This window comes from Benincasa hispida, chromosome 1 (assembly GCF_027475165.1).
Source record: "Benincasa hispida cultivar pf3 chromosome 1, pf3_genome.v1.1, whole genome shotgun sequence".
NCBI lineage: Eukaryota > Viridiplantae > Streptophyta > Magnoliopsida > Cucurbitales > Cucurbitaceae > Benincasa > Benincasa hispida.
In genome coordinates this window covers 98,228,572-98,296,421 of record NC_143478.1, presented here as the reverse complement: position 1 = coordinate 98,296,421, position 67,850 = coordinate 98,228,572, and the positions used below count along the sequence as shown (strand labels likewise).

The following is a 67,850-nucleotide window of genomic DNA, read 5'->3' as shown; positions in this document are numbered from 1 at the left end:
TGGTATATGTGATTTAGTTACTTTCTTTGCATCTATAAATGCATTTGGTAACTGATTTGCTATATTTTGTAAATGAATTATCTTCTGAACTTCAAGTTCACATTAATCTGTACGAGGATCTCAATGAGACAATAACGATGTATTCCATATAATTTCTTTTTCCAACTTCTTAATTTCTCTCCTTAATGTTGGAAAATTTGTCTCATTAAAATGACAAATCGGTAAATTGTGCAGTAAATACACCACCTGTCAAGGGTTCAAGATATTTAATAATTGATAGAAAATCATATCCAACATATATTCCTAACCTTCTTTAAGGACCCATCTTAGCGAAGGAGAGTACCTCTGAGCGGAAACGGATCTTTCCAAAAGCATTGTGACAGAATTACCACATTTACATTTACACATACAGATATACATCAAACCACTAAATTACCAACATGCTTAAATATAAATAAACAAGAGAATAAGAGTACTTACCAGTTGAAGACTCTCTTTAGCAGAAATCTCGCTCTCTCCTATTGTTTAGCAACACCTGATCGTCTACCACGAACGGACTCCACACGAACAGACGAAGATGGGGACGACACCACCACTTGGAACCCTTAGTATTATCGAAGTGAGAATCCAAAGAGTGGGTTCTGTTCGAATTTGGTAAAGGGAGGAGGAAAAAATATCGTATACAACGATCAAGCAAGTGGAAGAAAAACGAGTCTATCGTATAGACAAAGTGCTTGATTGTTTAGGTGAGGTATACGATCGTGTAGAAAAAAGGTAAGCGGTCGTCTATACGATCGTTTAGTAAAAGTTTGATGCTAAGTGATCGTTTAATAGATACGCGAGCGCGTGTAAGCAATCGTTTAATAAACACGAGTTATTGTATAGGTTTTGATTTACTAAGCAATAAAAAGCAAAACACACCGTGAGCAATTAACCGTGTCCCTTACAAAATGAAAACAATTTTCATTTTATTCTTCAGTTACAAAAACCAAATGGAACTTCCCACTAACGTATGGTTACGAAGAAAACGGTGGCCAATAATCCCATAACTATCCAATTAATAAAATAATAAATATAATCATATTATATTCATAACCTATAGTTTAATATCATATATCAACCATAGTGTTTTCTCCTCTACTAGATATAAATCATATTTATATTCAATTCCTCCAAATTAATATATCTCATACATAAAGTCAATTATATCATATATAATTAACTAGTTCAATCATATCATATATAATCGAACTCCCTCTTATCAATTTGAACATTTCAAACTGACCCAAAAACTGATTCTCAACTTGAATCCAAGCTACCAAAGGGACCTTATGGAACTATGGCTCAAAGCTCCAATGGTACGTGAATAGCTAACCAAACTATTTAGCCACGAGATCCACCATTCGTTAACTGCCAGATATTTCACTAAAGATCGACAGTTAAACTCTCTTTATCATAGATATATTTTTGTGTCCATCAGATATAATCAATCATCAGCACGATAACCCTTCACAGTGCTCGTAAGTATAGTTGGGCCAATTTACCGTTTTGTCCCTGTAGTTACATCTAACTCCTTAAGTACCACTAATTATTCTAATTAACAATACAACATAGTCCAACTATGTGTGAACACCTCTCGAGCCAAGAGAAGGTGTGTGGCACCACATCATTCAAGCCCTGGAATCAGCCCTTAAGGGAGCTATCTATCTACTTACTCCTACCTCGGGGAAGGAGTGAATTCCATCTTGTGTAGCTGAGTTCCCAGCTCCCAAATCAGACGAATCCCCAAAATGGTAGGTTTGAATCGGCGACCTAGCCACTCGCACCCATACAAATCAAAGGACTGCCCTCAATGGCAGGAGTTCCCAACTCACTCAGGATTGAGGTCATGTTATCTATGGTCATTCTAGTGAAGTGAAGTCTCTGGCATGAACGGTTTTATATAACGTGATATTAACACTTCGTGGTCAGGTCTTATACAAACTCTTTTTATAGGACGCCCCCGCTCGCATGTCCCTTACACGAATGATCAGGATCTGGCCACAAGTCACAACACTTGTGACCATTCCACAAAGTGGGCCGCATCCATAGCGTTACCGGGATAAGGTTTCCCTCCTATATTCATATACTACAGACCATTTTGATTATCACTCAAGATATGATCCACTTGTATGCTACCACATACATGCTTAAGTTACATACTGATAACCAGAGATTTTATGTTTATTGGTTTGTGGTAAAACAAATAAAACATACAACTGAGCAAAATCAAAATGTGAAGTAAATATCATATATTATACAATACAAGCTTTCGTACAAACTGTTTACAGACTACAGGACACGAGACTTAGGGCATCAACCTCAATACATTGTTCATGCATCATCTCTTTATTGTAAATGTTATAAATTAGAGATGCATGATTTAATTATGTAAGAGCATGCCCATGCATCATATAATATAAGAGTTACATTTTTGCATGCATAAAATGCATTGATATACATCATCTTTATATTATAACTGTTATAGTATAAGGGTGAATGAATAACATGTTTTGCTTGGTTATTACGCGTATATAAAAGTTATGTATAGTAATGATCGGACATTGCATGAAACATGACACACAGTTTACTTTATAATTGTTATAAACACCTTGTTGTGCATAATGGTTTTTTAGTTATTTCTTTTTTAAAAGTTAAAGAGGAATTATAACTAAAAGAAATAAGAAAGACATGCATGCTCACTTAGGTTTATTTAATGGTTTTAAAATGTTTAAAACTTAGATCACATAGACCTAAGATCATGGTTCTAATATGATTAGCAACCTAAGGCTTTAATCTTTTTCATCAGTTTAATAGGCTTAAATTGACTAATAAAAGGTTAAAGTGTAGAAAATCTATCTATAAGGGACTTTTTGTCTAAGGCGGGTTCTGTCTAGGCTGGGGTATTTAAGTTGACGGAAACGTAATACCCCTACTTGGGAACTTACCTGAAAAGGTGAATTAGATAGATTTTATGCATGCATGCAAGTTAAGGATAGTCCATTAAAGTGTTTAAATGTGACTACTTGAACTTGTTCATCTTTCATAGACAAACGTTGTTTATGAGCAGAGTTTTAAAAAGAGGACTTAGACTAAAATCAGTAGCCGGATTATCTAGGTTAACGAACCCCTAGGTAGAACATTCAGTGGGAGGTACTTGGGGCATAAGATGTTTCACTTAAACCTTTCACGTTTCTCCTAAATAGTCCACATCGTGAGATCTACCTTCGGCCTCGAGGCACCTTTGGCGTGTCCCCCTAACGGATGATGTTTGGGTAGGTCAATATCAAGGTGGATGGAGAGAGTGTTCATAGTAAGTGGGAGCGGGAAGTGCGACAACATATCCCTCGGTCTCCCTCGTTGGGTTGAATAAAGTTACTGCGCATTGCCTCGAGATACCTTAGGAGTGTCCCCCTAAATGATAGCAGTTTTGCGCGTTTCTTTATTTGATATCCTATAAGAGGATAAGGTAACTTAGTCTCTTGTCTTAATATGCTTATTTCCTACGGTGGGCTCATTAGGGCGGGACTCTGGCACCGAAAGCGAGGAGTCACACTTACGTGAAATTGTTAAAGGTTAACCGTTCTGGACCGAAACATGGTGGCTGTTAGGTTCAGTTTCAAGAGTTGGTTCTGCCTAATGGTTGAGAATGTCTCATCCCAACGAAGGGGCATCTGATCACCCCACCGATGACGTTTGTCCTGCCTCACTGGGGTATCATTGCAAAATAGAAGCTTTTAACTTAGGGTACTTGAAACTGTTTTGCAAACTAATTGGTTAAAAGTGGTTTAGCAAAATCTAATAAAGTTTTGTTTATATTTTCAACAACAACCTTTTCACTGGCAACAACTACGTTAGCTTTGCTAAGCATCGAAAAATTAACTGGTGACAATTTTTCGACATGGAAATACATGATCATGACGATCCTAATCATTGAGGATCTCATGTTCGCTCTCACGGAGGCTTGTCCTCCTATTCCAGCTTCTAATGTCACTCGAAATGTTCGGGAGGCATATGAGCGATGGACAAGGGTGAATGAGAAGGCTCTGAGCTTACATCTTGGCAAGTCTTTCTGAAGTCTTGGTCAAGAAACATGACCTATTGTATGAACTCCCATCAACAACTCTTGCTGATGTAGCAGACTCTTTAACAACTCTTGTTGAAGTTTCAGTAGTTTCACTGGAAAGCTCATGCAACACGACTTTGCTTCGTGGACTGTGTTCCCTTATATGATCCTCCTTCAGGAAAGTAGCGTTTGTTGAAACAAACACCATATTTTTCGTCGAATCATAAAAATAACCCCCCTCGTGTACCTTTAGGGTAGCCTACAAAGAGGCATAACCTCGACCGTGGTTCTAACTTCTTAGGATTAGCCTCAAGCACATGTATAGGGCAACCCCAAATGCGGAAGTGACGTAAACTAACTTTACACCCATTCCATAACTCCAGAGGTATTCTTGCAACACTCTTGGAGGGAACACAATTGAGTATGTATACAGCAGTCTCCATTGCGAAACCCCAAAACGAGTCCGATAAGGAAGCGTAACTCATCATCGAGCGAACCATGTCTAACAAGGTCCTATTTCTCCTCTCCGCTACACCATTTTGCTGAGGTGTACCCGACGCTGAAAGTTGGGAAACGATTCCATGTTCTATCAAATAGTTATGGAATGTCGAGTCCAAAAACTCTCCACCTCGATCCGATCAAAGTGTTTTAATCTATCTATCCAATGCGTTTTCAATTTCAGCCTTGAACTCTTTGAACTTTTCAAATGATTCAGACTTCCGTTGCATAAGATATACATACTCGTACCTTGAGTAATCATCAGTGAAACTGATAAAATACTTATAGCCACCCCAGGCTCGCACATTCATAGGACCACAAAGGTCAGAATGTACTAATTCAAGAGGCTCATTGGCTATATAACCTTTTCCAGTAAAAGGTTGTTTATTCATCTTATCCGCAAGACAAGATTCGCACACTGGTAAAGAAGTTTCTTCTAACTCACTTAGAAGTCCATTCTTCACCAATCTCTCAATCCTATTGAGATTGACGTGCCCTAAACGAAGATGCCAAAGTTGGGCATTTTCTTTTGGAGAAATTCGTCGACGTTTTGATTGAGTTACGAAAGTTCTAAACAATTTAGTATTATGGAGGGAATTAATGGCTAACGGCCTTAGCACATATAAAATTGATTCCAGATTTGGTGTGCAAATAAAAACACCATATTTATGAATAAACGCTTTATCCACATTAAAAGAGATAGTATATTTACATTGCAATAAACACTTTATAGAAATGAGGTTCCTTTTTAGTTCAGGAACAATATATACATCATTTAAAATAAGAAACCTATTCTGTAAAGCTAACTGGAGCCCTCCCACTGCCACAAATGAGACGACGTGCCCGGTGCCTACTCGCATCGTCATCTCACCAGCCTCCAGCTGTCACCATCCCCTGAAAAGAAGAACAAATATGGTTAGTGGCACCGAATCAATTATCCATGCAGAATCATCATTCTCCACTATACAAGTTTCAAGAACAAGTAAATCACATTTACCTTTATAGGCCTTGGCCTTAGCCTTGGCTTCTTTCTTCTCTTTCAGATACTGAGGACAGTTCCTCTTCCAGTGTCCATCTTGGTTGCAGTGGAAACACTTTCCCTTAGCAACCTGTGGACGTCTCCTTGGGGCGATAGGCAGTGGGTTAGCAGGTGCCTTCCCTTTTCCCTTACCACCCTTCTTCTTCTTCCCCTTTTCAGAGTTAAAAGTAGAAGGTGCAGACTTCGTTCCTGAGGTCGAACCTCTATGGAACATCCTGGAGGATGAAGCAACATTTACCCCACCCTTGTTCATCTCCTTAATTTTAGTAAAGATTGGTAGGTCTGCAACTCATTGAGGAGAGTTGTAAGGTTATATTTCACTTTGTTAAGAATCACATTCCTAACAAAGTGCAGGAAGCGCTCCGACAAAGAATGCAGGATTATGCTAACCTGGCTGCCTTCATCGATGATGACTCATTCTACTCCGCCATATTAAAGTAGACCATCATGTTAAGTACATGTTCACGAACAGAGGTGCCTTCTTCCATTTTGGAGTTGAATATTTATTTAAGAGCCTCATGCATAAGCTGTTCACACGGTTGTCCAAACATCCCCCGTAGGGACTCAGTGATCTCACGTGCTGAGATCATAGGCTCATGTTTCTTGGCCAACACTTCAGAAAGACTTACCAAGATGTAAGCTCGAGCCTTCTCATTCGCCATTGTCCATCGCTCGTATGCCTCCCGAACATTTTGAGCAACATTAGGAGCTGGAATAGGAGGACAAGCCTCCGTGAGAGCGAAATGAGATCCTCAATGATCAGGATCATCGGGATCATGTGTTTCCAAGTTGCGAAATTATCACCACTAAGTTTTTCGGCGCTTAGTAAAGCCAACGTGGCTGTTGCCGTTTTGAAAAAAGTTGTTGAAAAACTAATAAAAATTTATTAGATTTTGCTAAACCACTTTTAAACCAATAAGTTTTGTAAAACAGTTTCAAGTACCCTAAGATATAGACTTCTATTTTACAATGATGCCCCAGTGAGGCAGGACAAACATCATCGGTGGGATGATCAGTTGCCCCTTCGCTGGGATGAGACATTCTCAACCATTAGGCAGAACCAACTTTTGGAACTGAACCTAACAACCACCATTTTTCGGTCCATAACTGTTAACCTTTAACAATTTCATGTAAATATGACCCCTCGCTTTCGGTGCCAGAGTCCCACCCTAATGAGCCCACGTAGGGAAGAAGCATATTAGGACAAGAGATTAAGTTACCTTATCCTCTTATAGGAGATCAAATAAAGAAACGCGCAAAACTATCGTCCTTTAAGGGGGACGCTCCCAGGGTGCCTCGAGGCGATACACAGTAACTTTATTCGACCTAACGAGGGATACCGAGGGATATGTTGTCGCACTTCTCGCTCCCACTTACTATGAACACTCTTTCTATCCACCTTGATATTGACCTTCCCAAACACCACCCGTTAGGGGGACACACCAAAGGTGCCGCGAGGCCGAGGGTAGATCTCACGGTGTGGACTATTTAGGAGAAATGTGAAAGGTTTAAGTAAAGCATCTTATGCCCCAAGTACCTCCCACTGAATGTTCAACCTAGGGGTTCATTAACCTAGACAATCCAGCTACTGATTTTAGTCTAAGTCGTCTTTTTAAACTCTGCTCACAAACAACGTTTGTTTATGAAAAATGAACAAGTTCAAGTAGTCACATTTAAACACTTTAATGTATTGTTCTTAACTTGCATGCATGCATAAAATCTATCTAATTCACCTTTCCAGGTAAGTTCCCAGGTAGGGGTGTTACGTTTCCGTCAACTTAAATACCCCAGCCTAGACAGAACCCGCCTTAGACAAAAGGTCCCTTATAGATAGATTTGCTACACTTTAACCTTTTATTAGCCAATTTAATCTTATTAAACTGATTACAAACTCCAGGACACGAGACTTTAGGGCATCAACCCCAACAATCTCCCACTTGTCCTAAGGCGAAGTGGGGTGTACAATAAACTATGGCATAAAAGCCCAGTACAAGAAAATCTCCCACTTGCCCTTGTCCAGCCGCGGGCGATCCTGTAGACCTATGCTCTGTAGGTGACTCTCAAACACTGTAATCGTGAGAGACTTCGTAAATGGGTTAGCACCATTAAAATAACCTAGCTCTGATACTAATCGAAGGATTTCTAACCAAAGAGTTCCATGAGCGTGTTCGGATCACTCCAATTTCACAGCGACCGAAATACACAATATACATTCAAACGCACAATTATGCAAACAAATAGTCAATTAACAACATGCTTTGAACAAGAAATAACAAGGGAGAGAGTTCTCATACCAGTTGATGACGGTCTTCAAACTTTGGAATTCAGCGGATGACTTTTACCCGATCAACCAACACCCAGCAGAAGCGTCGACTATAGCAGCACGAACAATCGCACAAACAGGAACGCCATAGGGACGACACCACTAGAAAAAAGTCCTAGGTATTCATGGAGTGAGAACCCAAAGCGTGATCTTTGGTGAATTTGGTAGAGGAAGGAGGAAGAACAGATCGTGTAGGCGATGAGCAAGTGGGAAGGAAAAAGACGCTATTGTATAGCAAGATGCTTATTGTTTAGGAGAAACTACACGATTGTGTAGATTTTACTGAACGATCGTTTAGAAAATAGAAGGCGATCGTTTACAAACACGACACACTATACGATCGTTTAGGCTCTAGATAGACAATCGTTTAGGCGCGAGGTATGCGATTGTTTAGGCACTGAGCGACTATCGTATAGGCTCTCGATTTACTTAAGCAATTGTTTATGTTTTCACACCAACGCAACCTTCGATCTGTTTCCAAGCTACCGATTCAAAATGAAACAAATTTTATTTTAATTTATCGATTACAATAACCGACGCATTCCCACTAACGCACGTCCGAACGTGATTTTGGGTTAATTATCATATAATTAACCAAATTAAAATATTAATAAATATAATCATATTATATTTTTAACCTATAGTTTGATATCGCATATCTAGTATAGTAATTTCTCCTCTACTTGATATAAATCATATTTATTTCTAATTTCCTCTAAAATAATGTATCTCATATATTTAGCCAATTATATCATATATAATTAACCAGTTCAATTATATCATATATAATCGAACTTCCTCTTGTCAATTTGAACATTTCAAATTAACCCAAACACTGATTCTTGACTTTATCCAAGCTACCCAGGGGACTTAATGGACCTGTGGCTCGAAGCTCCAACGATCCGTGAATAGGTGACTAAACTCCTTAGCCACGAGATCCACCATCCGTTAACTGTTGGCATTCCACTAAAGACAAACAGTTGAACTCTTCTTACCACAAACATATTTCTGTGTCCATCGGATATAACTAATCATGAGTACGATGACCCTTCACAGATGCTTGTAAGTACAGCTAGGCCAAATTACCGTTTTGACTTCGTAGTTACATCTCACTCCTTAAGTACTATTGATTCCTCTAATGAACAATACAACATAGTCCAACTATGTGTGAACACTTCTTGGGCTAAGAGAAGGTGTGTGGCGCCACATCGTTCAAGCCTCGGAATCAACCCTTAAGAGAGCTATCTATCTACTTACCCCTGCCTCAGGGAAGGAGTGAATTCCATCTTGTGTAGTTGAGTTCCCAAATCCCAAATCAGACGAATCCCCAAAATAGTAGGTTTGAATTGGTGACCTGGCCACTCGCACCTATACAGATCAAAGGACCGCCCTCAATGGCGGAAGTTCCTAACTCACTCAGGATTGAGGTCATATTACCTATGGTCATTCTAGTGAAGTGAAGTCTCTGTCATGAACGGTGTTATATAACGAGACGTTAACACTTCGTGGTCAGGTCTTATACAAACTCTTTGTATAGGACGCTCCCGCTCGTATGTCTCCAACATGAATGATCAGGATTAGACCATCTGTGATAAGTCACAACACTTGTGACCATTCCTTAAAGCGGGCCGCATCCGTAGCGTTACCAGGATAAGGTTTCCTTCCTATATCCATATACTACAGACCATTTTGGTTATCACTCAAGACATGATCTACTTGTATGTCAATATATACATGCTTGAGTCACATACAGATAACCAGGGATTTTATGTTTATTGGTTTGTGGTAAAGCAAATAAAACAAACAACTGAGCAAAATACAAGATGTGAAGTAAATATCATATATTATACAACACTAGCGTTCGTACAATCTGTTTAGAAATTACAGGACACGAGACTTTAGGACATCAACCCCAACAATGAGAACTCTTTCCTTTGTGTTTTATTGTTCGAAGCATGTCGTTAATTAGTGTTAATTTACATAACTATCTGTTGGAATGTATATGTTGTATTTCGATCACAATGAAATCAGATTCGAATGCGCTCATGGATGTTCTTCGTTAAGAGTTCCTTCACATTTGCCAAATCTCATAATCATAATAAGCAGCAATGGACAAGAAGATGCGGATCGACTTGAACATGGCAACAGGCGATAAAGTCTCCTCATAGTCGACTCCCTCCACCTGGGTATAACTCTTTGCCACAAGTTGAGCCTTGAAGGTTTGCACCTTCCCATCAATACCCCATTTCCTTTTATAGATCCATTTATAACCTATAGGTCTTACCCCATCAGGCTGATTTACAAGATCCCATACTGAGTTAAAGTACATCGACTTCATCTCGAGATCCATGGCTTTGACCCATTCATCCTGGCCTATATCCGCCATTGCCTTCTGATAAGACAACGGATCCTCAATGTCGCCATCTGTTACCATAGCTTGAATTTATGTAAAACCCAAATAGCGGACAAGTGGGTTTGCAACCCTCCCACGGCGTCGAGGTTCCCTCAACTCTTGAGATGGAACCAACCTACTAGAGATCTATCATCAACAATTCTTGTTGATAAAGCAGGCCCTTCAACAACTCTTGTTGAAGTTTTAGTAGTTTCGTTGGAAAGCTCACGTAACACAACTTTACTACATGGACTGTGCTCCTTAATATGATCCTTCTCCAAGAAAGTAGCATTCGTGGAAACAAACACCCTATTTTTCGACAGATCATAAAATTAACCCCCTCGTGTATCTTTGGGGTAGCCTACAAAGAGGCATAACCTCGACCGTGGTTCCAACTTCTTGGGATTAGCCTCAAGCACATGTGCTGGGCAACCCTATATGCGGAAGTGACGTAAACTAGTTCTACGCCCGTTCCACAACTCCAGAGGTGTTCTCACAACACTCTTGGAAGGAACATAGTTGAGTATATATACTGCAGCCTCCACTCCGAAATCCCAAAACGAGTCCTATAAGGGAGCGTAACTCAACATCAAACGAACCATGTCCAACAAGGTTCTGTTTCTCCTCTCCACTACACCATTCTGTTGAGGTGTACCCGACACTGGGAGTTGGGAAACGATTCTATATTCTATCAAATAGTTCTAAAACCCTGAATCCAAAAACTTTCCACCTCGATCTGATCAAAGTGTTTTAATCTGTTTATCCAATGCATTTTCAACTTCTTGAACTCTTTGAACTTTTCAAAAGATTCAGACTTTCGTTGCATCAGATAAACATACCCATACTTAGAGTAATCATCAGTAAAACTGATAAAATACTCATAGCCTCCTCAGGCTCGCACATTCATAGGACCACAAAGGTCAAAATATACTAACTCAAGAGGCTCTTTGGCTCTATAATCTTTTCCAGTAAAAGGTCTTTTAGTCATTTTACTCTCAAGGCAATATTCGCATACTGGTAAAGAATTTTTTTCTAACTCACTTAGAAGACCATTCTTCACCAACCTCTCTATCCTATTGAGATTGATGTGCCCATTCTTCACAGATATATTATATGTCCATATTAACCAATCAACAGTGCGACAACCCTTCACAGATCGCTTGCAAGTACAGCTCGGCCAATAACCGTTATGCCCCTGTAGTTATATCTAACTCCTTAAGTACCACTGATCCCTCTAATAAACATAAGTCATAGTTCTATTATGATTGAGTCCTCTCTTCCAAAGAGAAGTTGTGGTCACTATGTTTAAGTCCCAGAATCAGCTTTTGAGGGAGCAATCTATCTACTTACCCATACTTCAGGGAATGAGTGAATTTTATCTTGTATAATTGAGTTCCCAGCTCCCAAGTCAGACAAGTCCTAAAAAAGGTAGGCATGTTGAGTTGGCAATCTAGCCACTCTCACTCGTACTAATCAAAGGACCGCGCTCAAAGGTAGAAGTTCCTAAAACACTCAGGATTGAGGTCGTGTCACCTACGGTCGTTTAGGTGAGATGTAAGTCTTCAGTATCAACAACGTTATATACAGAGACTAGTTATCTCGTGGTCCGGTCTTATACAACCTCTTTGTTTGCATGTCTTCACATGAATGATCAAGATCTACCATCTGTAATAGTTTATAACACTTATAAACCTCTACAAAATGGGTCGTATCCATAGTGTCACCAAAATCAAGTATCCAACCTTAATCCTTAAAATACATGCCTATTTAGGTTATTACTTAAGGCATGATCCACTTGTATATCTCATATACATACTTAAGTTTACATAAGACAACCGTGGAGCTTTGTTTATTGGATATGAGTAAATGCCCGAATGAAATAACAGTTATTTTATTCATAAACAATGTGTATAATTACAAATAACGAGACTCTGGGAGAATTAGGAAACCAATCTCAACACCTTCTTCTTCTTCTCCTTTCCAGAGTTAGAAGTAGAAGGTGCAGACTTCGTCCCTGAGGTCGAACCTCGATGGAACGTCTTAAAAGACGAGGCAACATTTGCCTCACCCCTTTTACTCTCCTTACTTTTCGGTATAGATTAGTATGTCTGCAACTCGTTGAGGAGAGTTTTAAGGGTATTTCCACTTTGTTAAGAATCAGATTGCTAATAAAATGGAGAAAGCTCACCGGAAATGAATGCAAGATTATGCTAACCTGACTGCGCTCATCGATTCTAGATTCGTTCATCTTCGCCACATTAAAGTGGACCATCATGTTAAGCACATGTTCACGGACAAATGTGCCTTCCTCCATTTTGGAATTGAAAATGTATTTCAGAGCCTCGTGCTTGAGTTGTCCAGACGGTTGTCCGAACATCCCCTGCAGGGACTCCATGATCTCACGCGCTGAGACCATGGGCTCATGCTTCTTAGCCAACATGTCACTAAGACTGGCCAAGATATAGGCTCGGGCCTTCTCGTTTGCCCATGTTCATCGCTCGTACCCCTTCCGAACATTTTGAGTGGCGCTTGGAGCTGGAATAAGAGGACAGACCTCCGTAACGGCAAACATGAGATCCTCGATGATGAGTATCGTTGTGATCATATGTTTCCAACTCGAATAGTTGTCGCCAGTAAGTTTTTTGGCGCTTAACAAAGCAATCATGGTTGTAGCCATTTTAAAACCGTTGCTAAAAAACGAACAAACTTTTATAAGACTTTTCTAAACTACATTTTAACCAATTAGTTTTAGCAAAATAGTTTCCAAGTACCTTGAGTTATTAAAACTTCTATTTTGCAATAATGCCCCAGCGAGGTAGAACAAACGTCAGCGGTGAGATGATCAGATGTCCCTTCACTGAGATGAGACATTCTCAACCATGAGGCAGAGCCAACTCTTGGAACTGAACCTAACAGCCACCATTTATTTGGTCTAGAACTATTAACCCTTAACAATTCCACATAAGTGTAACCCCTCGTTTTCGGCCTTAGAGCCTGCCCTAATGAGCCCACCGTAGGGAAGAAGCATATTAGGACAAGAGACTAAGTAACCTTATCCTCTTACAGGAGATTAAATAAAGAAACGCACAAAACTGCCATCCTATAGGGGGACACTCCTAGGGTGCCTCGAGGTGATGTGCAAAAACTTTATTCAACCTAACGAGAGAGACCGTGGGACATGCTTTCGTACTTCCCGCTCCCACTTACTATGAAATTCTCTCAATCCACCTTGATATTGACCTACCCAAGCACCATCATTTAGGGGGACATTCCCAAGGTGCCACAAGGCCGAGGGTAGATCTCGCGGTGTGGACTATAAGAGAGAAACGCAGAGGTTTAAATGAAGCATCAAATGCCCCAAGTACCTCCCACTGAATGTTCTACCTAGAGGTTCGTTAATGTAGACAATCAGACTACTGATTTTAGTCTAATCATTTTTAAGTCCACTCAAAAACAAATTTTGTCTTTGAAATAAAACAAGTTCAAGTAGTCACATTAAACTCTTTAATGGACTATCCTTAACTTGCATGCATGCATCAAATCTATCTAATTCACCTTTCCAAGTAGGTTTCCAGGTAGGGGTGTTACGTTTTCGTCACCTTAAATACCACAGCCTAGACAGAACCCGTCTTGGACAAAAGGTCCTTTATAGATAGATTTGCTACACTTTAACCTATTATTAGTCAATTTAATCCTATTAAACTGATTAAAAGATTAAAGCCTAAGGTTTCTAATCATATTAGAACCGTGATCTTAGGTCTATCTCGTCCAAGGTTTAAACATTTTAAAACCATGATTAAACCTAAGTTGGTATGCATGTCTTTCTTATTGATTTTAGTTCTAATTTCTGTTTATAACCATTACAAAAGAAACAACTAAAACATACATTGCCATACAACAAGGTATTTATAACGCTTATAAATTAACCTATGTGTCATGCTTCATGCAATATCTGGTCATTACTATGAACTTTTATATACAAGTAACAACCAAGCACACATGCTTCCCATACATCCTTATACTATAACAATTATAATATAAAGATGATGCATGTAAATGCTTTATGCATGCATAAATATAACTCTTATATTATATGATGCATAAGCATGCTCTTATGTAATTTAAATCATGCTTCTTTAAATCATAACATTTATAATAAAGAGATGATGCATGATCAATGCATAACCTAAAGTGGGAGACTCATATGGAATTTTTTTGAGTTTGGCCATAGGAGCAAACGTCTCGAGATAATCGATGCCATAGGTTTGTATGAAACCTTTCGCCACAAGACGTCTCGATAGAGCCATCAACTTTTTGTTTCAGGGTTTTTCTATATGTGCATAACATATGACATATAAATAAAACATACATCTCATGCATAATAACACAGATTAATAGACCGGGATGAACCACCTCAAAAACCAGAATGAAAAATTATATCTATTACAATTTTTTTCACCGAGCAAACTGGCTCACAGGCGAACCGGGTCTTTAACCACCGAGTGAAGCTACCATCTTTTAGTAAACGCCTCTAGGTAAACGATCGTGTAGCACACAAGACGATAACGCACAGATGTTAAACGATCATTTAGACGACAACGAAGTTGCGAACCCCGATCGTCTAGATGATCACTTAACACATGAAAAGTAAACAATTTACTCCGCGATCATTTAGTCAGTAACTAAGCGATGAAGCTTGCTGAGCTAAGCGATCGTCTAGTGCGCGCACGAAAAAACAGCTCCCGAGTATCCGATACTCAATGATCGTCTACCCCATCGTCTACAAGTCCCGACCAATGCTTGGTCGTCTTCATCCCTTGACGAACGGCAACCCTTGCCAGAAGCTTCTTCACGAACGACTCACAAACTCAAACAACTTTGAATACATACTCGATAGAAGTTAATAATGCCCAAAAACGTAAGGGCCTTTATAATTAACTTGACATGTAAAAGAATTTAACAAATCGAGGTTTCATCTAAAAAAACTCTATTAATCCACACATCCACAAATGAATTAATGCTTAAAACAGAGAGTAAACATGCTTTTACCCACCGAGAATGTAAATGCAATTCTTTGCATCTTGCATCAATGAATTTGGAATATCATAAACTTGGCTCTGATACCAATTGAAGGAACTCTTATACAAGAGTACCTTTGAGCGGAAGCAACTCTTTCCAAAAGCATTGTAACAGAATTACCACATTTACATTTACATATACAGATATGCATCAAACTATTAAATTACCAACATGCTTAAAGATAAATAAACAAGAGAACAAGAGTACTTATCAGTTGAAGACTCTCTTCAACAAAAATCTCGCTCTCTCTACAAACGAACGCTCTCGCTCTCGCTGGAACGGCAAGGTATCGTTCAGCAACACCCGATCGTCTACCACGAACGAACTTCACACGAACAGACGAAGATGGGGACGACACCACCACTTGGAACCCTTAGTATTCTCAGAGTGAGAATCCAAAGAGTGGGCTTTGTTCGGATTTGGTAAAGGGGAGGAGGTAAAGAGATCGTATACAACGATCAAGCAAGTGGGAAAAAATGAGTCTATCGTATAAACAAAGTGCTTGATCATTTAGGTAAGGTGTACGATTGTGTAGGAAAAAGGTAAGCGATCATCTATACGATCGTTAGTAAAAGCTCGACGCTAAGCGATCGTTTAGTAGATGCGCGCATATGTGTAAGCGATCATTTAGTAAACACAAGCTATTGTATAGGCTCTGATTTACTAAGCGATAGAAAGCAAAACACACCGTGAGCAATTAACCGTATCCCTTACAAAATGAAAATAATTTTCATTAATTTCTTTAGTTATGAAAATCGAATGGAACTTCCCACTAACGTATGGTTATGGGGAAAACCGCGGCCAATCATCCCATAACTGTCCAATTAATAAAATAATAAATATAATCATATTATATTCATAACCTATAGTTTAATACCATATATTAACCATAGTGTTTTCTCCTCTACTAGATATAAATCATGTTTATATCCAATTTCCTCCAAATTAATGTATCTCATACATAAAGTCAATTATATCATATTTAATTAACTGGCTCAATCATATCATATATAATCGAACTCCCTCGTGTCAATTTGAGCATTTCAAACTGACCCAAAAACTGATTCTCAACTTGAATCCAAGCTACCAAGGGAACCTTATGGGCGTATGGCTCGAAGCTCCAACGGTACGTGAATAGCTAACTTTACTCTTTAGCCACGAGATCCACCATCCGTTAACTGTTAGGCATTCCACTAAAGACAAACAGTTGAACTCTTCTTACTACAAACATATTTCTGTATCCATCGGATATAATCAATCATGAGTACGATGACCCTTCACAGATGCTCGTAAGTACAGCTGAGCCAAATTACCGTTTTCCCTCCGTAGTTACATCTCACTCCTTAAGTATCACCGATTCCTCTAATAAACAATATAACATAGTCCAACTATGTGTGAACACCTCTTGGCCCAAGGGAAGGTGTGTGTCGCCACATCGTTCAAGCCCCGGAATCAGCCCTTAAGGAAGCTATTTATCTACTTACCCCTGCCTCGGGGAATGAGTGAATTCCATATTGTGTAGTTGAGTTCCCAGCTCCCAAATCAGACGAATCCCCAAAATGGTAGGTTAGAATCGGCGACCTGGCCACACACACCCATACAGATCAAAGGACTGCCCTCAATGGCAGGAGTTCTCAACTCACTTAGGATTGAGGTCATGTTACCTATGGTCATCCTAGTGAAGTGAAGTCTCTGTCATGAACGGTGTTATATAATGAGACGTTAACACTTCATGGTCAGGTCTTATACAAACTCTTTGTATAGAATGCCCACGCTCGCACGTCCTCACATAAATGATCAGGACCAGACCATCTGTAGCAAGTCACAACACTTGTAACTTATTCCACAAAGCGGGCAACATCCGTAGCGTTATCAGGATAAGGTTTCACTCCTATATCCATATACTACAGACCATTTTGGTTATCACTTAAGACATGATCCATTTGTATGTCACACACATCCATGCTTAAGTTACATAATGACAACCAGGGATTTTAGTTTATTGGTTTGTGGTAAAGCAAATAAAACTTCTAATGTGCAAAGTCAAGTAGTGAAGAAAATATCATATATTATACATCACAAGCTTTCGTACAAAATGTGTTTACAAACTACATGACACGGGACTTTAGGACATCGTCCCCAACACTTAGTATGTTGTGGTGGAGCAATTGAAACATATACTACACATCAAAAAAATTATCAGATGGAAAATATTTGGCTCATGATCATAAGCTAATTGTAATGGTGAGTACTTACAATAAAATCCTGCCCTAATGCGTACAAGTGATGCTGAATGCAAAATAACATGTCTCCATACAGATGTAGGAAACTTACCTTTTATAATCAATGATCTAGCAATTAACTACAGGCGTTTTATATATGATTCCGCTAAACCACTTTGTGTATGAACATGAGCTATAAGATGTTCAACACTTATCCCAATTGACATACAATAATTATTAAAAGCTTGGGATGTGAATTCACCAACATTATCAAGATGAATGGTCTTAATTGTATAATTAGGAAATTGTACTCTTAATTTAATTATTTGAGTATGTAATCTTGCAAATGCAAGATTTCGACTTGACAATAAGCACACGTGTGACCATTTGCTGGATGCGTCTATTAATTCTATAAAATATCTAAATGGTCCACTTATGGGTTAATAGGTCCACATATATCATTATGAATCTGTTCTAAAGATACACGTGGTTCAGTCCCCACTTTGACTAGTGATGGTCTAATTATCAATGTTCGTTGAGAGCAAGCATCACATGATAATTCATTAGATTGAAGAATCTTCCGACTCTTTAATAGATATCCATTTAAATTCTCAATAATTATTCTCATCGTCATAGACCCTAGATGACTCTATTTGTCATGCCAAATAACAAATATATATGGATTCATGAACTATAGATTCATTGTTGCATATGTTTCAGTTACTCGTATATAAGTATAATATAATCTAGAAGATAAAGCAAACAACTGGTCCAGTATACGTTTTTCATATGAGACAGTAGATATGATATAAAGATACTTCATATTATTCCGTCTATTAGTATTAATATGATAACCATTGTAACGTATATCTTTAAAACTAAGTAGATTTCTCTTTGATTGACTAGAGAACAATGCATTGTTGTTGTAAATTTTGTTCCTCTAGACAAATTAATGTTTGCTTTTTCCCTCAATTAGATTTGTAGAACCTGATATTGTATTGACTTTTGCTTCCAGCATTGTCAGTTTGGAAAAATATTTTCTACTTGTAAGTATCGTATATGTAGTTGCACTTTTTGTCAAATATAGATCTTTCTTGCTCATTTTTTAATCACCAAATATATGAAAATGATCCATGTTTCTTCATTAAAAGAAAATAATTACAATAAGAAAAACAACATTTGGAATATACAAAAATTAACATTAACCAAGAAGAAAAATGAAAAAATATATAAAAAACAGACAACATTAAAATTAAATATTATCAAAATCAAAAGAAATGTTTGTTATGTCATCAATTGTGTCAATTTTCTCTTCAGAATATTTGAAAAAAGGTACTACATCCAAATCTGTTATATTGGATGGTTCAAATATCTCATTATCATGGTATACAAAATCTGCTTCCATATTTTTCGCTTATTTCCTTTAGGGGGGCTTGATAGAGATCATCTAAGTGTTTTGACATGCGACAAGTACGTGACCAATGCTCAGTCATTTCGCATCGGAAACATTTATTTTCAACACTTTTTGAACTCTTATTTTGTGGAGCTTTTCCTTTGTGATCATCATTTTGTGTGGTTCTTTTGAAATTTCAATGATTAAAACGACTATCACGAAAATAATAATTATTTCTTCCCTTGCCATGCTCACGACCTCGATTATGACCACGATTATTAAAATTCACAACATTCACTTCAAGGAATGGTGTTATTTGAGTTGGTCGAGATTCATGATTTTTAACCAACGATTATTAAAATTCACAACATTTACTTTAAATAATGTTATTGCTCTAGTTGGCTAAGAATTATGATTTTTTAAATCAATAACTCGTCATTTCATTCAGCTATGAGAAGACATCAGATGAGTGCATAATACTTTAGAAATATCTCTCTCGATATTGCTACTACAGGAGCATATCCGAAATGTAGAAAAATATCTTCTCTAGTTTATTGATTTAAAATTTTGGAGCCTCAAGTGTATCCATTTACGACAAGCTTTGGGAAGAAAATTTGTTTTTTGATGATCACATTTTTATGTCATATAGGTGTATTTTGGCATCAAGTACTAATGACAAATAATTATTACCATTAATATCAAATGCTACAATTTCTGATTTTGTAATATTTTCTATAGTAAATATTATATTTATATTAGATATTTGATATATATCAAATATGTAAAACAACATTTAATTTATCAATTATAACGAAGAGAGAAAAACCGACATACCTTTAGCGAAAAAATGATAGGAACTTGTTTTGATAACGTGTTATAAAATTGAGGAGCACAACGGAATACAAATACCGAAAAACAATAATATTAAAATAATATAAATAAATAAAATAAGCAAATAACGAAATTTTGAAATCTTTCCTAATTTCTCTCCAAAAAATTGGGATTTCTCACCAATATTCAAACACCCATATGAACCCACAAAATGCTTATATTTATAGATAATTTGACAAGTACGAGGTAAGCTTATTTGGACACTAATAATATGTAGTTATAAGACAAATGATCAATATGTATAAAGATAAATGGAGACATGAAGGATGGACAACTATTTTATTGTAATATTTATATAATAGAGATAATCTATCTATCTATATATATATGGCCTAAGACGGAGGGCAAATGTACTTTTTATTCTTCTACATTCTATTGATTACGTCTTAGATTTTGAAACGTTCCGAAAAGATTTAAACTCTTAATTTTAAATGTATATATTTTAAAAATGATAGAGGAAACTTATATAACAACTAATATGTATAAATTTAAAATTTAAAAATATGTGTAACATCATTTACAATATTATTCATATAGATGAATATGCGAAAAATGTCTTATTAGTGACAATATTCGATAATAATTGACACATACACCTTTTTTTTTTCTTAAAAGAAAAAAATGACCCATTCACAAGTACCTTTATGATTAATGACCCTTCTCATAAATGTGTGAAATCTATCACTTTTCTTACATCAAAGTGCACTGACGCATTTTATAACTTATCGCGTTAGGAATGACCATGTCTATTGTATTAGGAATGCCCTAATACGATGGTCATTCTTATCGCTATAAAATTCTCTATTGTGTTCTCCCAATTTTCTCAGAGTTTGTTGTGTTTTTTTTATGAAAAAAATGAAGATCGCGATAAAGATGACATCCCGTTAGGGTTACACATGACTATCCTTAATGTGATATGTTATACAAAATGTACAGTTGTGTTCTTTCCCATTTTTCTCACAGTTTGTTGTGTTCTCCAATGAATATTGGGTGAACAAAAATTTGTCCCAATAGAGATGTTTATCATATTAGGACTACAATAAACATGATAACCCCTAGCGCAATACGTTTTAAAATGTGGTAGTGCACTGCATTCTAATGTAAGTAGAATGTTAGATTTCATATAATCGTGGGAGCCGATCATTAATAATGATAATAATAAGGTATTTATGAATGGGTGATTATTATTATTATTTTATGAAAAAAAAATCTCTTTTAATGTCCAAATTTCGATGAACTCAAAATTGTTAATACTATAAAAAGTAAGGGTGGCAATGATTAGAGGGAGGTGAGTAAGAGACACGCACAATAGAAGCGCGTGGAGGTGGCAGGGGAAAGCATTTAAATATCCGAGAGATTCCAATGTGGCACACATTCTAGGCACTCTCAAAGTGGGGCACATTTCAAAATAAAATAAAATAAAATTTCCCTCCATTTTTATTTTAATGATCTTATGTAAAAGGAGAAAGAAAATGACAAATTATAAAGAGGGAAAAAAAACCCCAAAAAAATGTAGAAGGGCCCACTTGAGTTAAAAACAATCTCCACCGTTGATCACATTGTAAAAGAAGAAGATGGTCCAAAGCAAAGCATACACAAAAGTATATTCTTATTTTTTCTTCTTCTTTGTTCTAAAAAATAAAAATTGCATCAAAGAATGGCTAATGGGTTCAAATTATTCAATGGAAATGGAAGAGAGGGTTTTGTACTTTTAATTCACAAAGTAAGAAACACAAAATCAAAAACAATGATGAAAGAAGGAGGAAACTAAGGTTTGGTCCATATTAATTAGATTTGTCATGTTGTTGATGTTGTTATTTGCCTATGTATTCAATATACTACGTTTTTTTAAAAAAATTTACATGGAAACAAATTTTATTTTTTACTTCCATATATTTTGTTAGTTAATTGTATTGATGGACGTGAAAATAACTTGAAAAATGGATGTGACTATTTAAATGATTACGAATTAATCTATAAATATGCATATTCTCCCAAATCAAACTTACACTTTTTCCATTGTCATTTTCTTCTTTAAGGACTTTTATCGTATCTAAAAATTTGTTGAAGTTCATTTTACTTCATAAAATAGAGTTTGTTGGATTTTGTGGATAAAGTGTTGCATCCATGAAAAATTACAATATATTCTATTTTGATAGACAATTACTCTTAAAGCTCAAGTGCTGAAATAGTTAAATTTGTCTTAAAAACACAACATGAATTAGATTTACGTTGGTATCTTATTTGAATATTTAACTGTAATCCACATTAGTCTATTAAATTGTGATTCTTTCTATTAAAAAATTATTTATACTTATATTTTCTTCTTTTTTTTAAGTCTCGATTTATTTTAAATACTATCATTTAAAATAATTAATATTTTAAATGATAAAACTGCTAAAAATATTTTCAAATATTGCAAAATATCATTATCTATCGCTAATAGATTATAGACAATGACATTTTTTTTTATATTTATAAATAAGGTGGCACATTTTTTTCATATTTGGAAACAATATTTTTAAATTTAATTTGTAATCAATAAGACTACATTAAAAAGAAATGGATATAATAATATAACCATGTGTATAATCAACCTGCTCAATCATTCAATTAATGAATTAGCAGTAGTTAATTGATAGGTTAATAAATATGTAATTTACTATTTTTTTATTAATAAAAGTAATATTAAATCCACGATAATATATAGTGTATCAGAATAGTACTTAACTAATTTTAACGAGTTAAATTAATTTAGTATTGGTATGCATTTTAATTAAATATTCGACTAAATTATCCATTAATTATTTACAATAATTACTCTCTATTAATCACTTTGATATAATTTGTAGAGCTTCTTGCATATTTGATAAAATAAACTTAAAAAATTATGTCCATAGTCAAGACTTTTACTTTTGTAAAAATAACAAAAAACAAGCTCAACCCACGTGATACACCTGATACACTGTTGATATATACTTTATACACTACTAGTATACGCCTGATATCCTTGTTACACTGCTGATACACTTGGTATACTATTAATACGCAGTTAAAAACGACTGGTTATTTAAGTATTTAAAAAAATCATAAAAATGTTTTTTTTTTGAAAAACACTTTTTCTCTAGTTATTCTAAACACGACCAAATTATCAAAATCATTATACTAAACTGAGTGTTAATTAGCTTTAGGTTGAATCTCCCCGGCCTATTGTACCTTTGTACTTAAAAACGAAAGAAACAACATAATTTAAAAAGGAAAAAGACTACAAGAGGGATAAAAATGTGCACACATAAAGATTAAAGTAAGTAACAACTCATATTGTTGCAAACAAAAAAATACAAAACATATACCGATCAAAGAAAAAAATACACAACTAATATACTTTAAATGTGGTATATTAATTGACTGATATACCAATAAAATGTAGATCTGTTAAAGGGACAAAATCGAAATACGGAATAAACAAAAATTAAAATTTAAGAATTTTACTATATCTATAATTTTCCAATGTTGAAGACACGTCCTAATTATATTTTTTGGATTTGTCACCCATTATAAGTTCCCTCATTTTCATTAGTACATTAATTTGAGTAACAATGATTATACATATTCCCTTAATTAATTGTGTTCAAACAAACACAGAAGTCATTTAATTTTTAAAAAATAATATTTTCCTTCGAAACTAATTTATAGTATTTTACTCTATATAAATATTATTATATTTATGACTCATGAACATTTATCATCGAATCTTGAAGTACTAGACGAAATCTAATATGATTTAAAAAAAAAAAACAGAGACAAAAAATATTTTTTTTTCAAACATAATTTACATAATCATTGTCTAATTTATTGTTTGATTCCTTAATACAACAGAATTTATACATAGCAACAATTTCCACAATTTACTAAAATCACTAAACAGCCTTAAAATAATATGGTGAATTCTAATAAAATTCAACTAATTACCATTTACCAAAATATATTATTTACTATTAAAATAACATATACATGGCAAGTAATTATATATGTCAAAATATTAATAAAATGCGTCAATTTGTTTATGATGTGATTTTTAATTAAAATAATATTTAAATCCTATTTTGATCTCTAGAAAATTTAAATTTTGATCCCTAAATTTTGGAACACATCTGTTTTAGTCTCTAAATTTTTAAAAGGTATTTATTTTGGTCATGCTATTAATTTCTATTAACTTTTAAGGATGAAATTGCATCTAATATGAATTGAGCAAGATGAATGTGAAGTAGAATGTCAACGACTAATGGGGAACGGGCTTTTGAGATCTCCTCTAGAAATTTACTTTACCACCTAATTCAAAATTGAAACTTTAGATTTTTTTAGCGCGACTAACTTATTGATAACTTAGTCATCCAAAAATACAAGCCATCTTATCATTCTGTTTAAGAGTTAACAAAATTTTAATAACAGAGACCAAAATAGATATTTTTTAAAAGCTTATGGATTAGAATGAATGTTTTGAAAGTTTGAGAACCAAGATAGAATAAAATTCAAAGTTTAAGGACCAAAATAAGATTTAAACCTTAAAATAATAACGTGAACCAAACTAGCACATTCATTATTTTCCCATGAAACAATATATGATTTATTTTATTAAATACAATTCAATAATTCCTGTTTTAGATTGATTACAATCATCAAGGTTAAACATATTATAAAGACTTGCCTTTTTTCCTTATCCCTCTCTTTTATTTTTTTAAATAAATATATAACATTATAAAAGGAATTTTCAAAAAATAGGAGCGAAACTATTTATACAAAATAGCAAAATTTGATATTCTTAAATCGAGATTGATAGAAACCTATCATTTATACTATGTGATAGATGCTGATTGAAGTCTATCAATGTATGTTAGTGCTTTTTTACTATTTTTGTAAATAATCTGATATTTTTCTATTTGTGAAAATTTTTCCATGTGATTTGAAGAGAGTTATTGATCTATAAGAGCTATTTCCTTATTAAAATGTATGTTTTTAGTACCAAGTGATGGAAACATCTATAAACTAAGAATTTTCTTGTCAGTTCTTTAGGACTCTCATGTTGTGAGACATTTTTTTGTTTAATATCGAGCAAAGCAAAAACTATCCTGGAAGTATAGTGATAATTGTTATCAAATCTAAAAATTGAGCTATCAGACTTATAGAAGTGTTAAAAATAGGCTTTAAAACTTACAATAGTTGTAGAAATTAGACCCCCAAATGATAAAAATTAAACTATGGAAAAAAGTTTTTATCATTTGGAGAGTCCAAAATTTCTATAATTATTGTAAGTTCGAGGGTCTAATTTTAACATTTATATAAGTTCGAATGCTCAATTTTTACAATTTAAAGTAGCTGCAATTTTTCCTTTTAATATTTCCAAAACTAATTGATATATTACTTTTATTATATTTTATTATATGTACATTCTACATTACTTTTTAACGCACTAACATAACCTAAAATAAACGTAAGTAGTATGAAAAAAGTCTCCATATTATTGCAACATGATAAAAAATTTACTCACATCTCAAAAAGGTACATTTGATCGTTGGATATAAGAAATCAGAAAAATAAATTACAAAGCGTTGGTTCGTGGATATATATATAAGATAAATGGGAATTGAAAAAAAAAAAAAAAGAGTGTAAAATGGAGTAGATAGTAATTTTGATGTTGATGTTATATAAGAGAGGCCATAAAATGAATGAAGTTGTTGGGGATGGACAAAGATCATAATTGTGGGGTAAGTTCTTAGCTTCTTCATCAACTCTCCAACATGATTGAAGAATATTTCTCTTTCAATCATGGCTTTATGCTACCAAAAAGCATAGCCAATTAATTTTTTTTTTTTTTTTCCTTTCATGCATGAGAAGAGAGTACAACAAAATTATAATCAAATGTTCATATTCAAGTTAGGAAAAATAATTTTTTTTTTTATTACCAAATAATTTGAAAACATAATTTATTGAATCAATTGTACAAACAAAAAGAGCATATACAAACAATAAATCTAACCCAAAAAAAAAAAAAAAAAAAAAAACATATGAAAACAACAAAACATTGTTTTTTTTTTTTTTTCCCCCTCTCTCTCTCTCCCTTTTCTTTTCATTATTCTTAAAAGAGTATCTTACCAAATTAGCTTTCAACATAAAAGGGAAAAAAAATTGTTTTTTGTGGATGATTTTAATAAAATATTCATGAGCACAATAAGAGAGAAATATGAAATAGGTATTTATTGGGTGACTTGTTGGGAAGGACTTTAATGGACTTTGATTGCTATGATTTAGGGACATACCTACTTTGACTCCATAAAGATTGATACCAAATAATTCACTATATATATACCTCTATTAATTATTTAGAGGTAGGCTAAAGAGAATAATAGAACATTGTTGTTTATGTTTCCATTTTTTTTTTCCTTTTTACACATTAAGAAAAATATCCTCACACCTATAAACTTTGGAATTGTATAAATTAACCTTGTACTATTATATATGTATAAATTAACACCTCGAGAAAATATCATGTGAAACATACAATTGTTTCATTAAATTGTTATAAGTGAATATACGTTTTATTAAGGTCACATTTGAAAATTGTCTATGCATTCAAACCTTATATGTGTGTAGGTTTTTTCAGATATTAGATTAATAAAATTGACAATTAGAATTGATGCATGTACAATTTTCAAAGGAAATAATAATCGAGATGCTTTGCTTATGAAAGTTCGAGAGTTTAATTGATAAATTATACGTCTCATACAATAATGAACTGAAACGTGTAAATTGATTTACTTATGAAATTTCAAAATTTGAATCGATACAATTATTAGTCCAAAATTTTAATTGATACAACGAAAGTTTAGAGGCGGTGTAAATTGATTTTTTTTCCCCTAAAAATTATTATAAAAAAGGAAAAGAAAAGAAAGATGAGAATGGTAGAGTTGGAAAAGAGAAAGAGAAAAAGAGTGGGTATTAGATGGAAAGTTATAAGAAAATGAGGGAAAAGAAGAATGGGAGTGGAACTTTATGATGATTGATGAAGACTATGGGCTATGTTCTTCCACTTTTTTGACCATTTGCATCTCTTTCTATGTAAATTGGATCAAACCCTTTTGCTTTTTTTGGGCATACCATATTCTTACTTCTACTCTCTCCCAAAACCTTTCATTTCTTTTCATATTCTTTTTAAATCTTCATTTTAAACTCTATACATAATCGTTTTCAATTTTATCACCAAATATTATTACTTTTCTATTAATAAGAAAGTAATTATATTCATGTGTTGTTTGTTTTGCAGCATCCTAGATTCTCATGGAATGGACATCTGTATTTCCATATTTGTTTTGCGTATCGCGACATGTTCTGACATTTGAAAATTCCAGGACATCCTAATTTAAAGATATAAAACTAATTATAAAGTAATAAATAGTCGTAAGGACACTCTTGGAACTTTACGTAAATTTAAGTTATTCCCAAGTAAATATTTCCAGATATCTACAAAAATATTCCTACAAAACAAACATGCTAATCTAAAGATGTCGAACATCTATAATTCCTAATATATATAATTATAGGCATCTAAGATTCCGATTATTTACCTTCCAAAAAAACAAATGACCCCTCAATGTTAGAATATTAGAGTTCTAATTTTATTTATTTATTTGATTAGATATTATATTAAATTTAAGTTTACCATCAAATTAAAATTTTGAGTTAATCGATGATTTAAAGTATTTATTTTTGGGAATATTTTCAAGTAAAGAGAAAAACAGGTAGTACATAAAAGTTGTGAAATTTAAATATTCGAAATTTTGAAGATATACGGTAATATCCAACTATACTTAACACATGAAAATTAATTTTTCCTTTTTACAATATAATTCAATTTTCTCTATTTCTTACCTCAAATCACCACTCATTAATGATTACAATAAAAAGGGGGAAAAAACGCTAATATTTGAATACAATTGAAACAGAGAACACGTGCAGATCTTTAATCAGTGATAACTAGAATTTGGTGAATTAACTGCAAAAGCATAAATAATAATCAAAATAGCATCAAACGAACTTAGTATGATAATTATAAAAAAAAAGAAAAAGAAAAAGAAAAAAGAAAAAAACAAGTTCAAACATTGACGTTCGCAATATTATTATTATTATTATTTTTTTTTTTATCGTAAATTGTGGTGTAGGAGAATCCAACTTTTAATTAATAAAATTACTTTTATGAGCTATGCTCATGTTGGAGAAGTTAATGTTGAATACATGATTTAAGTCATCTATTTTCATTATTTATTATTGTTATCATTATTATTTTGATGAAAAGACTAGAGTCCTCTCTCGACTAAATCTAGTAAAAATTATGTATAGATTGAAATATCACAATTTTAAGTTTAATATTGACGAATTAAATTTTGTGTATACATGTTGGAGTTAAAGATTCGAATTTTCAACCTTTTGATCAGATCAAAATACCTTTATGTTTTGATTTATGCTTAGCTTGACCCTCTTTTTTTTTTTTTTTTTCTTTTTTTTCTTTTTTCTTTTTCATGTATAGAAAAAGAAGGAAGAGTGGACAATGATAATTTTTAGAAGGAGAAGTATCGATTTGCCCTCTTGAACTTTGGAGGTTGTATCGATTTAGACCATAAATTAATAATTGTATCAATTTAGACTCCAAACTTACATTAGTGCATCAATTTAAACCATAAATTAATAATGATATCAATTTAAACCCTTAACTTTTACAAGTGTATCAATTTAAACACTCAATTATGTTTTTTTTATACATTTATAAAAGTTTAGGGTTTAAATTGATATAATTGTTTGTTTAAAATTTAAATTGATATAATTGTTTGTTTAAAATTTAAATTGATATAATTGTTTGTTTAAAATTTAAATTGATACTATTACTAAAGTTCAGGGTTTAGATTGATATAACTATTAGTTTATGTTTTAAATTGATACAACTATCAAAATTTAGAGGTATAAATTCATATTTGCCGTTTTTGGATAGTTGAAAAAAAAAGTCATCTTTGACTAAAAGAGAATTATAAAAACAACCCATTGATGGAAAAATAAATAATATGTGAGGTGAGAGAATGTGAATGAAGCCTCTAATTAACTTCAAGATTAATAGTATAAATTTTATTTTAGTTGAATTATGTTTATTTTGACAAAGATAAATAAGGATAAATTATAAAAAAATACCACTAAACTTTGCTATTTATTTAAAATGTTTACATTTTCTTTAAAAAATCACAATACTGCTCTTAGCCTTTCATAAACCTTTCAAAATTATCTATGGGATAGAAATCTTTTAAAATTTCGAGAAGGAACTTGATATTAAAACCTAAAATTGTTTTGTGACTTAGAAGAGAAATTTGGATTGTCATCCATTTTAGGTCATCGTTGCACCGTTTCAAACTCCAATTTTAGTATGAAGTTTCTAAAGATCAGTATTCCGAACATAATTTTGATATGTTCATGAAAGGTTAATAGTAATATTCCAACTTTTGAAAGAATGTGATATTTTTTAAACAAATGACAAAATTCCTAAAAATGTTCCCCCTCTCTCACTATATATATATATATATATATATAAATACACACACTAACTATGTTAATATAACTTGTTTGACATCTCTCCAAGGCCGAATTTGAATATGAGCTATAAGAGATGATTCACATCTCAATTTTTTTAGTACAATAATTGCAGGGATATGGATTAAACCTCCCATCTCTTGAGACGGAGCACATGCCAAACTGACTTTAAAATGATAATTAATGTATTACCTACTAAACCAAGCTCAAATTGATAAATAATATTTTCTAAACCACTCTATTTTCTTCCAATTCTTTCCCAAGCTACTAGTCTCCACACATACCAGTTGCACTTTAATACTTCTATTTAACCTCAATAGGCTTCAAGGGCCCTCTAGGAATTGGGAGCTACACTCAAACAACCTTAACAGAATTTATCTGATATCTGGTTAAATTATAAATTTAAGGTGTGAAAATGTTTAATTTAAAAAATATCATTTTAGAAGAAATTGGAGTGTTTGACCACTTAAAATAACTTTTCAAATATATTTTAATAATCTTTTATCAAAAGTGTTTAAATAAAAATAAATATTTTTTTTCAAAGCCAATCCAAACCGATTCTTAATTAATAAGCATGTCAACCCTTTAGTTTTAAATGTGCAATAAATTCATTTACTTTCAATTATGGTCTATTATGTTCTTAAACTTTAAAAAGGTTTAATAATTATCGAATATATATAAAATCGAAACTTAGTTATTTGTATGTTTGTGTATTTTTTCATTTTTTCAGTTGTTTTCATTAAAAAAAAAAATTGTTGCTACTATTCATCATTGTTGCCCCAACCACTTTCATCACTAGTGTCCACATATATGAAATGAATGCCCATTCATTTGTCACATGTTCATTAGTAAGATCCATAGTTCACAATTTTACTCGAAATCTTGAAATTTGATAGGGGAGGATTTCAATTTTCCCCCAATTTCAAGATTTTTTTTAAAGCAACTAACTATGCTATTTCAAAGATTTTTTTTTTGTTATCATAAAAAAAATAATCATTTTCAAGAAACCACATTCTCATTCAAATATTTTCCATTGAATTTTCACATCATTTTACTCAAACTTAAATTAATGTGAATTCCTCAAACTAAAATTAATGTGAGTTCTCATATGTTCCTTTCATTTTCTCTCCAACTTTATTAAATTGTAGAGTTTTCTTTTTCTTCCTTTTCCCCATTATGTTGTGTTATAATGTTATATTTTTTTATATCCCTCTCATATTTAACATTATGTTTTTTTTTTTAAAATTCTTATTATGTTATGTTAGTTTAATGCTATAATTCGTTCAAATTTTTATCAACTTCATTTTATAATAAACAATTTACAATTAATTTTTATACAAATATTTCATGTCCTTTAATTTTATAACTAATTTTAGTATTTGATATTATTTTTTCATTTTTTAAAATTTATACTCTTCACATTTACACAATATTTTACAATATACATCAAAATGTAGCCTTACTTTATAGAAATGATGATTAAAAATGGTCAATTATAGGATAATTCTACCATAATTAAAGTTTTATTAACTAATTATAACAATTTCCATCCGTCTATAAAGTTTCTCGAAATTTCATAAAATCAATCTTGGTTGGATCTAAAACAAACAAACACTCATTACTTGTGACAACAAAGTGGCAATAGCGACAAGGTCTACTAGTGTTGAAAAAGAAAGGTGAGGGGAAGAGAGAGAGAGGAGATACCATGTTAGCTGAAAATTTCAAACACGGACCCTTATTGGTCGCTTGCACATACTATGCTATGCTCAACCCTAAAAAAAAAAAAAAATCTAAAATGCCTTTTTTTTTTAACTTCAAGACCAAATAGACATTAATCCCAAACATCAAGGATCGATAAATATATTCTGCTTTTAATTTTTATATTTCACATCACCATTATAACACTATTATACAAATAAGGAGAAAAATCAATTTTTATACTGAGCAAGATGGTATCAAATTTGACTCAAAATGTATAAAGACAACCTAGGGTCGAATCGTAAGGTCTTGGAATTTAAGGACCACACCTCGAGACATAAAATGTAAAAGCCCCTATATTGAAATTGAAAATACTATATCTCAAACATTCTGAGTATGTACGATGACTGAAAACCTCAATGACTGATCACATGTATATTTCAAATTTCAGTTAACTGGTGAATATAATTCCCTTTTTTCCTTTTTTTTTTTTTACTCAAACAGCTCATCATCAGTAATTAAAATCAATACAGAACATCCTAGCAAGCATCAATTATGAAGATCCAACCTTTATCTTGTCGAAGCTTGGATCCATGTCTGTCCATCTCTGAAAGCCCGACCAGGGTTTGCCAATGGCCTGAAATACGTCACATAAAGTTCAAGCTGAACCATGCTCGAATAAAATTCCCAAGCAAATCATAGACTTTGAAACAAATTTGCAAATAATGGTAGACAACTACAGATGAGAATATCAGTTTGCATGAGGAATGAGGATGGCAGTGCCAGCCACAATATACTCTCTTACAAGATAAAAATATCCATCGATATCCATAAATCGAAGGGTTCAATATCGATATTAAATATCCATGGATATCTCAAACTTCATTTATTAATGTTTGTAAAACATAAAAAATGTCATCTATTTAGTCAAATATGAACAAGAATACTAATAACAATATCCACAACTTAGTTTGGGAGTCGAAACAACTAATTATTAATCTAAATAAATTTTATGAAATTCGTGATTTACAAGAAATATCCATCAATATCAATATTTTGTCGATATATCCATAAAATTGAAATGTCGATATCGATATTGACATCCTTTCTCTCTTAAACATCATCATTTTATCAAGACTATAAAGTTAATCTGTTTGCATATAAAAGGTGGGAGGAAGAGATATTTCTGTGGCAATTTTTCCAATAAGTTCAGTTCATGAGAGCAGTTTACCATCACTTTGGATAAAGGATATCATAATGACCGGGACGATAGAGCAAAGTAATGAAAGGGATCTTAATGTCAGAGCCAGCACTATCACTTGAGACCTCACTAGCAGCAGGAACAAAATCATGGTGATTTACACTGAGGCCACCAGAATCACAAGAGCTCCGATCAAGGTACAGAACACGAATCGGCACACCCAAAGCATCAGATAAGGCAATTATGTGTACATGATCACTCTCTTCACCCATTGGTTCAACTGCTGACTTACAGAACTGTGCCAAAGACAATGAGATAGGAAGTCATGATAAACAGGTTCTCTTTCTTCTTAAATAAGAAATTAAATGTTCATTGACTTCTTACAAAGCTATTATATGCCCCCAACCACGTACGGCTCTAGTTTCCCCACCAAAAGGAAAAAAAAAAACCTAAAAATTATCATCATAATTCACAAGTGACTAATCCTTGGAAAATTTAAGGCCCAAACACAAAGATCAAGGCTTACTGTTTGTTTGGTATTCTGATGCACAACAAAGGAAACAAAGGAAATAATAGCTGACCAGGTCAGATGTTTGAATCCCCACACGTGAACTAAAACAAGGGGAATAATAAGGCTAACGCAATTTTATTTGAACATAGACACGATGATAAAATAATGAACCTAATGCCTAGTTTGATGGGAATAAAACCGTGCGAGAACCATCACGACTGATTGGGCAGAAAAATTATGGATTTGAAATAAAATTTCTAATACTTTGTTTACTAAAATTAATATGAAATCTGGATCAGGAAGAACAAAATTGTGGTTGATATTGTTGGTTAATATTTAGATTCTTAGAATGAGAATCAAAGTTCAACAAATGCAAGACCCACAAAAGAGTAGAGATTTAGGAAAAGAAATTTTAACCCATAGAACAGCAATAAGAGAATAATTATCTTTTATGAATTAAAGATGTTGCTCCAAAATAAGAACACGGTTCTCCATTCTTAATTGGGTCGCACTTATTCTATAGCCTGGATGAAGTGAACAACAAGAATGGAAACCAGGAAGATCCATTCTTATTCCTTTCCGAGGTATAAATGGTCTAACATCATCATTATTGCATATTAACTATTAACTGCTTCTGCTCGAAACTACACCTATAAAAGGGCTACCCCAACCAAATCAACTTAGATTTCAAATATCTTGTATGGTTAAATTTCCAACATAAATCTGAAGATAAAAGTCAACACATAATGCTAAATTTGTAGAGGCTACTAATTTAACAAACCTGATCAACAGTTCCATTTGTTAATCCCATAATAAAAGGCTCAAAAAATTCTGAACGCTTTTGTATTTCACCTGATGTAACAAACCTGAAAAACATAACAACTAGCAAAACAATTTTGTCAGTAGAAACAGAAAAAGGCAATTGGATATTGAGAATATACAAACATCACCGACCATAATCAGAAATAGACTGGTCCCGACTCCTAATTACAAGTTCATCATGACTGCACAAGAAAAATAAGGGGGGGTCAAATGCAATCATGAATGGCCAAATTTCAATATTGATGGCAACAGAAAATCCCACCATAAAATAAAAATTCAGGAATCAAAAGTCCAAGGGAGAAGGGCAGGTTATTGACACCTTATAGAAGTTTCATTTCCTTGAAGAGCACTTTCCAGCTGCTCAAGGAATAGCTGTAAAGATATTTTAAACATATTTATTAATAAAAAAATTATGTTTAAGGCACCCATCATTAACCACCATGGATATCTAGCTAGTTTACACCAAAATGAAATAAAGAAGGCAATAATAAAGAAGAATAAGTCTAGAGTCTAGACATCTTTAAGGTGGTATAAATCTGGGACAATGTTTTCAAAAGTGGCTAACACACTGAAGCAGAATAGCTCTTTAGAGTTTGTATGTGGGTAACAAAAAAGAATCAGGACTTCAATGAGGTGAAGACACAATATCTAATATGTTCATATTAAAAGTTAGCATTAACTATGCTATTGAGAATAAAAACAAATAAAATTCTATTACAAAAACTACAGATGTCATTGAAATTTTGTAAAGACGTTAAAGTTAAATCTATCATTACAAAATAGATTCTCATCACCACTTTTTCTATCATTAAACTTGCAACCCTCCACAGTTTCCTCTTTAGTTTGGTCTAATTTCCTCATTCCTATCCAATCATCCATCATTCGGTGAGAAAGAGCACATGCTTAGGTGAAAAGGTTCAATAAAGTAAAACAGAAAACGTTTTGTTTGATTTTTTCTTTATTTACTCATTTGACCATAGTATATTTTTAAATAATAACAATCATAAACCAATTGGGGATTTTTGAAACAAAGTCAATGAGGCAAGGTGCTTTAACCTATCTAAGCAAGTAAAACACTTAACCACAAGCTTTCCGAGGCTTCTTAAACCAATAATCCAGGAGTACACCCCCCTTGACCAACATGAGAAAGAGCAAAGACGATTATTTCATGGGAATATGAGAGTTATTGAATTATATTTACATGAAACCCAATTCAAAACAAGGTAAGATGTGGTATCCCAACAAGGTCAAAGTTAAAAAGACTCCCAATTAGCAAAATTATGCATATCTGCATCAGTGTAATTCCTTGACGTGTCGTTCATATTTGAGCAATAAACAAACTCGAAAATAAACCTACAATAGCATCAGATATTGCAAAGAAAACATGTCGGCAACAATAAACTTGATGTAGTGATATTTCTACCTGGTATGTTCAATAACACATTTAGACACTAGTATGAATAGTTGTTCACAACTTCCACTTACTCCAGTTAAATGGGAGAAATAAGACATACTGCTTAAAGCAAAACGCGATGTGTATAATAAATTAATTTTAAAAAGGAATGGTAACAATTTACCGCAAAAAAATCTTCGAAAGTAAATTCTGTATATCCCAGACTTCGAAGTGTTTTTCTACAATTTTCCACATTTGTTTTGATGCGATCAACTTCAGTTCTGTCTTGCGACTCTAAAATATGTTCCTGATTTGAGAGGCCAAGTCAGTAACAGCCAATGCTCGATGATGCACAAAATGTACAATAATCAAGCTGATGAGATTAATTAAAAGGATTAGAATTACAAGATATGAAAACATGAAGCTGCGGAAAAAGCAATTCCCATCACCACGTGTTCGACGAATGGCAGCATATTGGCCACTGAGTACCTGCATAACATGTAACATTTAACATAAATAGTAATTCCAAGGGAAACTCTACTAAAATAACAATGAGCAACAAATAGAACCTTAATTTTCTCCAGCAAAATGGGACTTCCAGATTTATATTCAGCTTCTAAAGAAGAAAGTGGTTCCTGCAATACCATTGCCATTAAGTTTCAATATGGAGTAAAAGAAAAATCAACTGATAAAAACATCTTAGAGCAAGCCACAGTTGTAAGACATTAAAAGCATACATTTAAAAAAAATTGAGAGATTCACTTTCATTTTCTTTAAAGCAAGAAAAGTAACTTTCCATTGAAAAAAAGAAAAGAGAAACTAATTCTCAAAGGATACAAACTCCAAAATGAGTAAGAAGGAAAAAAAAACAGAGAAATATAAAGAATAAAGATTCACTTTCAATAAATGAACATGCAAAAATAGAGCCAAGCCAAGCCAAAATAAAGTAGGGAAAAAGAAAAGGAACAAATAAGATGGACCTCCAATTTTTAAGATAAGAATTAAAAACATTACAAAAATGGTTAGATACGTAGGCCCAGAGATTAGACACCAAAAATGCCATTAAACATACAGAAAGGGTGGCTTTTGAAGCAAAAAGCGATGCGGAATCCCTTCAACATTGCTAAGTTCCAAATAATTTCCAAACCCATGCTAGACATTAGCAACTGTGTTACAACAAATAAAATAAGAGTACTACTTCATAGCATAATTTATGGGAAAAGAATGGAAGACTAGAGAGTAAAGCTTGGTTGCCTACATGCATAGAATCATAGATAACACAAACACACGAAAAAAAAGGAGGGAAAAGTGTGGCAAGATCAAGACAAGAAAATACAGGAGATTTAAAACTTAGTTTGGTGAAACATGCCTTGTCACCAACAAATGGAACTTTCTCAGCTTCCTGAACAAAAATGGCAGATTTCTGCAGCATGATATCTTCATCACCCAAATTGCCCCAACTATCGTATTCTGATGTTTGAATAGATATCACAGACTCCACTTTGCCATCTGCATCAAGATTTTCCTGATTCTGCATTCTTTTAAAGGAATACTTCGTTTCCTCAGTAAGCGAAGTCGGGTTTGAAAAACCTATTCAAGAATTTCCCTTGGAACTTCACTGTGATGATCCAACCAGCTCATAAACTTGCCTGCTAGAAGACCACCAGCTGAGCGTTGAAAAAACATAATCCAGTAATAAATAAATGTGTGCAATAGCATCTTTCTTCTCATTTTTAAAGTTAATAACTCGATCATTCTCAAACCATATGATACGGATAATTGAATGTCAATGTATATAGACCACGGCAGTTATTAAAAAAAAGTATTGCATACCAATATCAAACCAGCGCAATTACTTATTCCACACTTTTAACAAGCACATCTATGAATCCAATGTTTAAAAACCTAATCCATACAGTCGACGAGTTCTTAAAGATCATGATGCAAGAAAGTAGGTTATACTACTAAAGAACTGGAAAGTGCTCGTAGTTATAACGAAGAGGAAAAAAAGTCAGGTTCCAGTAAGCTCATCAAATGAAACATAACATCGAGATAGAAACTTCATATCTTGAGTCATTACTTCTCACTGTGGCTTAGTGATTAGATTAAGCACTTCACATCACAAAATTAGGGTAAAAAACAGGACCTTAAAATTACTTTTTTAATTTCCCCAAAACTTGGAAATGAAAGTAATAAATGATAATTGGAACTTGATTTAAGAGAAGAGAAAAAAGAGTCCAAGATTGTTAAATTCCCTCAACCTATTCTGTAAGCATATAAACTGGTAGACACAAAAATACTTTCCATGCACAGAGACTAAACCCAAGGAAGCGATGCAAACATCGAAACTTAAATCCATCCATACTAGTAGCGGTTAATCAGAATCCAGATCCGATGATGATACAACAAAACCGTACTAAGCAAGGATCGAATAGGAGAGACAAAGAGAAGGAATCTTACAGATTAAGAGGCAGAAATGAGGATAGAGATTGAAGATCTTGACGGCAATGAAGAACTGTCAGTGCTCACTTCTCAGTGGTTGGGGAAAACGGAAACTAAAAGAGGAAAGAGAAGAGGGCGCCATGGAGGAGGGAGATAACCATTTTTGAGGTGAGTGATAATGGAGGAAGCATCGGAATGGAAATGAGGGGAGAAAGCGGAGTGGAGGGTGGCGAGACGGATTAGGGCTGAAGAAGAAGATGAAAAGAGGTCAACTATGGTGAAACTGAAACTAAAAATTTCGACGAATCTGAATCTCAATCTGAATCTCACTCGAGCCTTGTTTCTACGATGAAGAGAAAATTGGGATTTTCCTTTTTTCTTTCTCTCTCTCTTAATTGTACGGATGCCCTTTGTTGGGCCAACTTGAAATAAGTATATATTTCTTTAAAATTGAACTAATATATCTTATGCTGTCAATTTATCCATTAAATCTTGAAAATCATCAATTTATTGCGATTCATGAATTTTCTTGATGCTCGATGTTCGATACTCTATGCTCTATGTTACATACTAACTACTTGATGCTCGATGCTCGATGCTCTACGCTCTACATTCTATGCTTTATTCAGAAGTTCACTTGATCTTAAGGTACTCAATGTTTAATGCTATAATGCTCTATATTCTATGTTTGATACACGATGCTCGATGCAAAGAAATGTATAATAAAAAAGAAGAAGAAATGCATAAGAAAGGGGGAAAACAAGAAGAAAAAAAGCAGAAAAAAGAACCCGAGTAAAAAAAAAAGGAAGAAGAAATTGAGAAAAAAATGAAGAAAAAATCACATTAAAAAAAAAGAAGAAGAAATGAAGAAGGAGAAACTCAGGAAAAATGAAAAAGAAAAAAAGAAAAACACGGCAAAGTGAAGAAAACGTATGCATTTAGAATTAAAGTGATAATTTTATAAAAGTGATGACATAAGTAGAAGAACGAAATTCATTGATTTTTAAAAAATGATCGATTTTTCATTTGGACCCCTCATTTTGGGCCATCTATGTAATATTATAAATTAAGGTTAATCTTCTCTTACTATTGGACTTTAATTCCATTTAATTTTGGATTTTGATGCCACATTGAGTTATTGTGAGGATAATTTTTAAATCAATAATCTTAAATAATTTGGTTTTTATTTTATTTTTTTAGTGTTTGGAACCAAAATTGAGATATTTGAAGAAGGCAATTAGTTTAAATTGTTTTGAGAAGAGATTTAGAATTATGGATTTAAATTAATAAAAGATTTGGAGATTTTAAAGTTCATTGTTAAAAGATTTGAGATAATGGGATGATCTTAAGTAATTAGGATTTAATTTAAATTGAGAATTGACAAATATGAACTTAATAAAGGACCCGTTTGAATTGACTTAAGAAAAAACTGTTTTTCAATAAACTCATTTTTATTTAAACACTTTTGATAAAAATTGATCAAAATACATTTGAAAAGTTATTTTGAATAGCTGTCGAATAGTCTAATTTTCTCTAAAATGACTTATTTTTAAAATTAATCCATTGAAAATGAAATTCAAACCTACACTACTATAGAAAAGTTGGATAAATCATCTTTTAAGATTTGAATTTGGGATTTTGCTTGAAGTTAAGATTGTGAAGGAGAGGGAATTTGTTAAAAACAAAAAAAAGAAAAAAAAACAAACAAAATTTCTCCTCCCGTGAAAACCACACATGCAGCCCTTCCCCATTCAACTTCTTCTTCATGCTAACCCAGATCGTCCATCGCTCATTCCACCACCTACTGCTCGTCTGTCAATCTTCGCCCATCGCCGATCTAATCGCTGTTGTTGTCTTCGCCGCCCGACCACCCAGCCTACTGTCGACCACCAATAGACAAACCCAGTCGCCGAAACTCGCTGCTCAATTGTCAAAATTTTGAGTTTTAGGTAAGATTTTGGTATTTTTTTTAAAGGGTTTCATGGTGTTTCTTGAATGCCCATTGACTTTTGGTTTCCGTTTATTGATACCCATTGTGTCTGGAGGTTAGATTGAAGTTTCGAAAGAGTTTGGGGAACTGTCCAACATTTTGGCAAAGTATTGGTGAGTTTTATGATATAATTAATCTAGACTTATATTCAAGGTGCATGAATTACATTTAATTAGATACATGAATAGTTGAGATTCAAGGAATAGTTGAATACATGAATTACAAGATACATTGATGAATGTTTATGTATTGGTGAAAAGTCACATGTATTTGCATTTATTCATTGATATCTTTTGATGTATTTTCCTACTAGTATAAATATGTGTAGGATTTGTCATTTGTAAGCAAACCAAGAAAATAAAGTAGTATTCAAGTTCTAGTTTCTCCAATATTGTGAAGAGAACAATCTTTTTCTCTTATCTATTGAGTTGTATTGTGAGGGCCTACTTCGTTTCCAACAAGTGGTATCAGAGCTAAGATTAGAGGTGACTTCAAGTGGTAACATGTTGTAACCCCAACTTCCAAGATTCAGTGGGAAGAATTTTAATCAATGGAGTATTCAAATGAAAGTGCTATATGACTCACGAGAATTGTGGAATATTGTTGAAAGAGGATACACTAAAGTTGAGAATCTGAACAAGCTTACTAATCAACAACTTGCCGAGTTGAGAGAAAATCGTAAGAAAGACAAGGAGGCTTTGTTCTTCATTTATCAAGCTGTTGATGAACATGTCTTCAAAAGAATTTCAATAGTTACTTCTGCAAAGGCGGCTTGAGACATCAAACAATCCACCTATCAAGGAGAAGATAATGTAAAGATGGTAAGACTACAAGCTCTCAGATTTGAATTTGATTGCATCAAGATGAAAGAGATCGAACCTGTTGAAGAGTTTTCCAATCGTATTCTTGCGATTGTCAACAGTTTGAGAACAAATGGAGAAGAATTAGGTGATCAAATAGTTGTTGAAAAGATTCTTAGAAGTATGCCAAGAAAGTTTGAGCATATTGTTCCTGCAATTGAAGAATCAAAAGATCTATCTACACTAACAGTAAATAGCTTGATGGGTTCTCTTCAATCCCATGAGCTTAGATTGAAGCAATTTGCTATTAATCCTGAGGAAGCATTTCAGATGCAAATTTCATTCAGAGGCGGTTCTCGTGGAAGACGTGGTGGTTGTGGCAGATGAGGAGGTGGAAGAAACTATGATAATAGAAATCGCATAAATTCTAAAAATCAACAAGAAAGCTCTTCTTCATCTTAAGGAAGAGGAGGTGGAAGAGGAAAAGGCTTTGGCAGAAATCAAGGAAGTGGTCGTGGTAATTTTTCTCACATTCAATGTTTTAATTGCAAAAAGTAGGTCATTTTCAAGCAGATTGTTGGGCACCGAAAAATGAAGATGGAAATTCCACCATGATGCATAAAGAGGATAAAAATGATGAAGGTGTTCTATTTCTTAAATGTAGTGCTCAAGACGATGTTATAGAGTCTATAGGGTATCTTGATAGTAGTTGTAGTAACCACATGACAGGAAATAGAAGTATATTTGTTACTTTGGATGAATCTCTCCAAAGTGAAGTGAAAACTGGTGATAATACTAGATTGCAAGTCAAAGGCCGAGGTGATATTCTCGTTAAGATGAAGAAAGGCACAAAACGAGTTGTGGATGTATTCTATGTTCCAGGTCTGAAGCATAATCTTTTGAGTATTGGCCAACTGCTTCAGCGAGGTATAAAAGTTTCATTTGAAGGTGGTGTGTGTAAGACCTACACCTCACTTTCCCCTTTTTCATGATGTCTATTGTTAAGTAAGAAAAATGTTTAAGTTAGATTGGATTTGTACGTTTGAGGTAAAGGATAAGTGGAAAAGGGAAAAATGTTTAAGTATGGGAACTTAACTCTCGGTTACTTTATGATCTAGCCTTACAATGAGAAGTTCTGGCTAAGTGTTGGTCGTGTTGAAGGGTATTTGAGCATCGAGTGAGCGCTAGGCGAGCATCGAGTAAATGCTACCGAGTGTCGAGTATAAGTGATCGAGAAGGATCGAGCATCGAGTAAAGGCTGCCGAACATCGAGTAAAAGCTGTCGAGTGTCGAGTATAAGTGAGCAAGGAAGGAGGCGAGCGTCAAGGGTAAGCGAGGAAGGAGGCGAGCGTCAAGGGTAAGCGAGGAAGGATCGCGTGTCGAGTTTGAGCATTGAGTGAGGAGCAAGCTCCCAGTGCCCAGTTTCCCATCGAGTATCGAGTATTTGACAGAGAGCCGGGGAAACTTCCATCGAGTAAGGACCTTCTTCCATCGAATAAGGACCTTCTTCCATCGAGTTTTCCTAGCGAGAATGAAGTTGCTCAAAATGCTCAGTTTTAGACTTCTCTTTTAGTTACTTGGACAGATGGCTTAACCTTGACCCTTAATTTCTACTAATAGGTGAGGTGGCTTAAGGAGATTTCAAGCAAAGAACTGGACGGTAGTATAAAAAGGGATGGAGAACTTCTAAGGCTCGTTTTGGGATGATTTGCTCGAGAAAATCTGACGAACTTAGTACCATTGGAAAGCTCTATGAGTCTAGTTTCTGAAATCGAGCCTTTGGAAGGGAGATCTCACCGGAAAGAGGGCCAGAGAAGGAAGGAAGAGTTGAAGGCTCATTTTTCGATGTTCCGGGCACTCGACGAAGAAACGTAGATCTAGATCGAACACATGGAATTTCAAGTTGAAAATTTAAGGTAACATTGTTATCACCCTTATGAGTAAGTTTGTAGAAGGAACTTTTGCAAGTTAAGGCCTGGAGTTTGAGTTACATGTTTTAGAAACTAAACTTAGAAAGTGTTGAACAAGCAGGCAGCTTCGCGGTCTAGGGCCACTGGGGAAGATTTAGAGCTCTAGATCAAACAAAGAAGAGTTTTATGCTGAAAATTTGAGGTAACATTGTTAACACGATCCGAGCATGTTTGAAGAAGAAATTTTCTTAAAATGAGTTATGGATTTTGAGCTATTGACATTAGAATTTGAATCTGGAATTTGTTGGGCGAACAAATAACTACTTGCTAAGCGTGGGCTTGGCACCCCAAAGACCCTACTAAGTGTTGGGGTGGGTGTCAGAAAGGAGGTGGCCCGCTGAAGTTTAAGCCTTTTTAAATTTGACTAGGTACCAGATGCCCTAAGGTAAGTTAAGAATATTTGAAAGTGAATTGTGTAAATGTGAACTTAATTCTGAAAGCGAGTCTAAAAAGGGAAACCATGACTAGTAACTAAAGTAATTTGATATCTTCACAGGGTTGACATTAGTAGAAGAAGCTCATCAATCTTAAAGGGATTTCTCAAAGGTTGTGAATGACTTTAATGCTTACAAATGTTTATGAATGATTTAACAAGTCATGCTTTTATGAAAAGTCACTTATTGATAGCCAACCTCAAACGTTTACCTAGCTATTCACCTTGCTGATGTTTACGAATGCTTGGTAGATTAATAACTTATAGAGTATGGATAGTTATGGTTTGGGCATGATGTTCTTAAGTAATTAATGTCTAGCACATATGAAGTATGCTGCCTTAGACAAAATCTGAATGGTTAACGTATGCTACTAGGGAAAGCTGGATCTATAAGACAAGCTAAGTGGGAGGTCTAGGTGAAGGACCTTTAGTAACACATGTTTAGCTCAATACCTCGAAGTGGTAACCGGGTTTAGAGGCGGTTGATGATGGGATCCTCACTACGTACATGTAGGGTCAGTATGACTAGGAAGGTGATGGATAGAGGATCCGCATCCCAAGAGATGAACTCAAGTTTCAGTAAAACTTGTTAATGAAGAATGTTGTGCATTGAGTTGGCTCCGTATTAGCAAGGACTATGAAGAGGAATGAACTATGTCATTCATTGATAATTGTCGATAAGTTCCTAGGTCTCAAGCAAATGAGCTACATGAGGTTTCTTAGCATCTTCCTCAAGTATGTGCTTGGTTGATAGCATGCCAAGGTAACATGATAGCCTTATGGCATAAAAGGTATCCTATGTTGAAGCATGCATCCTATGAACTGTAGCTAAATTTCCACAAATGCTAAGTGTAAAGCTACGCTCTGGAAGGTTTATAAAAGATATGATGTTAAGCATGATATGTCTTTAGTGAGGCGGACACTGAAAGCATGGAAGGTGTCCAAGAAGTACCTAAGGTGTTAACGGTACTTAATAACTCTGCGTACACATGGAAGGTTTGGAAGAAGAGGCCAAAGTATGGGTCTCTTGGGCCATAAGTGAGAGGCCAATGTATAGGTCTCCTAGGCCATATTTTAGTAATTGAGGCTGAAGTATTGGTCTCTTAGCGTGATACAAACGTTGGGGGCTTGAGCGATGAATGTTGGTTCTCAATTAAGGTTCAGAAAGTATCCACAGAACATTTTCATGTCTTATGCTTCAAGTGTCATGAAGTTATTCCATGAGTTACAGTTAATGGTTTAAGTAATGGTCATAAGTGACACCCCTCGATTAAAGTAATAGTGGTAGTTGGGCCAGAGGGTCCCTCCCCCAACCAGGTTGAGGTTCAGTAAGGTTATGTACAATAGCAGACCAGAGGAGTCACTCTATTGTAAAGATATTTAATGTGGAAGCTGAGGCTGATAACTTATAGAAATACAAGTTATTTATGCTGTTTTATTAGATATTGCGCCAAAAAGAGAGGAAAGTTGCGTCGATAGTATAAGAATTGGCTAAGAAATATGAAAATTATGAAATGTCGTAAACACACCCACTAACACCATTGCGATGGTGAAATAGAATGTTTCAGTCTCTGTTTTGCAGGAAATAGGTCACCGCATGCGTTAATGGCTCAAAGGCAAAATGTACAACGCATCTACATCGCATGCGCCCATCAATCAAGAACGAAGACATGATCAACGCAATGACGGTGCATGCAACAATCGATCAAGAGCTTTAGCGAGCAACGCATTTTAACCACATGTGGTAATAAAAAACAACATCGCATGCGGCGATAGATCAAAGATGTGAAGAGCAACGCATTCGTGGAAGATTCTGACAAGTGTACAGCTTTTTGTTGTGCGATTCTGATGGATCGATCGTGGAGCAGAAAGGAAATTTCCATTACGCCATTATAGGAATTACCATAATTAGATAGTGGGGACCACAAATTCAAAGAGCCAAGGTCTTGTCTATAAATAGCTTCCTCAAATTCGCTGAAAGATATACTGAAACGGGGAGAGAGAGGCCGGTCTGAAGGGACTTTTACAGAGTAAATCTGGGAGAACTACGAGACAAGGCTGAAAAATGAGTCTCTGAGCAAGGAATTCTTCCGATTCCCGAAGCTGAAGCTCTGTGCAAAAGGTCAATTCTACCGAGAAAGCAAGCCTGAGAGGGAAGCTTTCATCTCCACCACATTCATATGCCGACAAGCACAAGTCTCTGATCGGGATCTATGTCAAGACGTTGACACTCTTTCCGTATTTGTTTCTATTCTCTAATTCATCTTCTGTGTTCATCTTCTTTAATCCCTCATTCACAAACATGTATCAAATGCTTAATTTTAGAATTAAATGCTATCATCGTCATCGTCATCGTCATCATCTCTTTATCTCTTTTCATACATTTATCATCCATTTTCTCCATGATGTGTTCTTAATCCCCGGGGTAAATAGTGAGAATTAAGCTGGTGAGTCAATCTGTGTCAAGGAATCAATTAAGTTTAGCTAAAGCATGCTCGATGACATCTTCACCTGTGAGAGCAGAAGTGAAGATGTTATTCCACCTATCGAGAGAAGGTTGGAAGAATGCGTTAACTAAAGCAAGAAGTATTTCCAGAGATGGAAACAACCTTGCGTTCATCACGTTCATCTCTGTTTCACCATAGATGTATCGGAACGCGGCCGATCACTGAAAGGTGTACGCCAAGGGAAAACGGAACCTTAGTTGCGTCCTTAACACGATTGACGAACTTGTGATGTTTTTACTCTTTACTCTTTCCCTTTCTGCTTCATTCATAAGACTTACCATCACATTCATCGATTCTTTTATACAACTTCACAGCCAGTCCTCGACCCTTGTATCATGTATCATTATAGTTTAGGAATTTACTTTTTCAATGCATTTTTACTTTTAGCACAATTTATATTTCTGTACAAACCAAAATTCTTTATTCATTATTACAATCGGTTGCATGTATCACATAAGTATCGCATTTAACGACAACAATCCCTGTGTTCGACCTCAGATCATTCTGAGAAACTTGCGTTGGAATTATACTTGGTTTCAACGCAAGGAAACTTGTGACACGCATTACTTCATCCCATACTACGAGCATATCACTATCAACGCATACACTTAGAACGTAGTATCTCATAAAATGTCTTTATCGCAAATCACTTGAGTGCATATAGAGCATCATTCATTCATTCATCAGCGCAATAGATAAAGATAACAATTCAATTTATATCCTTACAAGTTTATGGCGCCGTTGCCAGGAACATGAGCTTGTATGATTCATATTCACATTGTCCATATGCTTAAAGATTAATTTTCACCGTTACAAGTTTATGGTGCCGTTGTCGGGGATTAGTAACAGTTAGTGTTGAATACTTTTGTGGTATTTTGCAGGACAAATCTCTGCTGTACTGTCTGTTTATCGCGAAGAACAGGCTGATGGTTTATGAGTACTGGAATTGATCCATAAATTCTAAAATGACCCAGAAATCAAGTGTATTTTTCGCGTAAGACCACATCAGAACCAAATTAGGCGAAGAAGAAACATGGAAAATAATAATGAGAGGCCCGATGGGAATCAAGGGGTAAATTGGCCAGCGCAAGACCCTATTTTTCTTGTTGCCGACCACAACATCCCTATGAGGAACTATGTGGCGCCGAATCTTTATAACTTCTCGCCCGGAATTTCAAGACCCACGGTTGCGGAGAATACAAGGTTTGAGATAAGGCCGGTCATGCTTCAAATACTCCAAAATGTGGGACAATACGGAGGTCTATAAGAAGAAGACCCACATGCTCATTTGACCAGTTTCGTAGAAATGTGCAACACATTCTCCATACCTAGTGTGACTCTCGAAGGAATTAGATTGTATCTCTTCTCGTATACACTGCGGGATGAGGCAAGGAGGTAGGCTCAATCACTAGAGATCAACGCATGGGACCAGTTGGTCGAGAGGTTTATGAATAAATTCTTCCCTCCAGTTGTCAACGCAAGGAGACGGAGGGATGTGTTGAATTTCGAACAGAAGGGATATGAAACTTTGAGCACCGTTTGGGTGCGATTCAGACAATTAGGGACGAACTGTCTGTACATTGGGATTCCCGATTGCGTTATGATGGAGACTTTTTATAATGGCTTGGATTGATCAATGCAAGCAGTTGCTGATGCCTCTGCGGCAGAAGGGTTAATGGACAAGACGTATATGGAAGCAAAGATCATCTTAGATCATATTTCGCGAAATATAGATGAGTGGATAGATAACGGGCATGAGGAAAGAGGCTCGGAACAAAAAAGAGCAGAAAGTGCCATTGTACTAGCTGATACAATGAGCACCTTGGCCGCCCAGATGGCCACAGTAACCTCGCTCCTCCAGACTATGGCTATTCAACAAGGACATCTCTCAAAGTTCAGCGCAAGCCAATGCGGTGATGCAAGTGGCTGCAATAAATTGCGTTCAATGTGGAGAGGGGCACTCAGTAGAAGTCTACCCGTTGAATCAACAATCTGTATACTCTATTCATAATGAATCATTCAGCAACACCTACAACCCTGGTTGGCGGAATCACCCAACTTTTAGTTGGGGAGGGAATCACAACCAGAGGGGCCAAAGCAATCATCAAAGCAGTCATCCCGAGAATCGAGGTAATCCTCTAGTTTTCATTAATCAGAATCACAACCAAGATAATTTTCAGAGTATACAACCATACGACCAACCGTCCTCTTTTGACACTCTTCTAGTACCTCGTCTTTGGAGAGATTATTGAAACAATATATTGAGAAGAACGAGGCAATCAAGCAATCGCAAGCTTCCTCCCTTAGAAATTTGGAGGTACAAATTGAACAGCTTGCGATCGAACTTAAAAATAGAGCACCTGGTATGCTGCCCAGCAACTCGGGAGCACCGGGACCACGCGGTAAAGAACAATGTCAAGCAGTGACATTGAGAAGTGGCAAGACAACAGTCCCTGTGCCACTAGTACCGGATTTAGTGAAAAGGCCAGTAGACTCAATCATCAATGATGACCATTCAACTGCAAACAACAGAACTACCAGTTCGGAAGAAAATACCTCTACAAAGAATGCATTTTAGCAAGACTTAGATTTAAAGTCACCGCAACCTCCAGCTCCTAAAACACAGCAAGCAAAGGACCTCAATGAATAACCAATTGAACAGGAAGTACGGTGGGATCCTCCACCTTTCCCATCCAGGCTGAGAAAGAAAGATGACAATAAACAATTCAAGAGGTTCCTGGATGTTCTCGACAATTACATATCAACATTCCCTTAATAGAAGCGTTGGAACAAATGCCGAGCTATGTGAAATTCCTCAAGGACATACTTGCCAACAAAAGGAAGATCGGGGAGAATGAAACGGTCGCATTAACATATAAGTGTAGTGCACTTTTTCAGAACAACATCCCCACTAAAATAAAAGATCCAGGGAGTTTCACATTGCCATGCTCAATAGGGGGAAAAGAAGTCGGAAATGCACTGTGTGACTTGGGGGCAAGTATAAACCTGATGCCCTTGTCAATTTTCAAAAAGTTAAATATCGACAACGCAATACCCACCACAGTTACGTTGCAATTGGCCGATAGATCAGTAACGCATCTAGAAGGAAAAATAGAGGATGTACTTATGCAAGTGGATAAGTTCATCTTCCCTGCTGACTTCATCATATTGGATTATGAAGCTGACAATGAGGTGCCTATCATCTTGGGTTCGCCCGTTTCTTGCAACAAGGCGAGCGTTGATCGATGTACAGAAAGGAGAACTTACCATAAGGGTCGACGATCAACAAGTTAAGTTCAATGTTCTCAATGCGTTGAAATACCTAGGTGATATGGAAAATTGTCAATATGTAGGAGAATTGCAGGAAGAACATTGGCACGAGTCTCAAGAAGAAGCGGAGGAAAAGGATTTTGGGATTGGCGCAATGTGGGAGGAAAATTGCGCTGCAATACAAACTGAGTCAGATTTTGAAACAATCAAGTTATCTGAACGAACAATGCAACGTACTAAGCCATCTTTAGAAGAACCACCCATGTTAGAGTTGAAGGCGTTACCAGTACACCTCAAATATGTTTATTTAGGATGCAATAACACTTTACCGGTTATAATCTCTGCCTCACCGAGCAAAGAAAATGAGGAAGTAATTATTTAGATCCTTAAGAACAACGCAAAAGCCTTGGGATGGACGTTAGCAGACAAGGGACTAGTCCTTCGTATTGCATGCATAAGATTCGTCTTGAAGAAGGAAGAACAGGATCTATAGAGAGACAGCACCGTTTGAACCCTGCCATGAGGGAGGTTGTGAAGAAAGAGATAGTGAAGTGGCTTGATGCAAGTGTCATTTACCCCATATTTGATAGCAGCTGGGTAAGCCCAGTGCATTGCGTTCCCAAGAAAGGGGGTATGACAGTCATCACCAACAACAAAAATGAGTTAATTCCTACAAGGACAACCACCGCAATTAAATCTGGCCACAAAGAAGGATCACTTTCCACTCCTGTTTATTGATCAAATGTTAGATTGTCTTACGGGGAATGAATTCTTTTGCTTTTTTTACGACTATTCAGGGTATAACCAAATACGATTACGTTGGAAGATTAGGATAAAACAACTTTCACGTGCCCATTCGGCACATTTGCATTCCATCGCATGCCATTTGGACTCTGTAATGCACCAGGTACCTTCCAAAGGTGTACGATGGCCATATTTTTAGATTTCTTGGAGGAATCAGTTGAGGTGTTTATGGATGACTTTTTAGTTTTTGGCAACACCTATGATTCATGTTTATCAAATCTGGAAAGAGTGTTGAAGAGATACATTGAAACAAATCTTGTTTTGAACTGGGAGAAATGCCATTTCATGGTTGAAGAAGGAATCGTGCTAGGTCACAGGATATCAAAGGCAGGATTGGAAGTTGATCAAGCAAAAATTGACTCAATATCCAGGTTACCACCACCAGTCAATGTGAAAACACTTAGGAGTTTTCTGGGACATGTAGGGTTCTATCGAAGATTCATTCGCACTTTTCTCAGATTGCAAGACCCCTAAGTGCGCTCCTCGAGATTGATCGCGAATATGATTTCAATAACGCATGTGTCGAAGCATTCCACACGCTGAAAAAATGCGCTCATCACCGCACCTATTCTGATTGCGCTGGATTGGACGCAACCGTTTCTGTTGATGTGTGACGCGTGTGGATATGCAGTGGGCGCAGTCTTGAGTCAGCGCAAAGACAAGATTTTGCATCCTATCTATTATGCCAGCAAGACGTTGAATGATTCACAGGAAAATTATACAACCACATAGAAAGAAATGCTCGCAGTGGTGTTTGCACTGGAGAAATTTCGACAGTATTTAATTGGATCAAATGTAGTGGTGTATACTGATCATTCTGCGATCAAATACCTTATGACGAAGAAGGATGCGAAACCAAGACTGATAAGGTGGGTACTACTCCTGCAAGAATTTGACCTAGAGATTAAAGATCAGAAGGGCACTGAGAACCAAGTCGCAGATCATTTATCACGGTTAGAAAATTGCGAGGTTTAGAAGAAAGAGAAAGAAATTGAAGAAAGGTTCCCTGACGAGCAACTTATGTCGGTATGCATTAATGTTCCATGGTATGCGGACATTGTAAACTTTATAGTTTGTGGCCAAGTACTAGAAGACTACTCATACCAGCAGAAGAAGAAGCTGAGACACGAAGTCAAATTTTATTTCTGGGATGATCCCTTCTTGTATCGACTTGGACCTGATCATATTTTGTGTCAATACGTTCCTGAGCATGAAACTAAGCACATTTTTGAACTTTGTCATGAATCCCCTTATGGAGGACATTTTGGGGGGCAGCAGACTGCCGCAAAAGTCCTACAGAGTGGCTATTTTTGGCCAACACTATTTAAGGACGCCCATGCTCATGTTGTGCAATGCGACAGATGCCAGAGAACAGGGAACATGTCCAGAAGGGATGAAATGGCTCTGACTTCGATCTTGGAAATTGAATTGTTTAATGTATGGGGAATCGACTTTATGGGCCCATTTTTGCCTTCAGAAGGTCATCAATATATTCTAGTTGCGGTTGATTATGTATCAAAGTGGGTTAAGGCCATCGCATGCACTAAAAACGATGTGACCACGGTGGCGAAGTTCTCAAGAAAAATATCTTCACACAATATGGAGCGCCCCGTGCCTTAATCAACGATGAAGGCTCATATTTCATCAACCGCATCATCACCAACCTGTTGACCAAATTTAATATCAGCCATAGAGTTGCAACCGCATATCACCCACAAATCAATGGGCAGGCATAAATTTCTAACAGAGAGATCAAGACTATCTTGAAGAAGGTAGTCAATACCTTTAGGAAGGATTGGTCACCCAAGCTTGATAAAGCATTATGGGTATACAAGACTGCCTTCAAAACTCCAATCGGCATGTCCCCTATGCTCTGGTCTTTGAAAAATCTTGTCATCTGCCTCTCGAGTTGGAACACAAAGCAATGTGGGCAAGTAAAAAGTTGAACTTTGATCTATCAAACGCGGGGGAAGTCCGAAAGTTGCAGTTGAATGAGCTGGTCGAGTGGCGAATGAATGCCTACGAAAATGCCAAGCTTTATAAAGAGCGAACCAAGAAGTGGCATGACGACCGCATAAGCAAACAAACGTTCTTCGAGGGTCAACAAGTACTTTTATTTAACGCACGTTTGCAATTGTTTCCAAGAAAGTTAAAGTCTCGCTGGTTTGGGCCATTCCCCATCAAGACTATTTTTCCCCATGGCGCAGTGGAGGTAACAACTGAAGATGGAAGCAGCGCATTCAAAGTCAATGGTCAAAGAATTAAGCCCTACTATGGGGGCAATATGGAATGACGTATGGAGACCATCGACTTAGGCAAGCAGGATTGACCGCTTGCGGGGACGCTATTGCGGTAACTCTAAAAACTTTTTTCAAACAGCATCCCTACATCTATGTTAAAATGCTTTCTTTATAGCTTTCCTTTACTGTTTTTTGCATTGTGTTATTTACTGCTTTCTAAAATTAGCATTTACTGCTTTATGAATTTTCGTGCAATTTAATTCAATTGCGTTATTTCCATCCCTTGTTCAATTTACTTACTTTTCTGCATTAGTTGCGTTGCTCTTAATCTCTGTGAATGACTGACTAAAAGAAAATGAACACCGCAAAGTCTTCGCGACTTGCGTTGTTGATGAGAAATAAAAAAAAGTAAAATAATAATAATAATAAACTTTAATAAACATCCAGTGTGCATTGCGATGATGGGTGCATCTTGTGCTAACAAGATACACTTTTTATCCATCTTACACAAATGCATTGTGCTGAGGGGTGTGTTGCGCGCGTATGTATTCTGCGCCCGTCCGTAGCGAAAACGCACTATGTCGAGGTTATGTTGCATAGTAGAAATACCGTGCGCCGTCCTCCAGAAATGCGCTGAGTTGAGGGGTGTGTTACGCTAATGCATGCGTTGTTGCCCGTCCTCTGCAATTATGCATTTGCCGTAACGGATGCATTGCGTTAATCTTTAACCTTGCGCCCGTCCGAATAAAATACAAAGGATAAATTCATTTCATTATTCTTATGTATAGAAGCTATACCTTGATTTTTTTTGTACATGCTTAAATTTTGTGTTGCGATAATTGTAATTGTTTATATACTTAGTTAATTTTAATACAACCGAGTAACTATTCTTTCCATATGCGTTAGCCTCTTTACTTATCATACTTTGTCAATTATTGCGATATTCCTTGTCTTTAATTTTGTGTTATTAATTGCGCTGCCATGATGAATAGTATGCATACCCTTAGCAATATTTCTTATACTTTGCACTTTCTGACTAACACTTAGATAATTCATAGCAATAGCATTGCTTTACCTTTTCTATTTCAAAACTATGCTCAAACCTTCTTTTCAAAATTTTGACTAAGTGCTTTGTCTTTTCTGTCCAAAACGACGCAATGAGGACCTTGCGCATCTCTAAATTTGGGGGTGGGGAAGGTCTGAGCAACATCCTAAGTTTTGTCTGAGCAACATCTCTAAATTTTGACTAAGTGTTTTGTCTTTTCTATGGTAAAATTCTAGTAAGAATAATTTTATGTGATTACTTGTTTGGCTAATTTCTCATTTTCAGCAATGCTTTTCATTTCACGGCCTCTTTGTTAAACGTGACTGATGTATATGTCTTTTATGTTCAAAGGTTAGTCACTCACTGGGCTTCTAGCTCACCCTGTTTAAATGTTTTCTCCACAGGTAGCGGTCACTCCCTAGAAGATGACTATGTTGTTGCTCTCTGCCACTCAAGACCAAAATGTTAGAAGTCCAAGGGAGGGTTTTGTAATAAGTAGTACACATGTATTATGTCTTGTAGGGACTAGTTGAGTGTGTTGGGCTTTCTGCTTATGTAAAGTGTATAAGTTGTATTATTGAGGAGTAATGTAGAACTCTGTTAATGATTGTCATTTGTTCCTTATTGATGATTTAGTATATTTATATATATGCCTTTAAAGGTTCTAAGCCAGGCTAAGCAGGTTAGTAGACAGTAAGTACCAGCAAGAGGGTTGGTAACTGTTGCGGTCACTCCTCCTTGCAGGTTTCGAGGGTAATCTGGGAAGGAGTGTGGCAGTATGTGTGCCATCAAAGATCAGACTGGTGTTCTTATTACCAAGGTAAAGATGGCTGCTAATAAGATGTTTCCTCTTAAATTTACATATGGTCAAATCTCTTATTTTAGCAGCATGTTGAAGGATCCATCATGGCTTTGGCATTTTTGATATGGTCACTTGAATTTTGGATCACTATCGTATTTACGCAAAAATCATATGGTGAGAGGCATTCAAAATATCAACCATGAGACAGATATTTGTGAAGTGTGTATACTTGCAAAACATCACCGAGATCTGTTTCCAACTAGTAAAGCTTAGAGAGCCTCCAAATCTTTTGAGTTGATTCATACAGATTTGTGTGGTCCCATGCATACAATATCAAATGGAGGTATCGATATTTCATAACCTTCATTGATGATTTCAATAGAAAGTTATGGATTTATCTTTTGAAAGAAAAAAGTGAAGCATTTGAATGTTTTAAATCTTTCAAAGCTTTAGTTGAGAATCAAAGTGGCCATACGACAAAAACTTTGAGATCTGACCGTGTTGGAGAATATATAGTTTTTGATAAATTTTTCAAGGAACAAGGTGTTGGGGTTGATGTCCTAAATCTCGTAGGGTTCTATAATTTATAAATACTTTTATGAACAAACATTATGTGATTTATAATATATGATATTTTATTCACTTTTGTCATGAAATATATGATATTTTTTTTGCATTAACCACAAACCAATAAAATAAGATGCATGGTTATCGTTGTAACTTAAACATGTATGTGGAGACATACAAGTGGATCGTGTTTAAGTGATAACCTAAATGGTCTGTAGTATATAGATAAGGCTGGATACCTTATCCTGATGACACTACAAGTATGACCCGCTATATAGGTGTTACAAATATTTTAAAGTGCTACAAATGATCTGATCCTGATCTTTCATGTATTAGACATGCGAGCAGGGATATTCTATACAAAGAAGTTTGTATAAGACTGGACCACGAAATGTTTAGTCTCATTATATAACGTCGTTTATAATTGAGACTTTCATTTCACTAGGATGACCATAGGCAACATGATCTTAATCTTAAGTGAGTTATGAACTTCTGCCTATGAGGGCAATCCTCTGATTTGCATGGGTGAGAGTGGACAAATCACTACCTCAACAAGCCTACCATTTTGGGGATTCGTTTGATTGGGAAGCTGGGAACTCAGCTACACAAGATGGAATTCACTCCTTCCCTGAAGCAGGGGTAAGTAGATAAATTACTCCCTTAAACGCTGATTCCGAGTCTTGAACAATGTGACACCACATCCACTCTTGGCCCGAGAGGGGTTTAGTCATAGTGAGACTATGATCTATTGTTCATTAGAGGGACCAGTGGTACTTAAAGAGTTAAATATAACTATAGGGGCAAAACAGTAATTTGGTCTAGCTATACTTACGAGCAATTTGTGAAGGGTCATCGTACTGTTGATTGGTTATATCCAGTGGACACAAAAATATATCTGTAGTGCAAAGAGTGTAACTATCGATCTTTAGTGGAGTGTCCGACAGTTAACGAATGGTGGATAATGTGTTTAAAGAGTTTAATCAGTTATTCATGTACCATTGGAGCTTCAAGCTACAAGTCCATAAGGTCTCCTTGGTATCTCAATGGATTTAAGTTGAGAATCAGTTTTTAGGTTAATTTGAAATATTCAAATTAATAAGAGGGAATTTGATTATATATGATACAATTAAATTAATTAAATTAATTAAATTATATATGTTATAATTAATATAATGTATTTGATACATTATTATTTGATTAGAGGAACTAACATTTGAATATGATTCAAACATAGTTTCTATGAATTAGATTCATAGTTATTAAATTTAATATAAATATGATTTATATTAAATGCCATAAAATAGAGAAAAAGAACTATGATTTATATATTGTGTATGATGCAATATTAAAACTATAGATTATAAATATAATATGATAAGTTAGTTATCATATTTATTTATATTTATTAATTATTTGATAATTAACACCTCTTTCTCCATAACCACCTTTAGTGGGTAGTTATTTAGTTTTATGGCAAGTTTGTGATAAAAATGAAATTTGATTTCAAATCTCGTGTGACAGATGTGATTAGTAATCGAGTAAGAAACTCTTACTGTACGATTATTTGAGAGACTAAACAATCAAGCAAATAGTCTATGCGATAGACTTTGTCGTCTACACAACAATGTTGTTCTCATCTCGATTGTCTTCCTCATACACACCAAACCTTCCCTTTAACCAAAATAAGCCAGAGCCCATCACTCCTAGATTCTCACACCGAGGATACTAAGGTAACCTAGTGGTAGTGTTGGGTCACTGTTTGTTGCTGTTCGACGGTGTTCGTGTTGTTCGATACGTTCGTGAACGATTGAGGGATTATCTTGAAGAATGGTTCTTCAAAGGTATAATCTATCAACCTTTGTTTTTATTTTGAAAGTATGCTGTAATTTAAGTTTTGTGCATAATTTGTTTTGTATGACTCTAGATGTATGAGTTCATTCACAATGGGATTTAGACGATCCGTTTTCACTCAAAGGTTCTTTATAAACGGAGTTCCTTCAATTTGTATTAGAGCCAGGTTGTGTTCTGATTTCCAAATTCTGTTGCTGTATTAAATTTCGTTTACAGTTTTGGTGGGTTTTAAGTTTATGCAATGCGTTTAAGTGTTAAATATTTGTGGATGTTGTTGATGGATGTTTCAGGATAATTGTCTTTGTTTATGCTTTCAGTTTACTTTTACAAAAGTTAATTGTAAGGGCCCCTGCATTTTTGGGCATAATAACTTGCAATCGAGTATGTATTCATTTGTGTTTTTGAGTCGTTCGTGAAGAAGCTTCAGATGCAAAAAGTTGTTGTTCGCTTCTATGGAGAAGACGAAACGATGGTTACATCATGTAGCTCAAGCTAGACGATCATTTAGATTATGCTATGCGATCGTGTAGAAATGTTCTACTCGATCGTGTAGTATTTGCTAAACGATCACATAGCTAATGCTACATGATCATGTAAAGAGTTTACTCGATCGTGTTGCGTTGGCTACATGATCACATAGATGCTTGAGGGTAAACGGTCGCATAGTATTTGATATTCAGTGTAAAGCATGCGCGCTAAACGATCGTGTAGGCTATCATGCTCATCACATAGTCATTAGCTACACGATCGCATGGCATACGTTACCCCAAGCGCGCTGCATGATCATGTGGACTTTTATGCTCATCGCATATTCCTAAGCCATGCGATCATTGCTACATGATTGTTTATACTCAACGTGCATTACTTGACGATGAAAGGATTTGCTACACGATCAAGTGACGAGGCTTCCAGATGGGCGGTTCATGACCCGGTTCACCTGTACGAACTGGTTTACTCCAACTTTTGTAATAGTTTAGCATTTCTTTTTGTTTTTTAGTCAAATTATCCCGGTCCATCAACTTTTATTAAATGTGCATGTGATGTATGTTTAGATTATATGCCATAATAAATGTCATATAGTTTTAAAACCCACCATAGGTTATGCATTTTTTCATGCATTATCTTTATATTATAAGTGTTATAATATATTAGTTTGCATGATTAAATTACTTAAAGCATGCTCATGCATCATATAATATAAGAGTTATAATATATGCATGCATTAAAGCATATCCATGCATCATTTATATTATAACACTTAGGTTTATTTATAAAAGTTATAAATACCTTGTGAATGTCTAGCTAGTAATGTGAAAGGTTTTAATTGTTTCATTATTTATAAGAGTTATAATTAATGAAATTAGAATTAAAATCAATAATGAAGAGTTGCATGCAAACCTTAGGCTTTAATCATGTTTTAAAAGAGTTTTAAAATTTGATTGAGATAGACCTAAGATCACGTTTCTAATAGGATTAGAAACCTAAGTTTAATCTTTTAATTCGATTTAATAGGATTAAATTGACTAATAAAATATTAAATGTGTAACAAATGTATCTATAAGGGGCCTTTTGGCTAAGGCTGGTTCTGTCTAGGCTGGGGTACTTAAGTCAATGGAAACGTCGTACCACTACCTGGGAACCTACCTGGAAAGATGAATCAGATAGATTTGTTACATGTATGCAAATTTGATGATAGTCTGTTAAAGTGTTTAATAAGACTTGAATCAAACTTGTTTAATCATCAAAAGCAAGTGTTGTTTTTGAGCAAATTAAACAAACCACTTAGTTAAAATCAGTAGCCGAATTTTCTAAGTTAATGAATCCCTAGGTAGAACATTCAGTGGGAGGTAATTGGGGTATATGATACTTCACTTTACCAATACACGTTTCTCCCTAAAAAGTTCACACCGTAAGATCTATCCTCGACCTCAAGGTACCTTGGGAGTGTCCCCCTACGCGTGGCATTTGGGTAGGTCAATAACAAGGTGAATGGAGAGAATGTTCATAGTAAGTGGGAGCGAAATGTGTGACAACATATCCCTTGGTCTCTCTCATTAGGTTGGATAAAGTTTTAGTGCATCGCCTCGTGTGTGAAACCCGGATTTCCATTTTTCCTACTTAAGTAGGTGATTAAGGGATTAACTAGGAGAAAGTTAAATCCTATGTTGAAGAAAAGGGAAATTTCTAAGTGTTGAATAGATTTTTCTTGAGTAGTTTTGAGTTAAGCTTAAATCCTTGAAAATTGACTAAGTGTTGGACTAGGCATTGTTATGTGAGTAGCTTTGAGTTAAGTTTAAATCCCTGAAAATTGACTAAGTGTTGGACTAGGCATTGGTATGTGAGTAGCTTTGAGTTAAGCTTAAATCCCTGAAAAATTGACTAAGTGTTGGACTAGGCATTGCTATGCATTGGCCACAAGATCTTGGAAAGAGTACTTGGGCAAAGGGAAAATTTGGAAATTTGGCAAAGTATAGAATGTTATGTGGGATGTGTTGGAAGGAGGGAAAATTTGGAAATTTGGCTAAGTATAGAATGTTGTATTGATGCGTTGGAAGGGACTAATGCATTGGAAGAAGTTGTGTTGATACGTTGGAAGGGACCAATGCGTTGGAAGAAGTTGTGTTGATACGTTGGAAGGGTTGTCGGTGATGGCATGCGGTTGAAGGAAGGAAAATGGAAGTGATGCGTTGAACATCAAGAGTTTGTGGACGCATATGAAGGATGAACTCATGGAGGATGTCATCTGGACATGTGGCTTGTTAGGAAGAATTCTTAAGCCTTAAGTAAAAGAGGTGGCAGCATAAGAAGACATACAAAGTTAAGGGCCATGCATTGGTGAAAGGAGAAGAAGACACATTGGGTTGTGCTGATGCAAAAATTGCGTTGATGGTGTAAGGAAGAGACACTTGGTCATGTGGCCAAGTAGGAGGTGTCGGCCATGGAGCAATCTTGGACGCCTATAAATAGGACCAAAGACTTTATTCTTCAGATCAAAACTCAAAATACATTTAAGAAGAGTGGGAAAGTTGAGGAAACCTTGTGTTAGAGCAAAATCCATGCGTTGGATATAGAAGTTCAAAGAGGACGCATTGGACAGTGAGGTCTGGAAAGTAGCATCAATTTGGACGAGGAGTTCTCCCAGAATACTCATGCGTTTGATGCGATTTTAAAGCCATATGAAAGCTAAAAGAGTATATTTTTCATGGTGGGGCTGCCGGAGAAGAAGCTATAAGGAATCAGGCTGGAAGCTGAGAAAAATACATAAGGGTCAGGCTGTCGAGTAAGCTGGTCCAGTCTTAATGTTTTGATGATTCCGGCCAAACCACGAGAATTTATGAGCTAAGGATTTATAGTAATATTCCTGAGACATTTTAGAGCATATTTGTAGAAGGAAGTATCTCTAGATAAAGCCTACAACTATGAATAATCTGAGCTTTAATTTGAATCTAGATTTTAGGGTTCAAAAGGGAGCCCGAGGTGACAAAGGAACTTCTAGAGAGAAAGGTTCCTAAACGATCAAGGTGAGTGACTAAAATATTTAAAATGTTTTAAGAAACCATGTGCTAAAGAAAGATCTTTCAGATAAAGACATATTTTCTAAGTTTTATTAAAGAAAGTCATTTTATGACTAGTTTTACTTGAAACTCGATACCGAAGGACATTTAAGAAGGTATCTGAGTAGCTCAATACTGAAGGACACAGTTGAGAAGGTATCTGAGCAAAATTACCCAAGTGTGGGGTAGTTCTTTTGATAAAAATCAGTTTTCTGATCACTCACTGGGCTTTATAGCTCATGCTTTCCAAATGTTTTTCCTTTTCCCAGGTAGAGAAAGGTGAGAAGATCCAGGGTGCTTCTAAGGTCAAGGTCTGCCACGTGCCATAGTTACACTTCCAGAGGGTTTTACAGTTGTTGTTGTAAATTTTGTTGTTAAGTCCTTGAATTGTATAAACGTTACATTGTTGTAATATAAGATGGGCCTACTTAATCAGTTGGTTGTTAAATTTGTACATTGGTATTAGAGTTATTTTTGCAAGAGTTATTAGGCAGTAAGTGTCAGCCAAAGGGTTGATAACTACTGCGGTCACGCCCTTCCTCAAGGCTTGGAGGGTGGTCTGGGGCGGGGTGTGACATCGTGGCACCCTAGGAGTGTCCCCATAAAGGATGGTTGTTTTGCACAACTCTTTATCTGATCTCCAGAAATGGATAGGGTTGCTTTAATCTCTTGTCCTAATCGGCTTTTCCCTACGATTTGCTTATTAGGGCGGGACTCTCGGGCCTAAAATGAAGGATTACACTTACATAGAATTGTTAAGGATGTTAACAAATTCTGGACCGAATGGTGACTATTAGATTCAGTTACAAGGAGTTGTTTCTATCTAATGGTTAAGATTGTCTCATTCTAGTGAAAGGGGCACTTGATCACCCTACGGTGACTTTTGTCCTGCCTCACTAGAGCATCATTACAAAATTGATGTCACTTAGGGTACAATAGAACTATTTTGTTAGATCTTAATTGGTGTTAAAAGTGGTTTAATGCAAATAGACTCATTAAGTTTGTTATTTTTTCAACAATTTTTAAATTATGGCAACCGCTACTCTTGCATTACTTGCCGTTGATAAATTAACTGGCGAGAATTATGCTAGTTGGAAAAACACGATAAATACGATTTTGATCATTGATGACCTGAGGTTCGTCTTTATGGAGGAGTGTCCTCTTATTCCACCTTCTAACGCTGCTCGAAACATTCGAGAGGCGTACAAGCGCTGGACACGAGCGGATGAAAAGGCTCGAGCGTATATCTTAGCCAGCCGTAAAGATGTTTTGGTCAAGGAGCATAAGCCCATGATCACTGCACATAAGATCATGGATTACTTGAGAAGAATGTTTGGACAACCGTCCATGCAGCTCAGGTACGACACTCTTAAGTACATCTTTAACTCATGGATGAAGGAGGGAACATCTGTTCGGTAACATGTTCTCAATATGATGGTCCACTTCAATGTGGTAGAGATGAACGAGTCGAGCATCGATGAGGCCAGCAGGTTAGCGTAATTCTGGAGTCGTTACTAGAAAGCTTCCTTCACTTCATAAGCAATGCTGTTCTGAACAGGGTTGATTACATCCTTAAACTCTACTCAATGAGTTGCATACTTTCCAATCTTTGTTGAAAGTAAGGAAAAAAAGGTTGGTGAGGCAAATGTTGCTTCATCTTCTAAAAAGTTCCATACATGTTCGACCTCTGGAACTAAGTCTGCACCCTCTTCTGGCACCAGTAAGTGGAAGAAAAAGAAGGGTCGTAAGGGGAAGGCGCCTGCTAACCCACAACCTGCTGCTCCACGAGGTAGGCAACCAGTAAGGGTTGATAAGGGAAAGTGTTTCCATTATAACTAGGATGGGCACTGGAAACGAAATTGCCCACGTTATTTGGCTGAGAAGAAGAAGGCCAAATAATGTAAATACGATTTACTGGTTTTGGAAACTTGTATAGTAGAGAATGATGATTCTGCCTGGATTATTGGCTCTAGGGCCACTAACCATGTTTGCTCTTTATGTCAGGGAATTAGCTCCTGACGGCAGCTTGGTGCTGGTGAGATGACGACGCGAGCTGGAACTAGGCACGCTGTCTCAGCTGTAGCAGTGGGAGGTCTCTGTTTGACTTTATAGAATAGGTTTATCATTCTGAATGATGTTTATGTAGTTCCCGAGTTAAAGATGAACTTAATTTTTGTAAAGTTTTTGCTCGAATGTAATTATACACTTAATTTTTTTGGTAAATAAAGTGTTTATTTCGAAAAATGATGTTTATATATGTTCGACTTAACTGGAAAATAATTTGTATGTGCTAAGGCCGTTAGCAACAAATTCCCTCAATAACATAGAGATGTTTAAAATTGTCGTAACTCAAAACAAACGACTTAAAATTTCTCCTAAAGAAAATGCCCAACTTTGGGACCTATGTTTAGGGCACATTAATCTTAATAATATTGAGTGGTTGGTGAAGAATGGACTTCTAAGCCAGTTAGAAGAAAATTCTTTACCTGTGTGCAAGTCATGCCTTGAAGTCAAAATGACTAAAAGGCCTTTTACTGGAAAAGGTTATAGGGCCAAAGAGTCTCTAAAGCTAGTGCATTTAGACCTTTGTGGTCCGATGAATGTACGACCTAGGGGAGGCTATGAATATTTCATCACTTTTACTGATGATTATTCAAGGTATGGATACGTTGATTTATTGCAATATAAGTCTGAGTCCTTTGAAAAGTTCAAAGAGTTTAAGGCTGAAGTTGAAAATGCATTAAGTAAAACAATTAAAACACTTTGATCTAATCGAGGTGGAAATTTTTTGGATTCTGAGTTCCAGAATTATATGATCGAACATAGAATACTTTCCCAACTCTCAGTACTTGGTACACCTTAGTAGAATGGTGTATCAGAGAGGAGAAATTGAACCCTATTGGACATGGTTCGGTTGATGATGGGTTATGCTTCCTTACCTGACTTGTTTTGGGGTTTTGTAGTAGAGACTGCAGCTTATATCCTGAGCTACGTTCCTTCCAAGAGTGTTGCCAGAATACCTTTGGAGTTGTGGAATGGTCGTTAAGTTACTTTACATCATTTTTGCATCTGGGGTTGCCTAGTATATGTGCTTGAGGCTAATCCTAAGAATTTGGCACGTTCGAGGGTATGCCTATTTGTAGGCTACCCGAAAGAGACACGAGGGGGTATTTTTATGATCCTAAAGAAAACAAAGTGTATGTGTCGACAAATGCTACTTTTCTTGAGGAGGATCATATAAGGGAGCACAGACCTATAAGAAAAATTGTGTTGAATGAGCTTTCCAAAGAAACTACTGAATCTTCAACAAGAGTTGCTGAAGTGCCTACTATCTCAACAAGTTATTGACGTAAGTTCATCTAGTAGGTCAAATCCACCTTAAGTGTTGAGGGAACCTTGACATAGTGGGAGGGTTGCGAACCCCTCTATTTTCCATATGGGTTTAACTGAAATCCTAGCTATGTTAACTGATAGCGAGGTTACGGATCTGTTGTTTTACAAGAAGGCAAAGGAGGATGTTGACAGAGATGAATGAGTTAAAGCCATGGATCTAGAAATAGAGTATATGTACTTCAATTTAGTTTGGGATCTTGTAGATCAACCTGATGGGGTTAAACCTATAGGTTGTAAATGGATCTACAAGAGCAAACGAGGTGCTGATGGGAAGTTGCAAACCTTTAAGGCTAGACTGGTGGTAAAGAGTTATACCTAGGTTAAGGGAGTCGACTATGAGGAGACTTTCTTGCTTATTGCCATGCTGAAGTCTATCTGCATCCTCCTGTCCATTGCCTCATATTATGACTATGAAATATGACAAATTAATGTCAAGACTGCTTTTCTGAATGGCAATCTTGAGGAGACCATTTATATGGTGCAACCCAAGGGGTTTATAGTCTAAGGTCAAGAGAAAAATGTTTGTAAGCTGAATCGGTCCATTAATGGACTGAAACAGACATCTTGATCTTGGAACATAAGGTTTGATAATGTGATCAAATCTTATGGGTTTGACCAAAATGTTGACGAGCCTTGTGTCTACAAGAAAATCATCAACAGTTCAGGAGTTTTCCTAGTGTTATATGTAAACGATATCCTACTCATTGAGAATGACGTAGGCTTACTGACTTCAGTTAAGAACTGGCTAGCGACCCAATTCCAAATGAAAGATTTGGGAGAGGCTTAGTTTGTTCTTGGGATTCATATCTTTTAGGATCGAAAGAACAAAATGCTAATACTGTCTCAGGAATCGACAAGGTATTGATCAAGTACTCGATGCAAAACTCCAAGTGGTTCTATGAAGAATTCTCATGCGAGTCATAAGCGTGACAAACACATTGAGTGGAAATACCATCTCATAAATTGTATGTTTTAGCATTTTTCAACATGAATTCCGTAACTTTAAAAATGCTCATTGCTGACAAATTAATTGGTGATAATTACATCACATGAAAAAACACAATCAATACAGTTCCGATCATCGATGACTTAAGTTTGTCCTGATGGAGGAATGTCTTTCAGCTCCAACTCAAAGTGTCTCTCGAAACATTCGGGAGGTATACGAACATTGGGTATGGAAAAATGAAAAGGCTCGAGTGTATATCTTGGCAAGCCTTTCTGAAATCTTGGCTAAGAAGCACGAGCCCATGCTCATTGCCAGTGAGATCATAGAGTTCTTGCGGGGAATTTTTGACCAACCATTTTCTTAGCTCAGGCATGACACTATTAAATTCATCTTCAATGCCCGTATGCAAGAGGGGGCCTCTGTTTGAGAACATGTTTTGAACATGATGGTCCACTTTAACGTGGCTGAGATGAATGAGTCTGTTATTATAAGGTTAATCAGGTTAGTTTCATCCTGGAAACTTTGCCTGAAAGTTTCCTACAGTTTTGCAGCAATGTTGTTATGAACAGAATTGACTACAACCTGACTACCTTACTCAACGAGCTACAAACTTTCCAATCATTTATGAAAGTTAAGGAACAGAAAGGTGAGATAAATGTTGCTTCGCCCTCTAAAAAGTTCTACAGAGGTCCGATCTCTGAAACTAAGTTGTGCCTTCCTTTTTCGGCACCAAAAAGTGGAAGAAGAAGAAGAAAGGTGGAAAGGGGAAAGCTAACCTACCAACTGCTGCTCAAAATGGCAAGATGGCCAAGGCTGCAAAGGGAATATGTTTCCATTTCAACCAAGAGGGACATTGGAAAAGGAATTGTCCTAAATACTTGGCGAAAAAGAAGAAGGCCAAGCAAGGTAAATGGGATTTACTTGTATTGGAAACTTATTTAATGGAGAATGATGATTCGACCTGGATAATTGATTCAAAAGCCACTAATAACATTTGTTCTTCATTTCAAAGAATTGATTTCTGGCGGTAGCTAGCACCTGGTGAGATGACGATGCATGTAGGAACTGGGCACATTGTCTCTGCAAGGGCAATAAGAGGACATTTGCTTACTTTACAGAAAAGTTATATTTTGTTGGAAAATGTATATGTAGTTCCTAACTTGAAAAAGAACTTAATTTCTGCAAAGTGTTTAATTGAACAAAATTATACTTGATCTTTTTCTGTAAATAAAGTGTTTATTTACAAAAATGGTATTAATATTTGTTATGCTAAGTTGTAAGACAATCTTTATGTGTTAAGACTGTAAGTGTTGTGTAGAATTAATGATACGATAGTGTGAGTATGCGATGATGTGTGTTATGCGATGGTTGTAAGGGTAACATTGCTTCCTTATTAATGATGCATGCTTTAATGGACTCAATTCATGCAATACTACTTCTAGATATGCGTTATTAATGGATGCTCTTGTAGTATGCTGTGCGTTGTCACAAGTTTCCTGGCATTGGAACCAAGTATAATTCCACCGCAAGTTTCTCGGTGTGATCCGAGATCAAACATAGGGACTTTTTGAGGTTATTGCGTTATGTTTATGATACATGCGACTAGATTTTTTAATTTAATAAAAGTATTTGTGTACAAGTATATAAAGTTGCGATAAAGTAAAGGAAAGCAGTAAAAATGCGATAATAAAATAAAATGCAGTAAACCTAAGCTAAGATGGCACAAGATACAGGCGGCGTGATACAAAATAATGAGGGCAAGACTGGCTGTGAAGATTATACACAGATCATGTGATGCGATGGCAAGTCTTAGGTACGAAGCAGAAAGAGAAAGATAATTAATATAAACATCGCAAGTTCCTTAATTGCGTTAAAGTCATAAGTACGGTTATGTTTTTCCCTTAGCGTACACCTTTCAGTGTTCAGCTGTGTTCCCACATGTCTGTGGTGAAACAGAGACGAACGTAATGAACGCAAGGTTGCTTCCATCTCTAGAAGTACTACTCGCTCTAGTTAACGCATTCTTCTGACCTTCTCTCGATAGATCATAATGACATCTTCACTTTTGCTCTCACAGGTGAAGATGCCATCTAGCTTGCCTTAGCTAAACACAATTATCTCTCTAACACAGATTAAGTACTCGTTTAATTCATATTGACTACCCGGGGATTAAGAACACTTCATAAAGAAAACGGTAAACGGAGAAACGAAAATAGATAGAGAAGTGGTAATGAAAACGATCAAGACATTCAACATATCTATTTAGCGTCTGATACATGGTGTGTGAATGAAGAGATAAAGAAGATGAGATACAATGATGAAAAGAGATAGAAAGAAATACAAACAAGCGTCAATGTCTCGACATCGATTTGGATGGAGATTTGCTTGCCGGAATGGATGGATTGTGTGGAAGGATGAGCTTCCCTCTCAGGCTTGCTCAACCGGTAGCAGGGATTTGAGTATAGAGCTTCGCAGCGGGGATCTGGCAGATTAACACTGAGACTCACCTCTCGGCCTTGTCTCTTTTTCTTCCCGGATTTCTTGAGTTTAACACTCAGCTCAGCTTTTTCTCAATATAATAGCAGCAATTAGCCTCGTATCAAGTAACCTCTTTTTCTGTGAATTCTATGGGGTATTTATAGGTGAAGATCTTTGACTTCGGCCTTATGGTCCCCACTTTTTGTTATGGAAATTCCGAAGATGGAGGGATATTATTCCTTCTGTTATGCAATCAGACCGTCAATTTTGCACAACCATGTACACGTGGCACAATCCTCCACATTTACGTTGCTCAGCCGCATCTTTCGATCGAGTGTTCGCATGCCGTGTTGTTTTATTACCGTATGCGGTTGAAAGTTAGCTCTGGATCGACTATCGCATTGCGCCGTCATTGCATTAATCGTCTTTTCATTGTTGATTGACGGGCACAATGTGTCAGAGACGCATTGGTCAGTTTGTCTTGAGCCTTAATTGCAAGGGTGACTTGGTTTCCTGCAAAACAGAGTAGAAATCTCCTCTTCTTCCATCTTAATGATGTTAGTGGGTGTAATTGTGATAATTCAGAATTATTGTATTTCTAAGCTAATTTTCATACAATTAGCGCATATCTATTCTCTTTTGGCCGCAATATCTAGATAAGACAGTATAAATAACTTGTATTTCTACAAGTTATCACACCCCCAAATTTAGATATATGCTTGTCCTCAAGCATATCTTCTACTAAGGCAATAAAGCTCAATTCCTATCCTATATTTCTGTGTCAATTGGTTGCTCCGAATGTTACACTTAGGCACATGTCTTGACATCACAATTTCTTCTTATCCTTGCTAATTCTTAACAAGCCTTACTTTATTCTTCTATATAACAAAATTCTTCTCAAAGATGCTTTTCTAGTTTTTTTTTTTTTTTTTTCAAAATAGAATGTTTATCTCTTCTTGTCAAAACACTTGATATATCTACATACAAGTGGTCAAAACTTTTGCGTCATTTACTAGAGACAGTTGGTCATGGTTACACTCTTCGTTTTGGCCTGTCCCCACGGGTGTCATGCGAACATCCAACTACGGTTGTGTGCCAATCTCAACTTTAACTCATGATATTCAGAGGAGTTGTCTCTTGCATTTATTATATTTTTTTATTTTTTTTTTATTGCGTTGATCTTGGAAACCCACATTCGTTTTGGCTTGCTCCTACGGGTGTCATACGAACATCCAACTACGAGCAGGCTCCTTTCACAACTAGACTCTTATCAGGTTGGGAACATTTTTTTCCTTGTCCTAACATTAGAGTTTTGCATAAAAAGATTTTTTTTTTTTTAATACAGAAAATGAATGCATTTTCTTGATCTTATCTGCTCAGACCTTCCCTACCCCCAAATTTAAAGATGAGCAAGGTCCTCATTGCGTTGTTTGGATAGACTAGAAAAACATTCAGAAGAAAAATTTCGAAAAGAAGGTTTGAGCAGAACTTGAAAGATAAAGAGGTAAAGTACTGCTAAACTAGGAATTAACTAAGTGTTAGTCAGAATTTACAAAGTATGGAA

General features: G+C 35.6%; 1 protein-coding gene, 1 long non-coding RNA gene and 1 pseudogene across 4 annotated transcripts; 1 reads left to right on the top strand and 2 right to left on the bottom strand.

Moving 5' to 3' along the window:
• Positions 1–27,744: 27,744 nt before the first annotated feature.
• On the bottom strand, positions 27,745–31,343 carry LOC150038892 (uncharacterized). Its single transcript, XR_016524864.1, has 2 exons — positions 31,274–31,343; positions 27,745–27,992 (listed from the first exon to the last, which is right to left on the bottom strand). It is a non-coding gene; the product is annotated as an uncharacterized LOC150038892 (long non-coding RNA).
• A 262-nt stretch (positions 31,344–31,605) lies between these two features.
• LOC120084953 (ubiquitin thioesterase otubain-like protein) lies at positions 31,606–38,074 on the bottom strand. 3 transcript variants are annotated; one of them, XM_039040764.2, is made up of 10 exons: positions 37,655–38,074; positions 36,564–36,861; positions 35,764–35,829; positions 35,600–35,683; positions 35,379–35,501; positions 34,121–34,173; positions 33,934–33,983; positions 33,761–33,861; positions 32,499–32,764; positions 31,606–31,904 (listed from the first exon to the last, which is right to left on the bottom strand). In XM_039040764.2, the coding sequence occupies exons 2-9, from the start codon at positions 36,729–36,731 to the stop codon at positions 32,501–32,503; spliced, it is 909 nt and encodes a 302-aa protein (XP_038896692.1). In that variant the 5' UTR covers positions 36,732–36,861; positions 37,655–38,074; the 3' UTR covers positions 31,606–31,904; positions 32,499–32,500. The 3 variants fall into 3 exon arrangements, with proteins under 3 accessions (XP_038896692.1, XP_038896698.1, XP_038896706.1); XM_039040770.2 differs by having other exon boundaries at positions 36,564–36,843; positions 37,655–38,072; XM_039040778.2 differs by having other exon boundaries at positions 36,564–36,846; positions 37,655–38,066.
• Positions 38,075–40,117: 2,043 nt separating this feature from the next.
• On the top strand, positions 40,118–40,888 carry LOC150038891 (uncharacterized; annotated as a pseudogene).
• The last annotated feature ends 26,962 nt before the right edge of the window (positions 40,889–67,850 follow it).

What these genes read in the sequence shown, in the direction of transcription:
- LOC120084953 (XM_039040764.2), bottom strand. Translation starts at nt 36,731, where the DNA reads ATGCAGAATCAGGAAAATCTTGATGCAGATGGCAAAGTGGAGTCTGTG. An exon ending in CTTTCGAAGATTTTTTTGCG is followed by an intron (nt 34,174 to 35,378) that starts GTAAATTGTTAC and finishes ATATCTTTACAG; the next exon opens with CTATTCCTTGAGCAGCTGGA. An exon ending in CAAATGGAACTGTTGATCAG is followed by an intron (nt 32,765 to 33,760) that starts GTTTGTTAAATT and finishes TCTTTGGCACAG; the next exon opens with TTCTGTAAGTCAGCAGTTGA.